Here is a 70720-nt window from a genome sequence, read left to right on the forward strand (position 1 = left end):
GCAATGTCAAAGTTTCCCTTTAATAGTCATAAAAAGCATCGTGAGAAGTCTTTAAATCATTTTTAATATGCCAACTGATGTTGGATGTATGTAAATAATTCTGACTGGCATCTGCTGCCATTCCATCAACGCGCTTGGTCAGCTGTCACCACAGCAGCTTCCTGGCCAGGGCCAGGCACAACTGCAGAAATGTCAAAATGTCAATTCGAAAACGTTTAGGTAAAATCATTTGACTGACCCGCCTGGCTGTCAGCCAAATGTTTCTTGTTTGCTTCAGAAACAAAAAAGTAAATAAAAAACGGTGGCTATTGACTGGCAGGGAATAGGCAGGCGTGTCTTTGTCCACCAGGCAGTCGCTCAGTCAGTCTGTTGTTGCGGTAGGGCGTGGGGCACAGTCATAGTCTCGGTTTGTTTGGTCAGGTGTAGGCTCGTTTGTCTGTCACTCGCTACATTCGCTTACTTTTCCTTTATGCAAATGCCAATGAGTTTTCAACTTTTTTACTTTTATTTTGTAAATAAATTGTGCAATGCGCGGAAAGTGGGGCGCGGCATTGGCAGATAGGCTTTAATATTCGCAGCACAAATCTTTCATCTCTGTTGAGCTGAGCTACAGCTGTCACGGGAGCAGTTTGTGGAAAGACCTCACCCGTAGCGATTGCCTCAAGATGCGTTCGCTTGACAATCGCACGACATTTCTGACAAATGCTGCTGACAAAAACTTCCTTTAAATGTATTTTTTCGGCTGACAAGTCTCTCAGACGTTGCATAGGCAAAGCATGTTGACAGCCCAAGAAACCACACCGACATGCTGCATTTTTATGCAATTTTTGCAGCAGCATTGTGTTACTCAAAAATTAAATAAAAAAACACCACTGCATAGGCAAAACGAAAAAAAAAGAAAAATAAAATAAATTATAGTCGCACAGCTTTACGACAAATTCAATGAAATATTTGCAATTTAAATAATGTTAACTGGCATTTTTTTAATGTAAATTTGGCTTAAAATCAAACATTTTGGACAGCTGCTGCAGTTGCATCATATCCCCTAAAGGCCTCCCCGCATAATTAGCCAGCCGATGCGGCGTATGCTCAATTTCAGTCGTAAAACAAATGATAATGATGTTTGTACACCATAATTTTTTTGGTCGCTAAAGCTTGCAATATTTCGGAACATCATTGCAACAAAAAAAAATCAATAAACTTGTCAAAACTCTTTCGAATTTTAAAAACTCGAATCCCTAGTAATAATACAAATGTAATATTTTCCCATTTTTATATATATTTTTTTTGCAAGTTCAAAATATTTACATAAGTTCAGATTCAAAGTGACTTTTTCAATGGGCAGGGCATGAAAATTGTGAAAATTAAAATATAAATAAAAGAAAAGTCTGCACGTACGCTGAAATGAAACACAGACTTCGACTGGGGGAGGCTTAAAGCCCGCACTCACATATACAGACACCCAGCCATATACTTCACCCGCAGAAAATAAATTCAATTTACAATGAAAAATGGCAGCGATGATGAAGATGGCGAGGCCAGGCGCTGCGAACAGGTGCGGGAAAAACTTTATTAACATTTTTCGCATGCTGCACGTGCACATTGACAACGTGGGCCGCGTATTTTGCGCTTTTTAATGAAGTTTCATAAATTGTGAGAATCGAACGTTAATCAAATAAGGTGCGAGAGAAATCAAAAGCCTTGTCCGAGGCGCCTTAAATGGGCGCCGTAAAGCGACAAACTGCAGGGGCTGTCTCCACACTTGGCCAGCAGAATCTGTCAATAAATCAATTAGTGTAATATAAATCAAAATGGTAAAGAAGTGGCCGCTGGAGGGCAGCCAATGCGACATTGTGATGTTTCTATTTCTGCGACTTTAATTAATTGCAACAAATTTATGTTGGTCTGTCAAAAAGCGTGGCCTACGGGCACAATTAGCCAAATGACAAAACCAACACGACGCAACGGCCCATAACTCATGCCACACATCGCGTACGTCAAATGCTGCCTCTCACTGTTGGCTGTTGTCAGTGGTGCAGCAGTGTACATTTTTGGCCTATTGCTCATAAATTCAACGCGTCCTTAGCAACTTCCGTCAAATGCATTGGCTATCAAGCGGCAGCGTGTGCAACGGGGCGTATGCAAAACGCCAGCCAATGAGCCAAAACGCACGCAAAGTCAAAGACAAATATCAGGCAGAGTGGCAACGAGGTCAAATCCGCTAAAAACAACTTAAGCTTACAATCCAGTCTAAAATTTACAGATAGCACTGTGCAACATGGGTAATTTCAAAGGAAATGGTCTGTATAATACAGTTCTGTAGCTCTCCTTATCTTAGCTTCACTGCATTCATTTTAGAAAACAAGATAATTATATTTTCGTCTTTCCTATAAAATACAGTTCTTTAGTTCTATTTATCGAAGCTTCGCTGCATTAATTTAAGAGAAAGATAAGTTTTTTCCTCTCCATCCTGATTACCCTTATAAAGAACTTACGCATTTATATATCCCTAAGTGTTTGACCAAATAATAAAAAGATCCTCGGAATTAATTTTGTTGTTAAATTAAAATACATTTAATATTATATAAGGAAACTAAAAATGTAATCCAATGAAATACAAGAACTTTTTCTCATTTTCTGTTTCTTTATGTTTTACTCTCTCTGTCTCTCTCTCTCTCCCTCTCTCCCTCTCTCTCTCTCTCTCTCACTCTCCTAGTCTCTATTTTTGACTTTAATATTGTAGAATTTCTGTTAGCTAGTGTAATTTTCTTAAGTTGAACTTCTTTTGAAATTGTTTTCTACCCCAAATAATTTTGACATTTGACTAATGCTCCGCATTAGTTCTGCCAAAAATTTCTTAATTTAGCTTTGCTGTTGCCATTGCTCCAATGGTACACGTTCCGGGCAAGGAATTTCAGGGGGTTGCATGCGCCGGTTCTGGGGTGCAGTTTGGTTCGGTCGGTCTGAATGCCGAATTTTATTTTGGCCACAAGCCGGAGCACAAGTTTTTGAGTTTTATCTGCTCAAAATTTGTCACAGCAAATAAAAAGTTTTTCCTTTTCATTCTTCGCTCCACCGTTCGCCTTACCGTTGCTTTCACAGTTTTTTTGCCTTTTAATCCGCAGAGCAAGAAATAAAGATAAAACTTAAGCCAAAATAAGTTTCTATAAAAGTGTGCTAAAAAGCGAGCTTCGGACGAAGGGCGAGCAGCAACAACAACGAATTTGAAGTGCAGCAAAACTGCAGAAATAATGAAATAACAGCAATGCAATTAAAAGGCAGCTTCTGTTGATTTGCTAGATTAAGGTAGTACACACACACATAGACATACATACACAGACTCACCAAGTACCCCACAAGCACACAGACACAATGTCATACACAGGGCCAAGAGGTGCTGAATGTCGGGATAACCTTGGGGAAAGCAAACGCGTAAAAACTTTAAGTGGCTAAGGACTATAAAACAACGTTGCCAAATTGCGTTAACGTTAACGTCAACCACTTACAGAGTTACGTAATTGCTTGTCCAATGCACATTTGGGTTGCAACGCGCTGAACAGAAAATGTGAAGGGCCTGAAAGTAATTAAGGCAAAATCAAATCAAAAATCAAAATAAGAATTGTTGTAAATTTTAAATAGACAAGTTTATGAAAAAGTAGTGCTAATCTTTATCAATAAAACTGTTTATCCTGACTTAAAGTTCAAAAGTACAAGTATGCTCAAATCAGCTGCAATCTTATTATCAAGGGCTTACATAAACTAGCCCTAAGAGATTGTACGTTCAAAATTTCTCTCGGACTTTCGCACAAACGCACAGGCAGACTAGAGCTTCTCGGTTATTGATGTTGAACAAAAATATATATATAGTTTATAAGGTTGGCGATGCCTCTTTTTGCATGTTACATACATTTGCATAAAAGCATTATACCCTTTTTACACAGTTTCAATGGGTGTAAGGGTATAAAAATGATTTGAAAGTTATGAAGCTTACTACACTTTTATAATAGCTCCCACCTCTGAGGCGCAAATTGAAAAAACGTATAAGTGTGTTTGTATGTATGCATATACATATAATAAAATAAGCGAACTTATTTATGTATGTATAATAAGAATTTATTTACATGCGCACGGGCTATTCTCCTAGTTTAATGTCTTCGTTATTTTACTAGGTTTATTATTTAAACAACTAAACCACATATTTTTCCATAGACAAGACGCAGGAACGGACACATCAGAGACGGGCACGGATTAATTACCAAAGCCCTGTCTGTGCTCAATCCTATAATAATATGCAAATCGCTTAGCCAGCTCCAAAAGTTCATAAAATACATCCCTTTAATTATAGTCTATTAAATTAAAGATGTGAATTTTCATCCAACAAAACTAAGATTCAATGTGAGCTCTATTGTACACAGCTGTACCAGCGTGTTACCAAAATGCTGATTAAAATACAACACCCAAGTGGCTTAAATTTAATATTTTCCACTTAGCGCAGGTTGCGCCAAAGAATTCAATATTAATCAGCAGCCACCACTAACAAAGCGTCCATTTCGCTGAAATGTCGCGAGCAGCGATAATTTTGCCAACCCAAACTTTTGAACGCACAAAAAGCACACACGCACACACACATAAAATCGTTCAAATTGAGATACATGGTTTTTGCATTCATGAAACACATGTTCGCTGCGGATTTAGTTGTCGCTTTTGAGCGAAGTTTAGCCACAGCTCCGCCCGCCCATTGCACATCACATTAAAAGCATTTACGATAGATAGGCGAGACAGACAGAGTAAAATGTAAATGAGAAATGGAGACTGAAGTAGACAGAAGAAGATAGCAGGAGAGAGACAAGTAGACACACAAAATTCCCCTTGCGCTTACCCATCTTTTCGCTGCTGAAGTTTTTGTTTTTACTCTAGCGGTAAAATTATAATATAATTTCAACTATTACTCGTGCAAATAGCTCAAATTAAAGTTTTCGTGCCTGCGGGGCAAACACAAACACTCAGACACGCACACATGAGTACAGAGGAAAGCCGCCATCTTGTTTCAAGTTTTTGAAAATGTTGAACGCACGCTCAAAACAAGCACACACACAGCATGTCCGTCAGCCAAGAGCAGATATGCTAAAGCTTAAACGATTCAAAGCAAACAATGGAATTTGCCTTAAAATGAAGCTGGCGAATAAAACGTACTGGTAAAAATTTCAAGAGCTAAGCAACCTAAACATTTTTAAAACTAGAGCAGTAAAGTAAAGATTTCTAATATCTGCAATAAAAAATTTGTATATTCTATAAGGTAACGAAATATTAAATAATGCATTATTATCGAATTATATTAAGCTACAAATATTTCTGCTGTAAAACTATAATAACTAAAAACTATCTGCGAAAAAAATTTGTATTATGTTTTATTGTGTTTTAAACAAAGTGGAAAGCCTTGAGCTGAATGCCTGTTATAAATAGATTTCATATATCTTTTTAAAATCAATAAATACATTTAATTTTCTAACCATATCTTTGAAAAAGCATTTAGGCTGTGTTAAATAAATTATATCTTGATGTAAATTGAAAGCATCCTTACTTCGTTTATAGCATTATGTAATTATAAAATAAACTTGAAAGATGTCCTGAAAAGGCATTAACGGAAATGCAAGGCATAATTATAATGTTGAATGAATTGCAGTTGCAAAGAGGTTCGCAACGTCAGCATCGATAAACTTTGACGCTGGGCGAAATGCTTGAGTAGCCCAAGGAGCAGCCGCAACAACAGCAACACAGCGGAAAACTCAGAAATTATGGCCACACTTTCGTTTTTTGCAGCCAGCCGCAGGACAAAGCCGAGCGCGATAAGAAAGCGCCATTGCAACATTCTTGAATTCCAGCCAACAAGAACAGCAACGACAACAACAACATTAGCCAAGAAGGAGAGCGACAGAGAGTGCATTGTGGGCCATAAACTTGCGACAACGACTTGTAAAACTTTTGGCCAGCAGGAGCTGCGTTGGTGTTGGCTATCAGTTGGCCAGAACTTTACTGCTTACGTTCGTCATATTTACGCGTGAGTTGCATAGCAGCTCGGCAGGGGAGGCAAGGCGCTGGGTGCGGTTCCTATCTTAGCCAGGGCACACGAAAACATGCGGCTATTGAGGCAATTCCGGCCCTCCGACAGTTGTGCCTGGCAAAAGGCGTTGCACGTGGCAGGATGAGGTTGTGGCAGTGGCAATGCCGTGGCAGCCACTTGTGACAGTTTTAAAATTGTCCAACTAGCCACCATGGACAGCACCGCAACAACTGACTGATAAATGTCGCTGGCCAGGCAGCAAATACTACTGCTGAAAACATTTCCTTATTTCCTGCCTGCCTGCCAACATGGCACGGAAAACTTTTAGGCCAAAAGGAAACCCCCGAGCGGCGGAAGCGTTCGGGGGCCATTTTTATGCAAGTCATAGAAATTTACAAGCCCCAGTGACAAGAATGTTAGTTTATGGTGTCAGTGATGGCACCGAATTGGTTCTAGCTATTTTCCAGCCAGACTTATTTTGCTGTTCTTTAAATTCTCAAATATAGTAAATAAATTTGACAGAGATTTATGTAAAAATAAGTAAAAAATGTGATATAATTGAGATTTAAAAAAAATTTTGGGTACATAAAATACTTTCATATTCCGCTTAAAGAATCTCGATCAGGAATTGTTTGTAGTTCTTATATATAATATTTTCTGTTTTGTATATTATATTTCATATTTTCATAGCTTGTCGGATTTTTGTAGTATTTGAGTACAATTTTTAAAGTAACAAAGTAAAGTAACATTTCGAGCTAAGTGAGCTGAATCTCTATTTTATCTATCTTTTTTTAAGTTTGTTTGTCAGGACTGCTGCGTCGGGTGGACATTCTGCTTGGGAAAACTTTTACAGCATTGGCATATGCAATTGGGTTTGCTGTACATCCTGTCGACAGCTTGGACTTGGCAAACTTTTTCTACTGCTGTTGCTGTTAAATGTTGCAGGCGCTTTTTAGGCATTTCCAGTGGCCAAAGTAGCGGGGCAAAGTTTTTAATGAATTTTATAGCAGCCGCCGAACCACTGAACCGCACACAACTCAGCTGAGCCGTGTTGAACTACAGCAAAATCTCTGAAGCATTTGATTACGCAAGCTAAAGCGCTTCAATTGCACGTTGATAAGCGGGGTCCAGAGTGCAGGCAAACAATCACGCTAATCACGCCAGACTGATAGACATATGAACGGACAAAGAGACAAACCGCTTTGACTTTGATGCGCTGTCAACGTAGCTGCTGTTGCTGCTGCTGCTGCTGCTGGTGTCGCTGGTGTCGCTGGTGTCGCTGGTGTCGCTGGTGTCGCTGGTGTCGCTGTTGATATTTGGTGTTGATGTTGATGTTGGTCTCCGTCTGGTCATTAAATGCAGCACATTAAAGCCGCAGGAGCTGATGTCGACGTCAACGTTGTCTGACAAGCGTTGAATCAATTACATGGTAATAAACTAATGGCCAATGTCTGCCTGTCTACCTGTCTGCCTCTCTGTCTGTCCGTCTTTTGACCATCAGCAGTAGCCGTAGCCGTAGTCGCGTGACATGTTCGTTAATTTGTGGCAATTGTTGAACTCTTGGCCCAATACATGCGCCCACCAGCGTCGGAATAATTGGCTCAACGTTATGAAATTTGTTATGAATTATTAAACGTAATTCCGAAATCTAGAATCTTCTTTTCTGCTTTGGATTTATTTGCCGCGGTTATCTTGACCTTAGGCACAAAATGTATAGGAATATTTAAAATACATATGCACATATATCGGAGACCTTAGGCATGCACACACTTGTTGATATTCAGCTGATAGGTCGAGCCGGGCGGGCAGGTGCCATGCACTGGCCGTTCCTTGACACACAGATTCGTCTCGCTGCTGAAGCCAGTCGGACAGCTGGAGCCCCAGGCGGTACCGAGCAACGCCAGAAGCAGCAGCACGAGCCAAGCACAATTGCAGTTCATAGTTGCCGAGTGTGTTTTCTACTAGGGGTAATTACAGTTTACGTTAGTTGAATACCTTTCACCTTAATCAAGTGTAGTTCCCACCTGTAGTAAGTGCAAAATGCAACTATTTACGTATCTGCACTCAGCTGTGCGCTTTTATAGAGCCGGCACGCGACTTATCAGCGGCAGCTGTTTACATTTCGGACTAAGAAAAGATCATCCTTAGTTCTAATGGGATCGGCCGATCATTGGGTTAATGTCGGGCAAATTGATAATGAAATGTGTTCAAAATAAGGCTATTCAGCGATTAATTAAATCAAAACAACGTCTATATGGATTTCAATTACATTTTATTCAATTTAGTTCAGCTTCAAACTATGCGCCATAAACGCAGGCGTTGACACCAATCTTATAGATGGAGCCCGTGGGGCAATCGCCGCGAATCGTGCGCGGGCTAATGCATTGGCCATTCTCGCTCCTAAAATCTTTGGGGCATTTGCCAGCCGAAACGACAACAGCGAACAGGGCAAAGATAACCAGGCAAAACCACGAGAAGTTCATTTTATTATTAGCTGCAAGCATAAAAATAATATAAAGGATTACTTGGCTTTAATATATAATAGATTAAAAGATAGTATGTATTTTTATATAGTTGCAAATTTTTAATTAATATATTTAATAAATACACTCCCATAATTGTATGGTTTCATTTAAAGATTTGTAATATAATAATAGATCTGTGAAAACCTTTATTTCTGTCAAAGAAGGTTAAAAAACTGCAGAATTCCTAATTAAACTGTTATTTTACAGCACAGTACCGTTTAATCGTTTATGCACAAAGAATTGAAAAAAAAACGCTTGAAAAAACGAGCTATCATTTCTATTAGTAAGTCGACAAACTGTTAAACGGTCGAAGAGTCTGCACTCCTTGAAAACTGGCAATCGGTTAGTATTTTATCAAGATTAACTAAGAGATCTATTATTAAGTCAAAAAACTGAACAGTCGATTCTGCACTTCTTGGAAACTGGCATTCAGTTAATATTTTCAGCCTATTGTTGAATAAAAAATGCAAAAATTTAGTTTATAGTTGTTAAGAAAATCCTCTTTCTATTATTTAACATATGTATGCTATTTCTCGCCTTGCTTAATATCAAACATTTGCTGCAGTTTATTTTATGCATTTTTAAAAGACACTTTCAGTTTCACTTGTGTTGCATTTCTAAGACTTCTGTTTCCGTTTAAGTTCTTTCAACAGTTTTTGTCACTTACGTTTTGTCTCTGCTTGACAATTCTTGAAACTAAAATATTTCGACTGCTGCCGGCATGTTTTATAGGAGGTTGGGCGTTGAAACCTTATCTCGTGGCTCGACCTTTTGACACAATCAGCGCCATTTAAGCTTAAATTGATAAGGCTTCTGAAAAACCCAAAGAGCCAAAAAGTAAAACGAAGGCTTGACACATATGCAATGCCTGAACAATGCGCTGAATGGGGGCAACAATTGCCGAACTGGACAAAAGGCCCCAGCGCTTGGCATGGCCTCAGCGATGGACACTTGAGCGCCGAAGTTGGCGTCAAAATCAGCGAAATCTGCACCAGAAATTCCAACGAGCGGAACCAAATTGTCAAGTGTATGCGGCACAGGTGAAATGCTGCGCCACATTGTCCAGGCGAAACAATGGACAGGTCGGGAATTGTGGATTGGCGCCTTTTGAGCCCGGTGGCCTGTCACTGTCACATTGACAATGGACATGTGCCTCCACAGAACTGAGTCCACGCCTGCCGAAGCCTATTGGTCATGCATATGTCATTCAAATACAATTACATTCAGAGGCATTCACTCTGACTGCAAGAAGCGGTTCAACATGACCACGATATGAAATCATTTTCAATACTTTTGTATACCCTGTACCCATTCAACGCACATTAAATGGGTATACAGAAGTGTATTTAACAGGAATAACAAATTTCGATCTGTTTTCTAATACCAAAACTAATTATTTGTATTTTATAACCCATGATTATACTCGCCAAATAGTTTTGAATGCTGAAAATTTCATAAGGGACGGTGGATAAACACAGATTCTTTTACAGAATACAGGATATCGCCAAGTCAATAATGCGCCACTCCAGTACTTTGCAGGAAATGTTCATAGAATACGTCAAAAGTATTTTAAATACTTTTAAGTATCTTGCACCATGCACGAATATTTCTCTCCTGAGTACAGGGTATCAATCTAGTCAGCCATTCCCCACTATAGCACTCTTAATAATATTTCTTGTCAATGTGTAAATATCCATAGACACATCTGGAATAATTTTGGTGTTTAGATATTTAAAGCTTAACCACAGGATATTTCCTAGTCGAGCTAGCTTTGAACCATAGATGTTTTTTCGGCAGCTGCGCATAAATCAAATGCTAACGAGCCATAAAGTTTCATTGTCGGTTGCCATTTGAAGTGCCATGCGGGTGAGTTCAATATTTGTATGTTATAGTTTGATTTTGATGTACGACAAACAGTTCTCTATTCCCCCCCTCCCTGACCCCTTTCTGCGTCTAGAAGGTGACCACTCGAACTGAAGCCGAACAGTGCGTCATAATTCACTCAACACTTGGCCAGCATTCAATACTCGGTAAATGGTTGCGTGTCCAAACAGTGGACAACAATGTGGGGACACAGAGGCAACAACTTTGAACAGTTTGGGCCAGCACTTGGTCTCTGGTCGGGTCTGGTGCGGACTGGTCATGCCTTGGCTTTGAATTATTGATGGGCGTATTAAGAAGATTAATGTGATGAGCCATGGCATCGAGTTTTGTCGACGTCGACGTCGTCGCTGTCGTTGTCGTTGGTCATGTTAATGTCTTCATTGTCGGCTTAAAGCTTTACCTTTACCGTTAACTCCTAGCAGGCACCTCTCCCTCTAAACGAGTGTGCGCGTGTGTGTCTAGCAGATTTGGAGCGCTCCAATTGAACGCCAGCAACAAGAAGAGCCATAACGTTCATCAACGTTGCCATTCGAGGGTCAGGTCGATTGGTCATTTGGTCGCTTCGCCACGCGTCCCGTCGCGTCGTCTCCCTCTGCCATTCGATTCGTTCTTTTCACTCGTTTGTTTCGTTGCGCGTCCATAAGCCATTTTTCTTCCTGATGCACATAAGTTTTAAGCTCTGTGTAATTTATTTTTATAGCCATGTAGTCGACGTAAAGATTGCAAATATGTAGTTGGCGTTTGCTATATAACAAACCAAAAAAAAAAATAGAAAGAACCTCGTGTCGTTAGTTGCAAATCAAATGCTTGTCATGGCATGGGGGCAACTCCTTTAACAGCCACCCCATTCAGTTCCTTTTATGCAGGATATATCCGTGATTCTGTGTGTGTGTGGAAAGTATTGCATGACTGCTAGCTGGGAATGTGCTATGCTGCCACGGCTAAATGGACACACCTGAAGGACAATCAACGACGACGACTGAGAAAGCAATGCAAATGTTGGGCTAACCCATCTATAATTTAAGAAATACGCAGAAACGTTTTCTTGTCGGTTAACGCTGGTACAAAACTACAATTTAATATGAAATCTAACAACAAAGAGACTTGGCAGAAAAACTTAAAGTGAGTGCTTGAAAAACAAAGCCATAAATGACATTCAGCACTATTTCTAATGCTGAGACAAGAGTAGCGAGAAGCAAAACCATACATGTGTGATTGCTTATATTATACTTCTGAAAACCTTCAGGCTGGATACAGTAGAATTAGCTGCAAACAACAGACAGCAATGCGGGAAGATTTAAGGAGTGACGGGGACAAAGAGATTAAAGATTTGCTTGTCCTATTTCATAAAAATAACAAGGCTTTCGATTTGCTTCTCTCTTTGCATCTATTTTGATTAAAGGCTTACTTGATTGGTTAATTTCTCCCTTAACTTATCTGTTTGCTTATCGCGTATCTTTTGTTAGCTTCAGCTTCGCGATTCGTTTCACTTTTCGCTTGACTGTTAAATTCTTCTAATCCTACTACTTAGTTTCTTACCTTGCTTCTCCCTAAGCATTTCAGCTATCTTTGCTGTTAAGCTTTCAGTCCTCACTGTCTTCCTTGTTTATTTATATTAAACCAGTAGCTATTCGCTCTTAGCTTCTCTCTTCAACTAACATTTAACATGCCGGTTAATTACCGTAAATTTTTGTGCAATAAAGCTTGTTGCCTTAATTCTGACTTCCTAATTTGATTTCCGATTGGCCTCACACATAGTTTCTTGATTAGCCCTGCTGTTGTCTTATATGTATAAGATATCCTTTATTAATATATATATATTCTTATCTAAACAAATGAAATGAATCCGAGCCAAATGTAAAGTATGTCTGCTTAAAGCCCAGACTTTCTTCCCCATTGTCTCAGTTATGCCCTGCTGATATTTTAATTGCTAGTTGTCATTATTTAACTCTGTTGATACACATGTTGCACGTTGTTAGCGATTGCAGTTGTAATTATTATTGACTGCAGCTTGGAGTCCTTGCTGCACCCCGTTGCAACCACTAAACCAAACTATTTTGTGCCACTGATGCATTTCTCATTACGTTGCTTATGCTGCCTCTGGACGCGGTTGATGCCAACCGCAGACATTGACTTTGGTGAAACTGTGGCAGGCCATGCGGTGGCCTGGTACTGCCACTGGCACAGATCTGGGAGCCATCAGTTATACATAGTTACATAGCCAAAGCCATGGCCAGGACAGCCCAGCAACCCCCAGCTGGGCTGCTCGTGGCGCTAAAGCCAAAGCTACAGCCAAAGCGAATGCTGTTTTTATTGCTGCCGCAATGTTTTAACTTTTGTGCCACCGCCAACCAACTGTCGCGTTGCATGTTGCCGCTTTTACTGCAGCATTTAACCACTCAGGCAGCCAGCCGATCACCCGCTTCGTCTTGCCCCCCGTGCGGTGGTGCGGTGGTGCGGCGGTGGGGCAGCCAGGCACACAGCATGGCAAAACGTGCTGAGTTTTCGTAATTAGTGCGCCGGAGTGCAGCTTGCCCACGTACTAGAAGTTGGTGAGTGGAGAGAGTAGAGGGTCTCCACATTGGCAAAGAAGCAGCCAGAAAGTGTACCCCTACCCCTTAGCTCCCCTAACCTATATCTCAACCTATTTAGGCGACTGGCAACTGCACGTTTATGTCGCTCAGCTGCTGCTTTGGGCCTTTTGAGTGTGACATGGCAGTGTCCCTATATGTGTGTGAGTGTGGGCGTGTTCTGCAGCTCGTTTGTTGGTTTAAGTAAGTTGTTAGTTGCGCCGCGTATGACACACAAGTTGTCGCCTTTAAGCTGCTCCTCTGAGTACTTGTTGCCAATATTAAATCCAAGCACATAACTCTGAGGAACCAAGTGAAGCTTTGTGCGTGTGGGGTTGTGTGAGCTTGTGAGAGTGGGCTTCTTATGCATTATATAAACTTAACCAAATTATCTCACTTTTCTCCAAGGAATTCTTAGCCCAACAGCTGTTACACTGCTTAATACTTAATATTATATAAGCATTTAGCTAATGCAAATTACCTTTTCTCAGCTTTATCAATATTAAATAACCAATTGATATACAAATATCAAAATTAATATTTTGTTATCTGACGATAATAATAAATGTAAATAATGTAATATTAATATTGATTTCCTTTTTGTAAAATAAAAAGGCAGTAAATGGTAAAAATTGTTTTAATTGGCATATTTACCACTAGAGGAAGTAGCTCCGAGTCGAATGGATAATGTTTTAAATGCAAGGAAATTTGGAACCCCAACTTTAACCCCATCTGAGTGCTTTATTTCGATCCAGAAAGAGGCTTAGATATAAATATCGGCTGCCTAGGTAACCAATCAGTTTGTCAGTCAGTCGAGACAAATCTTTTTTATAAATGTACATATTCTTTAAACCTAAAGACAGTTAAAAATTCATTTCATTTTCACTCTCACTTCTCAGCTCTCCATAATTTGAATTTTTAATTGCAAAATTGAAAAAATAAAAATATACACAGAATATAATTACTGGTAATAAATCATGTATGAAACTTTATCATAGATAATCAGTTTTTAATAAAAAATAAATAAACGAGAGCTATAAAATATGATTTAAAGGTCATAGAAAATGTGGGATAAAAAATAACAAAACTAGCCAGCTACTGTTTATGGCCATTTTTGTATAAGGTTCTGGCCCCAATGGTAACGACATTGGCAACGAACAGCTTTCTGCCTTCAGCTGCCACGGCCTTAATTTTACTGATTATGGCAGCAGCAGCGGCAAACTTTTGGCCATTAAAAGGATTCGTTTTAATGAGTTTGGCAGGACAGGCAGGACAGTCAGGCGACAAGGTCTTACAGGGCCCAACACGCTCGCCCACTTTATCGATGCCCGTGTAAAAACTGTCGCTGTTTATCTTTTTTGGCAGCAACCAAAAACTGAAACTGGAACTGCAGAAAAAAAAAGCTGAAGCAAAAAAAACAACAAAATTTGCATTTTGGTGCAATTAACAATTCGATGTGGCCCGAAGACCGTCGTCTGGCAACTGGAGACTGCATAAATCAAAGTAAATACAGTGCGTAAATAAAGTAATTGTCCAAATGTGCCTCATATTTATGCCGCACCACTTGCAGCCGTCCTTTTATGGCTGTTAATTTCTGGGCCAACACCCAGCGTCAGGTAGCCAAAGTCTTGGCCACCACATTCGGAGTACTTAACTGCCAGTTGATTTAAGAAGCAGTGGTATTTTGGTATTGTTAATAAATTGGTAGCGGGCGCTATAAAATCACTTGTACCGCTAATTGAACGGACGGCGCAATTAAAGTCGCCAACTTTCTCGTACTGCAATGCATCAGTTTTTTATTTATATAAAATTTACTTCTTTCCTTCTTCTTGTTTGGTTTATTTATTTATTTTTTTTATTTATTGTTTTTTTTTGGTTGCCAAGAGCAATTGATTGACAGCTGTCATGGCGATAACCGCAGTGGGACTGGTGACTCGAACTGGGAACTGGGATTTGTGATGCAGTTTCTTCTGCATAAAATGCAGATCCAACTGTCGCATTGCTCATTTTCTCGCCGCGATCGTCGTCGTCGTCGTCGTTTTCGTCTTGTTAAGGAGCTGCTTGTATAATTTTAATATTTCACAATAAATGGAAACGCCAACGCATTGCAATTGGAGTTCACCTAAGGCCCGAGGGCCCGGGCACTTTCTCCCAGCACATAACGGTTTGACAATTTGCAATGCCAGCGACCGAAAGCAAAAGCCAAGGATGGATCCATGAAAAATGCATGAAAAGAAGGTAGAAAAACTGAAAAATAAATAAATGAAGCAAAACAATGATGGCACTGCAAGCAATACTTGATACTGCTGCTGACCGATATAACCCTATATGGACTTGTTTACTCTTTATGTTTATTAGTTGGACACACTGCGCCCACTGGCCAAATGTAAAAAAGCCGCCAACGCCACCGACTGCAACATCAACAACAACAACAATCCACATCTGCTGCTTTCCGCAAAATGAAGTCATTTTTTTGCCAAAGTGTGGCAAATTAGTTGCAATGAGGATAAATTGTCCAATCACAGACAATAAAGCAGTAAAAACTTTAAGCAGATGATAAGCACTTGGCAAGTTCTGAGCACTGCATGACAAAAGGCATTTGCGATTTTGGCCTCACTCAAATTTCATTTGACGAAGTTTAGTTGTTTTACAAAAATATGTTTACCCTTTGAAAAACAGAAAATACACAACTGAGTAATATGGAAATCATCATTCAACAATGCGCAAAAGACTAAAGTTTTAAAATTCGCGGATGGAAACTTATAACTTATTTTTCTTCTGGAAAATCTAAATAGTTTGAAACTGAAACTCAATCAAATGAAGCAAGTTTAACCTTTTTAGAAAGAAAGCCTAACTCGGCATAAAAATAGTAAAATAGCCTTTATTATATATTCATATATATATTTAATAACAAGTCAAACCATTTCAACCCATAGATATTAAATTAAAATATAAATTCAAACTGAATTGAAAAAACAGTAATAAAAACAACTTTTTATCAAGCACACTGCACCATCCCTAAACTATTTTGAGGATGGGGCAGTTAAAGAGTCCGGGCCGGGAAATACCTGATGTTTGGTCAATTCACGGTCTTTTTGCGCAATTGCCTGTGTTATATGCCAATGTCAATTGACGCCCGCAAAATGGTAAATGTTTGGCAAAATTGCATTTGTGGTCGAGTTAAAATTTTAGAATGTAGCCAGGAGTCTGGCTTACATACGTTGCATTACATTTCATTCACATACGTAAGCCGCAACATGTCTAATAGATTTGGCTCAAATGATGGGCACTCATGTAGCAGGAATTTAAGGCTATTACGGCTCATAAATAGTTAAAATAATCATGTGAAACCACATATTTCCAAGCTTTAAGCAATTAATTACTGAAAACAAGAGGGCGACATGCTGACTGTGCGGGGAGAGCATCTGTTAGAGGCAGTGCTTTGACTTAGGTTTTGCCTAATGCTCAAAGTGCTGGCAGTTAATTAATGCGTGCAATTTAATAAAAGCATAAACGATATATTTAACTGAGAACGCCAAAAAGGCCCTCAAGCGAACACACGCACAGCCAACGCACACACAAAACTGAGCAAGCAATAAAATTAATCAAATAATTACTGCAGAGATCGAAGTGCGCTTTGAGCATGGGAAATAAAGAAAAGACGTGCTCACTACTTATCAGCATCCATAAACGAGACATTAAACATGGTCAAGGAAAGGAAACAATTGCCACAGCCAAGCAGCCAGCCAAGGCAAACTAACTGGGCCCAGTCAGTGACTGTTTCTGTGGTATTTGTTTTTTTTTTCTTTTCTTATTTTTTCACTTGAGCGCAATGAGGCATTTATCATTTTTAATCGAATGCGGAAACAATGGAGCGCGTCTAAGTGGAGCATTTGATGTGGGTTGCTGCCGATGCTGCCGTATTGCCCGGTTGCTTTGGTCTGGTGGGCGATTTACTTGGCAAATGGCAGCGTGTTACGCAGCCAAGAAGCCAACGAACAGCAGAAGCAGCAGTCGCTGCTCCAAAACATATCTATAATAATTTCTTTTAATTGTTGCGCTTCACAAACTAGGGCATAACAGATTGGCCAAACAGCTAGTACCAGAGATCTATTGTATTATAATTTACCTATAATATCTATTGTTTTCCCCGCCCAAGTCGAAAGCTAATTTAGCAGCCTAATTTTCCATTGGGTTGAATAAATCCACAGCCTTATGTATATCAATTAAAATGTTAAGGTTAAAGAAAATTAATTCATATATAAAAGCCATAAATATGAAAGAGTTCGGCAAATTAATATTAAATACACAATTGAAAACTGGTCATGAATCTTTTTAAAGTAATTTATTATATTTAACTCTTGAGATTGGCTGTTGTTAATATTATTAATGACAACACACATAAGCCTATCTTAGCCATTTCGCTGATTTCGGGGTACTTTTTGAATATGTAATATATGCTCTCCCTGGGGAAAAGAGTACAATTTTAATTGAAGACTAAAGAAATCTTACATTTTGTATGAAAACGATTCTATTTAATAAAGTTGATATACATTTTCTATCATGAAATAACCTCAAACGTTTAAGAGAAGCCTAAAATGTGTACGTTCTTATTGAATTAGTAATAAAAGAAATGAATCATTCATATGTTCATATTTTATCCATCAACTATGGTCAAAACGACATAAATTTTAATCTAAACGTCTTTTATGATTATGGGCCATAAACATTACGAAAAAGGGTTGCCAAAGATTCGATCGATCAAAATTTAATGTGTAGAAAAACCTCATATATCACACGCTGACGCCCACTGAACAAATGTCCGTTGTTTCCGTTAAGGCAGCGTATTAAAAAGTCGTTCTACTAGACATTCCCGATCTGCCTTCATGTGGTCTCTTACAGACGATGAACGCCAAACGCCAAACGCAAACCTAATGTAGCAGAAAATTACTTTATATGCACATGGCAGTGCTGCCGGCCGCCAGCCGCCAATAGATGGCGCTCTGTGTCGCTGGCTAGGCGCAATTCGCACACGCCTATCAGCAGCCAATCATCGGCGGCTGCACAAAATTTAATTTGCTTTAAATTGTTGTTAAATGCGAGCAATTGAAATTTATGCCAAAGCAAGTAACCAAAACAAAGCTACGATAATCTGTGCGACTCCGTCTTTGCCTCCCTATGCCCCAGCCCCCTCTACAACGTCGTCATCATCAATTTAACCAACAATCGGCGACGCGGTCGTCGACGAGCTGGCGCCGTCTGGGGCGCATGCGCAAATGTCCTTGTGTGCTATTTCCAGTTAAATTTAACATAATAATTTTTGTGAAACGCCGTAATTTGCGATTGGCCTCAGTCACCGTCTCTCTGTCTGTCTGCTTGTCTGTCTGTCTGCCTGTCCAAGTGTCCCATGTACGAGTTGTCGTTTAATACGGCATAAAATGTCAATTGGGGCTGGCTCAGTCTATGTCTCCGTCGCAGTGGGGCAACCTGTGCGCCCAATAACTTCATATAATCAAATTCAAAACAAATTTGTGCTGCAAACAGTTCTCAGTACAAGCGAAAAGCGTTAGGCCAACTTGCAACAAGGCTCGAACGGTGCGAAACTGGTTTAAAGTTATTGTCCATCTTTTGATTTCTTGGGCTGTCGACGTTGTTTGTTGTCGTTGTCTGCTTTGCGGCACTTGCTGCTGCTGTTGTTGTAGTTGTTGCTGCTGCTGGCGCTGCCGCTGCTGTCGTTGACTCTTATTGGCTTTTTGGCTCGGTGATTAGTAGGTCAGAGTTTTTCATTTCCAATTGGATATGTTGCACAAGCCAGCACAAGCGGCACACACAATCTGGCTTACAAGTGTGTGATGGCGGCTTGCCCATATTTGGAAAGGGTACAGCTCACAACTCAAAACAAACATTGACTACGAGTGTACTACTAGTATTCGTCGTATATGTAACTACAAGGCAATAAGAACTGGCCAATACAGGCTTCAACTTTGATTCATTTCAAATGTTCAGCTTGTGGGAAAGCGGCACAGCCAAGGTAGCCAATTGGACGCGACAAAAAAAAAAAAAAACAACCCAACAAAGCCCTCCAAAAAAAATAGTACAATACACAAACTATGGAATATTCACGCCAATTCAGGATATTTGGGCAAACAGGAACTGCTTAGACAAGTGATATGGAGAACAACCAAGAAGCTGTCGTAGACAAATTGGTAACAAAATCCTTTTCTTAGCCAGGAGTGTGGAACCATCTGAAATTAATTTGTATTAAGATTCTTGGAATTAGGAGCTGAAACCCCACCCAGGAAATATTTAACCTCTATTTCCACTAAGGTGGGAAAGCACCTCATAATCAACTTTTGAACAAAGATCTTTGAAACTGAGTTTGAGGCCGATCGAATGGTAAGGAAACAATTGTCATACAACCGTTTCGGGCGGTTTTTTTCTCACTTGGCATTTCCCAAAACGACATCTTTTGGTGCAGCTTCATCAGCTTCATGATTTGGTCACCAATTAATCAGTCAGTGTGTTAGACAATCAGACACTCATAGAGGACAAACAGTTTTATATAAAGTGTTTTTATTTTCAAGATACAGACATGAAACCCAACAGTGAGACCGATAATAGAAGGACTAATCATTTTCAAAACTACGAAAACTTTTTTGGGTTGCAAATAATTCTTCATTAAAATGTCAAAGTCAAACTCAGTATTTGCTGGGGAAATTGCTATGACTAATTTAATTTAAAAGCAGTAAAATTTTAATAACACAAATTCAGGAAACATTAGATACATATATGTATATTCCAATCTAAGGTTAGATAATGGCCGTTAATAATGTGCTTTGCTAAAAATGCATTTAATAAAAGTGTGATTTTCTCATAGAAGACTGCTTAAAAATTTCAAGCATGTTAGCCAAGCTGGTCAATTAATATAATAAAGGTATTTATATTTATTTGCCGCAAGCTCTAATTGATTTGGCCAACTCTTAGCGCCGACCTAAGATCACGATTGCTTGTTTATCTAATGAGCATTTTCGGTTGGGGGCTATGCCTGCGTCTTGGGGCCGGCGTCTCACCTCGCCGATGGCGATATTTTGGCGAGAAAGCAAGAAAAACAAATAGAAAAACGTGCCAAAAATGTGTATTTTAGTGGGGGTGGCGCCTAGCAAATGGAGCCGAAACGTCGGTGGCCTCCAATAACGAAAAAATTCGCACGAGTATTTAGCGCCCAGCGAGTGACTGTAATAACAACAACAACAACAGCAACAATCATTAAATTCAAAATAACAATAAAATACACAAAAAAAAAGGAAATAATAATAATAAGCGGCTGGCAATCAATTTGAAATTGAAACGCGTTTTTATTGCCCTGGGTAGGTGTCTCATATTGTGTGGACCCGTGCGTAGGCCACTTGATTTGGCGTCTTTTCTTTTTTTAAATTTATTTTTTGTTTTATACTTTATTTTTTCTTGTCCGCTCGACTGGCTTTTGGCTGTGAACCTCGACGCCAGCGCCGCAGCGTTTTGGCCACGCCAATTGACGCTGATTATTTGCAATTACAGGCCGAAACCCAAGGCGACATTCGTGATGTGACAAACACCGACGCTCTCCGCTCGCAGCTTGATGATCTTTAAATAACTGACTTCAGTCGTATAAAAATAGATGCTGTCATTATTTAATAGCCCTCTTAACACCTTACCATATTTCTTCATATTTCATGTTCATTTTTATTTCGAGTGCTTTTTTTCATTTGATTGCATTTTGATATGCGCAACTGCAAACGAATTGCAACATCGGAAGATCAAAGGCTGACCAATTTGTCCACAGTTTAAAGCGTATCGCCTGTAGTTCATCATCTGCCAGTTCTGTGAAGCATATTTCAAGGATTTAGAATCATTAACAGAAAACCCAAAGCCAAACTCAAAAATGCTTATACAATAATCGGATTTAGATACTTGCGAACTGCTGTTGAAATTTTGCTAAATATTTGCCCAATTTGTGTTTCTACTTTTTGGTATTATACGACTTAACCAAATTTTTAATTATTCATTAGCAGTATTCAGATTCTAAAAATAAATTGTAACGAATAACAAATAATATTATTAATATTTCATATAAAAATATGGTAAACTCAGATCAAATATTTTGGTGTAGCCAGCCAGTTTAATATAAGTGTTACACCAAAAGAGGTCACTTAAGTCCAACATAAATACGCATATTTTATTTATAGATTTAAATACATTTAACATAATTAATATTTTCTTTTACTAGCTTATATTCATACTTTTGTCAAAGACTAACACTTTAACAAACTTTACTTTACGTTTGTTGAACTTTTCTTTATGTTGAAAATAACAATTTTACTATTTTTATTTGTGTGAAATATTTATATACATATATACCCCAAGTTCGTAGATGTCAAACCACCCTCCATATCAATTTGTACAGACTGATGATATATGTCGCTACTTTTCTATACAAATTTATAGTTTGTGCCGTAGCTAACCCAATTCGCTACGCCGTCACCCAGTGTCTGTCTCCTGAGGTGGGCACCTCACCTGCCAACATTAGCACTTACCTCTTTATTTCAGCCACTTTATTTATAACGCAGACACGCACATATCGAAAATACAAACTATATAGAATGTCGGCCAGCATTTGGCGTTGGCGTTAATGTTGAGATTGGCGTTTTGTCAACTTTTTCGGGGGCGACGCCATAGAGAGTCCCCGAGCAGACCAATGAGAAGTCGCTTTGATGAGCATCGGCATTGACAAGTTGCTGAAATTATTGCCGCCTGTCAGTTTGCATACGCATTTATTCACTCATCAGTGGGTCAGCCGGCAGCAGCTCATTTCCATGGACCAATCTCATTGCGGCAATTAGAATTGGCAGCTGGCGCGGGCTGAGAGTGGGCCGATTCAACTGTTACAAATCAATATTTGTCCACTGTGCTTGTCCTGATTTTGATTTTGATTATCATTGCTGTCGCTGATGAGTTAATGCCGCCGGCAGACATTTGCCGATCCAATGGACTTGCACACAAACATCCCGCACAGCCGTATCCTAACCCGATGTCATTTTCAGTGTGTGGCCGATAGAGATTTGCATTGGCCATTTACTGGTGGCAATTGGGACGGCTTTGCGCGGCTCTGCGGTTACGTTTTGTTGCCAATTTGTAGCGTAATTAATTGAAGCCAAATTAATAAAAGCAACAGCACATAAAGAACCAGTAGGAGAAGCCAAGTCGATGACGACAGCGCTGCTGGGGGATTACAGCTGGCAACATACAGCTGATACATAATGTTAAATGACTTAAATGTTGACGGCCAACCAAAAATAACAAAAACAACAAAAAATATAACAACAGCAACAAATGGGCAATCACAAGTAAAAATCACGTTTCAATAAGCAGCAGACATAACACACACACACGCTCACACACTCACTTACACAGTCACAGCCATCGCTCACGATTAACTTGGCCAAGATCTGCCTCTGCCCGTGATTTGACTTTTGCATTTGCCACCTCTCGTGCCTGCCCATGATTTGTTATGCTTTGTCAGCCAGCCAGCGAGTACGTATTAATATTAATACACGATTAGTTTTAGATTATAATAATTCTCATATTATTTAATTTATTTCAGTCTTTATGCGCAGCCATGTTAAAATTGGACAGGATTTAATTCTCGAGTTGTCAGTCACTTTGGCTGTCATTAGTTAATCTGACCGATTTTACAACCTATTAATCCAGCTCTATATACACTATCCGACCATTGAGCAATCGGTGTGTGTAAAATTTAGGCATTTAAATTTCTATGTTAGCAAACATAATGAATACACGCCCACAACAAATCCATTCCATATTACCTTAGACATTCAAATGTTTAATCTATGTGCCCACGGTAAATATGTCACGCAGGGTGATAAAACGAGCATCAAACTCACATAAAGCAGATCTTTCATCATGGTTTACTTGGAAACCTATTTCTGATATAAAAATTGATGGATTGCATACATATTATTTGTACTGTCATTAAACCGTGCCTAAATAATTCTCCACATTCTTTTTGATCTTCAAAGTCAGTTACCCAAAACTCAATGCCACAAAAAAAAACAATTATTTGTAATTTAATTTGTTGTTGTTTTAAGAATGTTTGAAAGCTTACTATTAACTACAATTTATCATATCATTTATCACTTGGCATACAATAAACCGATTTAAATTTATTTTTTTGAATACATTTTACTGATATATTCAACTATATTATTTAGATAGTTTGTCAAACTCTCCTATAATAAGTTTTACATATTTGTTATCAAGAAACGGTCTACTACGCCATTCATAAGCTGGTATACGAGTTAATTAAAATAACCCACGTGTCTACGCCCAAAGCCAGGGACACTTTCTAGGCGGCCGTCACTTATGCAAATTATATTTGAAAAAAAAAAAAACAAAAACTGAATGAAAATGCGTATAAAATTAATTAGAAACAACAACTTAATCGCTCGGCATTTCCGCTCGGCAGTTCGCCAGTCGAATCCACACAAGTGCTTATCTTGGCCATAGACAAAGATTATACTCGTGCGCCAGCTTCCACTTGCCCAAGTGAATGAATGAATGAATGAGTCGGCGCAGCGGCCCAGAGTGCAGGTGGTTGTTGTTTTAGATCGGATTGGCGCGTGGGCGGCGGCTTGGCTGGCATTTCGAGTTTATTTCCGCTTGAAAGCGGCAATAACAATATTTGTAATAATAAATTTACGTAAAATATAAATAAAGTCAACGTCGCGACGCCCCCGCACCAAAAACGACCCAGCGCCAACGCAAAGCGCAGTTAACAGCGACGCCAACAACTTGTCTAGAAGCTGGCCCAAAGCGATGCTCACAATTAGCCAACGCGGCTGAGTATCTAGCGGCAACTGAGTCTTGGCTTTCTCACCGCTTTCCCAAAGCAGGCCATAAAAGGCCCGCGTCGCTTCTCGTACTTCCTAAGCGGGCCTCGTACCAGTCAAGAGAGTAGTATGAATCGCCGTCGTTCAGTACCCCCAACGACTCATAGACTTGGACTCGCGTTTTGTGACCATATTGAGGCAAATGCGATTTGCAAGCTGGTAATTAAAAGCCAAAGTGAGTAGAAAATTCAAATGTGTGTATGGCCAGCCGCCTTAGAGCATTTGCATAAACAATTGGCAGCCAGGGGCGTCACTAAGAATTGGATGTTTGAGCTAAGATCTAAAATAAAAACAACTTATACTTCTAAAATTAAACTTAAAGCTTGTGAATGAACATCAATACTTCCAAAAAGTTTAGATATCCCTCAAATTTACAAAAGTTGAAATATATTTCTTAAATAAAGCAAATGTTTATCGCTAAAAACATTTTCAAAACCTAACGAAACCTGGTTAAGGACAAAGAAATATCATTAGCTATAATTATAAAATTATTAATTTTTTTTTTTATCCAAAACAATCCCCTCCACTTAAGCCTCTGACCTTCTAAGCTCTAGTATAGAACAAAAAATATAAAGCATAAAAATAATCAAAATGTGACGTTTGTTTTTTTAATTATGGCGCGTTTGGTCATGTTCCTGTCTTTGGACTTGGCTATAGATTAAGTTGTCAGCATATTATGGCCAAATGCTATTGGCCAATTTGTAGACTTATATAAGCATTTTAAGTATGTATGCTTTGTATCTTTTACGGCCCCACAGAGCAGTCACTCCCCAAAAGCGTCACGATTCGCACGCAAATCAAATTAATGCTGCATGCTTTAATTTTTCACTCGCTGACCTTGCGACATGAACAAATTTATGCAGCTTACTGTTGAACAGCTGACGGAGCTGTTGAAAAATTATAATCAAAATTAATTGTTATCATCATGATTTATTTGTTTATGTGTGTGCTACAGAACATAAAAGCCAAAGACAACAATGACGAAGTCTAGCAAATCAGCTGCTGCTGGTACTGCTGTTAGGTCGATCGGTCGATCAGTCAGTCAGTCGCGCAGTCGATCAGCCGCTCTGCCTTGTCAGCTAGCGATTTATCAGCGGGTATTCATATAGTATCTCGAATGAGTACATGAATGTCGTCATACAACTTGTTTTGCCGCAGGAGCAAATCCATTTTGCAATTACCGATTGCCTGTTGCCACTTGTAATTATAATTATTTGCTTAAATAAATGACCATAACACATTCGGTTTATAATAAGCTCAACGCCGAGCAAAGCAAATTCTATCTTAAAGGCAGCTCAACCAATCTAAATGTCAACACGATATTTCAGTAAGAAGGTAAATAGATATAACTTTGAAGTATTAAAAATAAAATTAAAAAAAAAAATAAAATAAAAAAATATATATATAAACAATCCCAATTAGTTGATATTAAAAGTAAATATTTGGTGGTAAGAATTAAATATTTTGAGTTTTTGTGTTTCAAATAATGAAAAAAACAAAACGCATAGAATAAGAGATAGATCCAAACCATATTCGAAAAAAGGCGCTCTGCCTTTGTAAAAGAACAGCAACTAGTTCTTAATGCTATAAGTGAACTTTTTCTGCCGGCAATATCAAGAACTAAGCAATGGATTTAGTTTTGATAAATCTGACAATATAACAGATTTAATTTAAAATATTGCTCAAATTAACTGTTTAAATATTTTAAAATTCAATCAGTCATTCATATTTCAAATCATTCTTTGTGTTAAATGAATGTCAGCAAAAGTTGAATTTTAAAGTTAAACACAACAAATCTGCTTTTATGCTTATTATTTAACGTAAGTGTTAACGACTGACCCATTGTGCACTCAAAATGCTTAACACAATTAAGATATTCCATTAACATGGTGTAGATGAATCTATGCGATCATCATTCTGAATAGCTTCTGGTAAGGCTTTAAAGAAATCGGCAGTGTGTAAAGTTGAAAATCTGACTGAAAAAGAGTTGAAGGTAGTCAGAAATTAGCATATGCAGTTGTATTTGTGGGCTATAACAAATGAATGTCAAGCATTTGCAGCGCAGCGACATAAATAAAAAATTAGTAATAAATTTAAATAAATAACTGCCTGGCATTATTAGATCATACCAAGAGCGCTGCCCAAACAGACAAATCTCAGAGAACACTCAAACGAAATGAACTCAACTCGAAATGAAAACGAAAATTGAACTCGAATATCAAAAGTGTAAACGAAAAAGTCACTCAAGAGCAGCAGATCCGACCGTTCCGACCGATCCGACCGGCCTGCCAACGCAGCGACACCCACACAAGCCGAGTGATTTGAGTGGGTGAGTGGGTGAGTGCGAGTGTGGAACGAGTGGAGAGTAACAAGAACTGGTTTGCTGTTGCTCAGCGGGATTGGGGCTTCAATGACGCTGTGTTGGCGTTGGCGAGCAACGATCTCGACGGTGGCAGTGGGTTTAGCGGTTTGTTGGTCGGCTGTGGAGCTGGCTCGCTTCAGCTCGTAGTCGTATCTGTAAGATACAAACGTAAAGTGCTGCTTTTTAATGCCGCATTTCATTCATTGATCGTTTCAATAGCGCGCCGCACGCTCAGCGCATCAGACAAGTGCCGGTCCCGGGTTCCCGGAGCATGTTCTGTGTGGGCATCCGTATCAGCAACAGCAACAACAACAATAAGAACAACAACTGTAGCCCGTCTCAGGCCCAGTAAGCCTACTCAAACGCCGCGTTGGCTTGGCTAACGGAGTCAGAGCCAAGTGCTGCTGCTGTCCAACAAAGACGCACACAACTGAGTGGACGACATTGACGGCTGACGACGACGACGATGACAATCGCTGCTGCTTAGTGCATAGTGAACAGGCGCAGCAAGCGGACGCAGCACGTCGAATACGGAGACGCAGACGCACCTTTCTCCAAGCAGCAGCAACGGCGGCGGGCCGTGTATTTTTGTGCGCCATCTCGGGTTATTGGATACAGATACATAGATACAGATACACAGCGGCAGCGCGCGTACTCACGGATATTTTTAGCAGCCGGCCGCACACACACACACGATCGCGCGCACACACACCCATACACAGTTGCAGGCACGCTGCTGACACACGCGGCTCGCACGTTTTGGAAAAACTGTTCTTCGAGGCTTTTCCTACATACAGTTGCAGCGCGCGTATCCAACAGATATTTTTCGAAGTCAGCGCAAACAAAAAAAAAAACTAACAACAAACTAAATATACAATTTTAAAAAAAATATAAGCAACATAAAACAAGTCTTGCTGAGCAAGTTTGAGGAAACAAAAAGAATTTATTCGGAAGAAAAAACAAAAATCAAAACAAAATTATTTTTATTGTGTTAATCTGCCAAAATGTATGTATGAGGCAAGCGTTAATTTAAAATAAAGTCACAAACAAAAAAAAAGCGACAAAAAAATGCAAAACAAAATTCTATGACTAATTAGCTGATGCTGTGGAATTTAAATTGATTCGAATTCGTTTTCGTATTCTCGCAATGTCTGCGGGTTAACTTTAATGAAGCAAGAATTCAAATAAAATAACAACTAATACCATTAAAAGTGTTAAAAAGTGTTAAAGCTTCGTCAGTTATAAACTTAAAATATATTCAAAAAACTCAAAACTACAACAAAACCAAAAGCTAACAGCGGCAGGCGAGCAGCTCACACAATTTTTGGATTTATGAAATCAAAAAGGTAAATAAATATGTACATATCTCATATGTTGTTAGTGTTGTTGTCGTTGTTGTATCAATAAAAATAGACAAGACAAGAAATAAGAAGCAGGCAGCAACTGGGGGGAGCTGCCCGGAGAGGCGACCCCGGCGCTTGCCTCAGCGGCAAGCGACGCATTTATTTGCCCAAGGTGTTGAAAAGTTTTGGTCCGTTGAGGCTGGGCTGGGGCCAGGCAACTTGTCAACAGTTTTAAATGTACCACCCCCTCCTCTGGGCCTGTGCCCAGGCAGACCTCTTGTCTTGCGTGCCCTTCATGAACTTTATTGGGTTAACATGGCGCAAGGCGAAAACTTCCACTCAATTGAATACAATTTTGGCAAAGAATTGCCCAAAGACAATAAATTTCAATTAATGCATCAGCAGCTGTGACTCAAGGCATATCGATTATTGTTGTACTATTTTAAGCATTATTTACTGCACATCACCTCTGCCAATTGGTCTGATCAATCATTATTTGTAAATAGAAATTTATTCGATTTGCCGCTGCTCTTATTCATTTTCTCGTGATTTAGTGATGACTTTTATTCAATTTTCTTCGGTTTGTAAACAAACATTTAGTCATTTTTATGAAGACATATTTTATAAAGATAAACAGATAACAGGTAAAGTTTTCCCTGAAAAGAAAATGCATATATGGTAAATACCTTAAGTTATTTATATTAAACGATTTATTGATGAACATTTCATTTATCACAAGGCAAATCTCTATATATAAAACTGTTTGTCCTGACTAACTGACTGACTGACTGACTGAGTGGTGATCAACGCACATCCCTAACCGTAAGAGCGAGGAAGCTGAAATTTTCACTGTAGCTACCTTATGTGATGTAGGTGCACGTTAAGACGGGGTTTCGAGAAATTCCACCCGCAAGTGCGGAAAAACCGCGAAAAACGTTTGAATGTAACTTTTTTGTTTACCATCCGATCGGGGTGTTTCACACTTTTAGGAAAATCCATTCCTCCTTGGTGGAAATGGAGGTCAAAGATTTGGTGAGAGATCTATAAGAAAAATCATTTGATACGTGTTTCACACTTTTCGCAGAATTCAAAAATCTTCGGGAGGAATGCGATTTAAAGATTTTTTGGGCGAAGTTTTAAGTTGTGTCCGATTTGCTTTAAACTTATTTTCAAAGGTCTACATGAGAATGTAATGAATACGTGTTTCAGCGATTTGGGAAATTCCACCCGCAACAGTGTTAAATTAGCGGAAAACGTTTGTATGAAAGTTATGTGTTTACCGTCCGATCAGTTTCAAAATCATTTCAAATTTGTTTGAGAACATTGATTTTATAACATACGTACCACGGGCAAGGCCGGGTTATACCCTCTAGTATTTTATATATTTTTAAAATGTATATAAAACTGTTATACATTAATTTTTAAATCCAAACCCCTTTTATCACATTAGCTTAATGTTGGCAAAAATTTAATTAGGCACATAATTAAACTAATTAATGCTTATATTTAAAAATCATAAGTATTGTTTCAATTGTTATAAGTATGCTGGTAAGGAATTAAAAAAAAAAATTTAAATACTTAAATAAAAAAGACCCTGGCACCATGACCCAAATATGTGTACGACGTGAAAACAGCTGTGGTTATCTTCCCCCCGATGGAAAAACAAAAGGAAATTGGTCAAAGCAAATGCCACTAAATCTGTCAAAAATCATTCAAATAAAAAAAAATTAATTGGTAATACAAAACCACACAGTGCTACCGAAATATCTACATACACAGGCAGTTAGAGAGAGAGAGGCAAAGAGGCAGATAGACATTGTCATTTCGTAGATAAACACAAGCATATCACACATACGCAACGTGTGCCAATTTTAATAAACAAACTCAACTTAAATGGAAAATCAAACAAATTCAAGCGAAGCGTGCCAACAAAAAAAAACAACATAGAAATGGCTACAAGCCACACAGCCCAATAACAACAAGAGCCATAAAACAAAAATCGAAAGATGCGAAAAACAGCAAAGAAAACAAAGATTTAAAATCAGAAGCCCGCCGCAAGCAGACTAAAAATAAAATCAGCCCAACGGCAACACACACGAGGTGCAAATGGACGCAGAGATGCAGGCAGAGTGCTGAAGGAAACAATAAAAGCGGCCACATGCAACTGGCAACAGCACGAGACAGCAACAACAACAACAACAACAACAACAAAAACTACAGTCGCACTAAGTACAAGAAGAAGCAGCAGATTTCTGATGCTTTCCACAAAAAGCAAATAAGGAATCACAAATCGAAAAAAAAGAAAAGAGAAAAAACTTGCATACAATAAAAACTAATTTTAGAGCTGGGGCAAAAAGACAAAAAAATCGGACTCAGTCAGACTTTATACAGACTTGCACAATGCGAGGGTTGTTACCAACATAAGGATAAATATAAAATCAGAATACGTTTCACTTATATTAATTTGCTTACTTAACAAAAGCCCAAAGATAAATTATAACCTTTTATAAAAAATGAAAACTATAAAATAATCGGTTTATATAAAGCTTGTTTCTGGAAAGAAACCTAATGTCGAGTTAATTTACCATTATTATTTTGGTTTTATATCTTTACTTCAAAATTATAAATTATTCAATATATTTTTGCATGGAAACGTGTAACAACAAGATATCGCAGAGTTCTTACTTTCTATTTAATGTATTTAACTTTAAGAAAAAAAAAATTTTTCTAAGCACAAAGATCCAACAAACTCTCTTCCTCATCTCATTGCTCTTTGCTTGTGCAGCTTAGTAACAATTACAGTTTTTCTCGCATATTTGCTGCATTTTTTTCCAGCAGACGCTTCATTTTCCATCCAACCACTACCGACTGCCCTCTTTCTCACAGCTCCGCTCCCACATACCCCCCATCCAACCTTTTGTGGCGTGCAGACAAGCGTGCAGAAAAAAAGTTCTAAATTTAATGGCTACACCTAAAAATGCAGCGACTGCAACCGGGACTCACGGGTGCTCGCCAGCAGTTTCAAGTGCACTTTGGATAGACAGTTACTCCCTGAAACGCCGAAAAAAAAACTCGAATTGTTACTCGCCTGTGCCCCCGTTTCCCCTTCACGACTGAGCGCACGCACAGGGCACCTTTTGTTTACCTTGTTGTTGTTGCACGGGAATGTTAGGCCTTGTAAGCCGGGCAAAAAAAGAATTTAATTTGAAAAAGGTATTTGAAGGTATTTGTGGAATGTAGGTAATTTGTGCACATACATACGGGGGTAACTGTGCCATGGCAGGCGCGCAGGCGCAGCAAGCGAAAGCCCCAAGGGATCTGGGCTTCTGTTGTGCCAATTTGAAAACTTGAATTTTAATTCAGTTTTCGAAACAACTCGAAACTCGACTCAACGACAAATTCTAAATTTTTGTTTGCCAGCTGTGCGCCCCGCTCCTTGGCAGATTTTTAAGAATGGCTTCGCCACAGCAAGAATTTCCGGAAGCCTATGAGATCTGCAAGCAGTTCACGCTAACCGAAGAGCAAATGTTCGAGGTTGTTGAGCGGCTGAGCAAAGAAATCGAAATGGGCCTACGGAAGGAAACGAATTCGCGTGCCACGGTGAAATGCTATGTTACGTACGTACAGGAGATACCCACAGGCGAGGAGCGGGGCAAGTATCTGGCCCTGGATCTGGGCGGTTCGAATTTTCGTGTTTTATTGGTTGATCTTAAAAGCGAAACAGATGTTGATATTCAGTCTAAGAGCTTTCTCCTGGGTAAGAATCTGCTGATTGGCTCGGGCAAAAGACTTTTTGATTATATTGCCGAGTGCCTGGCCGAATTTTGCATAGAGCAAAGAATTGCATGGGATAACCTGCCACTGGGCTTCACCTTTTCGTTTCCATGCAAACAGACGGCCATTAACAAGGGCGTCTTGGTCAACTGGACAAAGGGCTTCAACTGCCCAGACGTTGTTGGCCATAATGTTGTCCAAATGCTGCAAAAGGCGATCGACAGCCGTCTCGATCTCAGAGTCAGGGTTGTCGCCATACTAAGCGATACGACGGGAACCCTGATGGCCTGCGCCCACAGGAAACCCAACTGCCGCATTGGCCTGATTTTGGGCAATGTATGCAATGCTTGCTATATAGAGAAAACAAAGAATACCGAAATGTTTCAGAGGTATGAGACTAGCCGCAAGGCGAACATGATCGTCAACTGTGAGTGGGGATCCTTTGGCGACAATGGCGTATTGGACTTCATACGCACATCCTACGATAAGGCCATGGACCAGCTGACGCCCGATCCGATGACGCAAACCTTTGACAAGTGCATCTCTGGCGTGTATCTAGGCGAAATAGTGCGTCAAATCGTACTGGATCTGATGAGAAAAGATGTCATTTTCAAGGGTCTCATGTCGCAGGCAATTCAGACGGAATGGAAGTTCGAGTCTCGCTTTATAACTGAGATTGAGTCAGAGGCAGCTGGTCAGTACCGCAGTACCGCCATGGTCCTGAATAGCCTGGGCATCAGAACTTGCAACGAGAAGGATCTCGCCTGTCTGCGGTATATCTGCGAGACAGTAACAACGCGTTCCGCTCAGCTCGTGGCCTGCGGAATCGTCTGTCTGATTAGAAAGATGAATGTCTGCAAGTCGTCAGTGGGTATTGATGGTGGAATGTATCGTTATCATCCGAATTACCATAAGCTGCTAGTTAAGAATATGAATATGTTGCTGAAGTGCTCAGCCGAATTTGAGCTAGTTCTATCCGAAGATGGCTCGGGGCGCGGTGCGGCTCTAATAGCTGCCATATGCTCATGTAAATGAATTGCAATTTTCGGCAACAATTTCGTTAAGGATCCTTACAGCGACTGAAGATCGAAAAAATGGGCCAATCAATTTCATATATATCTATATAACTCTGATAGCCTCCGCCCACAGGCAACCCAACTGCCGCATTGGCCTGATTGTGGGCAATGCCTGCTATGTGAAGAAAACAGAGAATACCGAAATGTTTCAGAGGTATCCTGTCGTAGACCATACAGACCGAATTGAAGTTCGAGTCTCGCTTAGATTAAGTCAGAGTCGCTTGGTTAGTACAGCAATAACGCCATGGTCCTAAATAACCTTCGGTATATGTGCGGAACGGTCGCAACGCGTTCCGCTCAGCTCATGGCCTGCGAGATCGTCTGGCTGATCAGAAAGATGAGTGTCTGCAACTCATCAGTGGATATTAATGGTGGAATGTATGTACGCTATCATCCGAATTACCATAAGCTGCTAATTGAGAATATGGAAATGTTGAAGTGATGATGAAGTGCTCAGCCGAATTCGAGCTAGTTCTATCCTAACACGGCTCGGTAATGTAAATAAGATAGAGAATTTCAAAAACAAATTGGTTAAGGATGCTTACAGCGACTAAGGATCGTACAAATAAGCCAATCAATTTCAGATATTTGGTATGACTTTATTTGAAAAACGTTCAAGTATTTTCAATATGATGCATTCCACTTGATTTTCTGAAACAGCCAATTAAGTTAAATTTTTTTTTTTTTGAAAAAATATAAAAAATAAATTACCATAAAAATAATCATACTGTTTTTGACACTGATTCTAGAATTTAGCAGGGGAGTTCATGGTAACCGCTTAGGATTTGCAACTTAACTTAAGTTAAATTATATTATTGAGAACTAGTTAAGTAACTTAACTAATTACAATTTCTTGATTAATCTTTTAAAGATTAAAGTAATATTCATTTTATGTTAGTCAATTAGCCAGTCGATATTAAATGTGCTCCATTTTTAATTTCCAATTTCTTTGAAGCGAACGCTTCATTTTAATTTCGTGCCAACCCCCAGGCCCCAGCCCCCATTTGTGGCATGCAGACAGGCGTGCAAGAAACAGTTCCGAATGCATTCGATACCCTCTGAAAATGCAGCGATTACAAGTGAGGGGCAGGCAGAAGTCCGCTGGGCGGCAGTTTCAAGTGCACAGACAACTGCTCCCTGCAGCGCCCAAAAACAAAATCAAAAAAAAACAGCCGAACGTAGAACAATTTTATAACGAGCCCCGCCCTGCCCATTCATGGCTGGGCGCACGCACGGCGCGCCTTTTGTCTAGTTGGCTGTTGTTGCATGGGAAATTTAGGCTGGGTGAGCGGGTAAAGAGGGAAATGTAAGCCGTGTATGTTTGTTGTCTGCGCATTTCAATTGGTTTCGCATTGTGCTAGCGCGTAATTGAAAACTTAAGCAGCAACCGTAAAGCGACGCGCGCTTCCAATTTGGCAATCAACAAGCGAGAAAGTACAAAAGCCAGCGCCGCATCCTGTGGCGCTTCCTACACATCCTGTGACCGGCCACGCCCGCGCAGGCCACATTTCGCAGTGTGTTGAAGAACATTCATTATCCGCGAGTATCTTTAATCGCATGCAATTTGTACAGCCAACACACGGAACTTGCTAATTTTCACGTCGTTTTGGCGCCAAAAGCAACCACATGAAACGGCCGAGCAAACGATTCGCGGCAGAAGGTTGTCAGGCTCTCAGGAGAGGTTTGAGGGGGGTCAGCCGCGAAGGTGCAGCGCTCTTAATTGCAGCTTGTTTCTTGCATGTCGCATAAACTTTTTGTGCACCTACTTACAATTACGCGCCCCTCATGTCCTATAGTTGGAGGGTATATTAACTTTGAAAACTCGCAAATGCATTTTACCATATAGACCATAGATATATATGTTTCCATCTCTCATACTGGTTTTCATCACATCCATCTTCCCACCTGAGATTCCAGCCTGTATTCGTACTTTTGTATATTTTGTTCATGTTTATAACTTAATGAGTAATAACTATCAATACTACTTTTCAGTGCTTAACGAAAACTCGTCAATAATTACTTTATAATTGATTAACTATAATTACAACTCATTCTTTGTCCGCACCTCAGCGAATCCCCAATAATTGAGCAGATTTTATTTTAGATAGAATACCTATAAATTAATCTTTTGATTAAATAGTTGGTTAAATAGTCAATAACCAGTTTGAGCAATTTTTCTTAAGATCATTCAGCAGTCGTTGGCTTTTCTTTCTTGAGCTTTCGTGTTTCCATGCAACGAACGTCGCGTGGCAAAAATTAATTGCCATGTAAATCGCGAGGGCAACAAACAGAAATCAAAGCGGACACGAACAGAGCAAAGTGAATTCCTTTGAGAACGTGCTGAAAGTGGCGGACTTTGAGGTAATGTTGCAACTCAAACACGAAGATTACATAGGAAGCGAGTAGTTTAGTCATTGGCATTAGCATTAGCATTAGTTAGTTGCCAATTCGTCTGATATATTAACTTAGTATCACATCTCTCACACAGCCTAGTCTGGGTGTTATAGCGCGATTAACGGTAAATGATGAAAAGTACCTGGCTGCGCGACAGACAACAATCAATAAGCAACAACAACCTTGTTTTAAGCCACGAATCACTTGGAATGGTCAAAGCTATGCAACAAGTGCCAGCAACTAACCAAGTCGAGTCCAACTGAGACTGGGCCGTGCCGGGCAAGACTCAGTACAAGAATCTGTTGCCAATTTTGGCAATCTGCACTAAATTGTCCATTTATGTGAACCTGACATGGCCACAAGATCTCTCTCTCTCTCTCTCTCTCTCTCTCTCGCTCCCTCTTTCCGATGAGACGTTGTATGCAATCAATCTCCGCAGATTTACACCTCTGCACAGCCTCAGAGCTGGCTATTTATGAGGCCAAGGCGCAATCCAAGCAGCAGGCAAGGGCGTTAGCATTCGACATTTTGTTTAGGCGGTGGCAACTTGTTGTTGCTGTTTTTGTTGATGACGCCGTGACGGGCTTCAGGTTACATTTGATGTAACTTAATTCTTGCATTAAAATGTATTCATTAAGAGCTGCCATTTGCCTGCCGTTACTCACGTCTCTTGTTGCTGTTGTTGTTGTTGTTGTTTCGGCCGCAACCGCAGGAAAAACAAAATAAATAAATAAATAGAGAATAAAAACCATGTGGAAAAAGTCAAGCAAAATATTTAGTACAGTTAACCTACCGCAAAAATTCAAACCAGAAAAAAAGCAACAAACTTTCTCAACAACATTGTTGCTAGAGTTGATTGTTGGGCAAACATTTAAAGACAACTTTTCAATGTTCATTTCAGCCAACAAATACACACAACATGTGAGTGTCTCGTGGAAAGATTTTAATTTGGTAATTCAAGCGTGGAAAGTGATTGCTAGACTCTAAAAAAAATTAAGGAAATTTATCTTTTGATTTGTTTTTAAATTGTAGACAGAAAATATGTTTGAAAATAATAATTTTAAATTGTTATGTTTATGTCAAAGTTATGTTTCCATTCTTCTTACCACAGTTATCCAAAAGGTATCCATTTAAAATGTATTATATTAAAGGGTGTATTGGTTTTGCCCAACTGTATGCAACAGTTAAAAAACGTGCAAGTACATATATGTATGTGCTTAATCTGGAAGACGAGATAGGTCGATTTACCTTCTGTGTGAAAGCGTCGATGTCGGTAACTACAAGGACTCGAGACTACAAAAGTGAAAAGTATATGCTTTTATACCATACGCAGAACGAGTTTATCATCTCTATATATAAAACTGTTTGTCCTGATTGACTGACTGACCTACTGATTGGTGATCGTAACTTTTTTGTTTACCATCCGATCGGCCTCAAACTTATTTTCAAAGATCTTTGTTCAAATTAATTTGAGGGGTGTTTCACACTTTTAGGAAAATCCACTCCTCCTTGGTGGAAATGGAGATCAAAGATTTGGTGGGTGACGTTTCGCGCTCAAATTCATTTCCAGAGATCTATCATTTGATACGTGTTTCACACTTTTCGCAGAATTCAAACTTCTTCGGGGGGAATGCGACTTAAAGATTTTTTGGGTCTAGTTTTAAGTTGTGTCTGATTTACTTCAAACCTATTTTCAAAGCTCTACATAAGAACTTAATGAATACGTATTTCAGCGATTTGGGAAATTCCACCCGCAACAGTGGTAAATTGGCGGAAAACGGTTGAATGAAAGTTTTTTGTTTACGATCCGATCGGCCCCAAACTTATTTTCAAAGATCTTTGTTCAAATTCATTTGAGGGGTGTTTGACACTTTTCGAAAAATCCATTCCTCCTTGGTGGAAATGGAGGTCAAAGATTTGGTGGGTGACGTTTCGCGCTCAAATTTATTTCCAAAGATCTATAAGAAAAATCATTTGAGACACACTTTTCGCAGAATTCAAACATCTTCGGTAGAAATGCGATTAATAAATTTTTTGGGTGAAGTTTTATTTTTTCCCGATTTGCTTAAAACTTATTTATATAAGTCACCTATAAGTCAAACTCTTTCATAGCTTAATACACCTTTATGGATACCGTCTCTCGCCCCCCTCCCTCAATTAAAGAAAAAACAACTAATAATAAGCTTAAGAGCCTTGCATTTGGTTGTCACATTTATGGCCTGCAATTTGTATCTAGATCGGGCTTTAAGCACCGATGCTATTCAAGAATACAAATCCCATAATGTGTGGAGCAAGTGAAGAAGCACAGCAGCGGCTGCTTTTAATGTAATAGTATTTATGTATGTAGAACGCTTGTGGATAGCTCGGCGAGCCACTCGAGACTAGAGAACTCCTGATTGTTCTGAAATTTAATTGAATATGAATATGAAAATGTGTTTCTTTGCCAATTATTTTGGTAGCCATGGTATTATTTCATTAGCCTTAACTAATCCAATGGTTTGTTGGACGCGCCTCTTCCTATAGATTGATTGTTTCTAATTTGATAGACATTCGCCAATTGCGCAACGATTAAGATTAAGATCGTGTGTCTGGTTTTGTGAGATATTTGCAATGAGCTGCAGCCGCGTTGCAAGTGCCACAGCTGGCGCCTTGAGGCAACCTTATTAGGATTAACAACGCCAACCACTGACGAATCATTTTCGCTTTGTCCGTTTCTGGGAACCGCGCATGAGTCAGGCTCGAGAATGAATATTTAAGCCACTCACCAGATATACTCATGGGTAGTGTTTATTTGATGCGTGGCATTTGCGATTGCGCAATGCAGCGAATAATTGTAGAATTGGAAAATAGTTGGTTTTGATGAAGTCCAAATTGGAAAAGCTGAACCCTGCCTAAGAATAAATTTGTTTATGACTTTTTGGTTGATGCGTTTTTCGGCTTCAGTGGGTTTTACGACGGCGACATGAAGGAAGCGCCCACACCACACCACACCACACCACCACACGGCACCACCACTGCGACTTCAATGCGCAGCAATTTGAACCGTTTACGGAAGTTAGCGGGTGGGTTAGAAAAGTTACGCTCCATTGGTTTGGCCCGTTCCGAAGTGGATTTTGATGGAGCAGCATTTTTGGGCGATTCAAACAAATTGTTAATTGCTTTTGATTGCTGGTGCGGCACAGCCCACGCCTGCTTCCAAGCAGGCAGGCAGGCAGCCGCCCAAAACATAACGAATCAATTGAAATCCATGACTGACTCGAACTTTCACTCTTAAACGTCTTTGCAGATGAAATCCAGCACATGCGAGCTGCACAACTACGCTGACTTGGATATGGAGCCAGACAGCGTTCAGCCTAAAGCGGATTCGCGCAAGCGCAAGGCCAGCACAGCGGCGGGCAGTCGACGCGGCGAGAAGTATTCGCTGCGCCAGAAGCGACAGAAGCGCCTGCCCGGCGACCTTCCGGAGACGACGCCCGCGCCTGTCGCAGAGCTGCAGCCGACGGCGACACCCGCTGCCAAGGCCAAGGCGAAGAGCTCGGCCAAGACGAAAGCGCCGCCGCTGAGCAAGTATCGCCGCAAGACGGCCAACGCCAGGGAGCGCACACGCATGCGCGAGATCAACACGGCCTTCGAGCAGCTGCGTCACTGTGTGCCGCAGTCTATTACGGGTGAGGATGCGGCCAATACCAACGAGAAGCTAACCAAGATAACGACGCTGCGTCTGGCCATGAAGTACATTGGCATGCTGAGTGAATCGCTGCAAGATCCCAGCTACGAGAGTGAATTTTTGGTCGAGTGTCTGCGCGAGAGCGCTAACCGAGAGGCGCATGTTAGCCTGGATACCGAGCCGGAGCTGGATTTGGAACTAGAGCTGGAACCTACGCCACCTGTCAAGTCCAAGAAGCCAGCCAAGACCAGCAAAAAGACGCCCGCCAGGCGACAGAGCAAACAGTCGAAGGCAGCTACAGCAGCAGCCACGCCCACAATGGCAACTACTACAAGCGCGCCCAGCAGCTCGCCGGAATCGTGTTATGCCTCCTCCTCCGTGGGCTCGCCCGCCTTTTGTGTGGCCGCCTGTTCGCCCAGCTCGGCATATGCGTCGCTGTCCTCAGCCGCCTCTAGTAGCTGCAGCAGCAGCGGCAGCGTCCATGGTAGCGCTACGCTGGACGCAGACAGCCTGCTCGGCATGCAGGCGCTGAGCGAGCTAAACACATTGCTGCTGGAGTCGGATAGTGATTCGCTGCACTGCCTCAACAGTAGCTACCATCCTGATCTGTTGACGTCTGCAGGCTCTGTGCTGCCTTCACGTGGGGATTTGCCTATATCGATGAACTTGCCACTGGACAAGCCAGATGTGGAGCTAAGCTTGCGACTGCTGGACCACTCGACGGACTCCTTTGATTTTGCCAGCGATCAGCAGCCCTCGGCGTGCATCAGCCCTCTGGCCACACTGGACAGCTTTCATCCATTCGCGGATCTGCTGCATGGCGAGTTTCCGGATATATTTCTCACGTGACCAGCAAACCAGGCAGCTTGTTAGTTTATTAAATAATTAATAATTATTAATAATTGTAGTTTGTTACTTGCTGCGTTTAAGTTTAACCTAGTTTTATAGTTGCGCGATCACCTAACCTCACTTAAGCAATAGCCGCGGAATTCATCGTGTCATAGCAGGCAGGCAGCAGGCAGGCAGGCAACTGCATATTCATGCGCATAGCAAACAGCCCATGTCCATATGTTTCTCTGGATAACCAAATTAGTCAACTAAGCATTTCTCTAAAGCATTTTCTTCACACTCTACACTTAAATACAATTTTCGAACTGTAAATAAATCACAAATGTTGTTCAATCAAAAATATTGTACACCCCTGGAAAGTGTGGCGCGGAGCCCGTAAATATTATTTAAATTTTCAACGACAGTAAGTTAAAATTAAAAGTTAGTATTTTTTTCCAAGATGCCATACGATCCCGAGACAGACTTCCCCGAGGCGTGGAAGCTATGCAAACCCTTCATGCTCAACGAAGACCATCTGCTTAGCATCCGTGATTCGATGAGCCGCGAGTTACTCAACGGTCTGGGCAGGGACACGCACGACCGCTCGTCGATACCATGTTATCTCAGCTATGTGCAGCAGTTGCCGACGGGGCGCGAGCGTGGTCGATACCTAGCGCTAGAGATGTGGCCCACCAATTGCCGCATTATGCTGGTTAGGTTCGGCAGCGAGAAGGACATCTACATGAGCTCAAAGTGCGTCATTGTGCCACATACGATCGCCGCGTCGCGTGGCACAGCGCTATTCAACTTTCTAGCCTATAACATTGCGGTCTTTGTCAGAGAGAAAAAGGTTGAGAAGGACAACCTGCCTATGGGCATTGCCTTTGCCTTTGCGTTGAACAAGCTGTCCCTGGACGTGGGCATTCTGGTTAACTGGACTAAGGGATATGGCGCCCAGGGAGCGGTGGGCAAGAATATAGTGCAGTTGCTGCGCACTGCACTAGACGAGTACAAGGATATTTCTATAAATCTGAACTCCATTATTAACATCTCTGCCGGCTCGCTGATGGCACTCTCCTGGTCGCAGATCAACTGTAAGATGGGCCTCATCATAGGCACCGGCACAAATGCCGCCTATGTGGAGCAGAGTGTGGAGTGCGAATTGTATGAAGGCGATGCAACCGCCCCGCTAATGATCATCAACACCGAATGGAGCAACTTTGGTACTAATGGCCACTTGGATTTTATACGCACCGAGTTCGACAAGATTGCCGATGCAGAGTCCAGTAATCCGGGCCGCAATTATTATGAGAAGTGCATCAGCACCCTCTACCTAGGTGAGCTAGTGCGCCTCATTGTAGTGCGCCTCATGAAGATGGGCGTCATTTTTCGGGAGCACAATTTGGAGTATATGGGCATACAGTGGAAAATGGAAATGAAATCGATAATGGCCATCGATTCGGATCCGCCTGACGTTTATGTTAAGGCCCAGGAAGTCATGGATAAGTTCCGCATGCGCCACTGCCAGGAACGCGATTTGGCCACGCTCCGCTTCATCTGCCATACAGTGAGCACCCGCTCCGCCAAGCTGATAGGTGCCGGAGTCGCCTGCCTGATCAATCGCATGAACTATGCAAATATTTCGATTGCTGTCGATGGCGGCATTTACCGCCTGTATCCCAGATACCAGGAGGTCGTCAATACGCAAGTCACAGAGTTAATCAATCCCGACTTAAAGTTTGAAATCACTATTGCGCAGGATAGTCCTGGCGTGGGTGCTGCTATCGTAGCTGGTCTGGCATCTTCCGTTATTATGAAAAATATGTCTAGACTATAGCTTTCAAACCTATTTATGATATTGATTATCTTCTTATATGTATATTAATAGATTGTTTTTACATATTCCACATTCTTTTTTGATTAATGTGGCGCGGGGAGTATCGATTTTTGAGCAAACTTCACGTGCAGCCCTCGGGTCAGACTATACGTGTTTCGAAACTTAAGCTCTGTTTAATCCCGAATATCTTAAGGTTACTTAACGCGTAAAGTCCCTGTGCATGAAAGTAGGACTACATAAACTATGTAATCTGTGGATAATCCAAGGCCCATTGGGCAACTTTTGAAACGAAAAACGCTGCAAAAGGGTTTTTTTTTAAAAGATTTCGTTTTAAATCAAGTTACTTCCGCATTAGTTGCTCGAAAATGCTCAGTGCTCGAAAATGGAAAAAATCTGAATGTTATTTTAATTTTAACATCAAGTCGAAGCGGACTTCATAAAATTCCAAATTTATATATACTAATCTTGGGCCCCGCCCTTTGGAAGCTCCTCGGTAATGTCTGATCCAAAGAAACAGTATCCGGAGGCCTATGCGATCTGTGAGAAGTTCATAATAAGTAAACAAAACATGCAAGAGATCGTTACTCGCCTAACCAAGGAAATCAATATGGGTCTCACGCGGGATACACATCCGAGGGCCACGGTTAAGTGCTTTGTCACTTACGTACAGGAGCTGCCCACGGGAAAGGAGCGGGGAAATTACCTGGCGCTGGATCTAGGCGGTACCAATTTTCGAGTCCTCTTGGTTAATCTGATAAATGACAAAGAAATTGATATTACCGGAAAGACCTATGCCATTAGTAGGGAATTACAGGAGGGTTCCGGCTCGAAACTGTTCGACTTTATTGCCAGTTGCCTAGCGGAATTTTGCAAAGAGCATAAATTGGAGCGATTGAATACACCACTGGGATTTACATTTTCCTTTCCATGCAAACAGGTTGGCATTGACAGCGGCACCTTGGTCGCTTGGACGAAGGGTTTCAAAGCCGAAGGAGTTATTAATAAGAACGTGGTCGAATTGCTGCGGGATGCAGTCAAGCGTCGAGGCGACTTGAAGGTGAATGTCGTGGCCATATTGAACGACACGACTGGAACCCTGATGTCCTGTGCCTTTAACCATCGTAATTGCAAAATTGGCATGATTGTGGGCACGGGTTCCAACGCTTGCTACGTGGAGAAGACGGTGAATTGCGAAACCTTCGATGAGTATCGTAATAGCACAAAGCCCAATATGATCATCAATTGCGAGTGGGGAGCTTTTGGGGACAATGGCGTGTTGGATTTCATACGCACATCCTACGATCATCAAGTCGACAAGAACTCGATCAATCCAAAGAAGCAGATCTTTGAGAAGTGCATCTCCGGCATGTACATGGGCGAATTGGTGCGACTCGTTATAGTGGAATTGATGGACAAGCAATTAATTTTTAAGGGCCAATCATCTCAGAAAATTCTAGTAAAAGGGAATTTCGATACTAGCTTCATAACTGAGATTGAGTCCGATCAGCCGGGCTCGCATCGCAACGCCGCCATGGTGATGGATCGCCTGGGCATCAGAACGAATAATGAGAAGGATCTGGACTGTCTGCGCTTAATATGCGAGACTATATCCACGCGTTCCGCAAAGCTGGCAGCATGTGGGCTCGTCTGCCTAATCAACAAAATGAATGTCAAGGACTTGACTATAGGCATTGATGGCAGTGTATATCGGTATCATCCTAATTACCATACGCTGTTAACGGAAAGTATGAATATGCTGCTAGCGGGTTCAGTCAAATTTGAGCTAGCATTATCCGAAGATGGCTCGGGTCGCGGTGCGGCACTAATTGCTGCGGTGTGCGCTAAGTGAAGTAAATACTATTTTCAAATTGCCCGCCGTTCCATAGCGCTCAGACTGCGACACGTAGCACAGAGCAACGCAAAAGAGAGCATCCGAACGAATATTGGAGTTTAGACTTGCTTGCTCCACCTAACAAACTTTACTCCTCACTTGGCAGGCTTGCGTACGGTTTATAACTGAAATATAGAAATATTTTATTGTGACGAGAACGAACAGAAATTAACAGAACTGTTCCACTTTGGTATATAACTTCAAATCAGCTGCTCAAATAAATTATCGATACATTAAATTTTTCGTATTTTTGAATTGATTGTTTTGGTATTTTGTTGCTTGTGAGTTGATGCCACACTGCTTACAAGTCTTGGTGGAAAAAATTTAGAATGCACGTAATTTATCAATTGTACGCATATTTTGGAGAAAATTAATTGGAATTTTATAGGTATGCACTATCCAGCACTCTTGTGCGCTCACCAGCGCTGCGTCAAGGACTCAAGGTGGCCGCGGCTAACCGTCAGGTTTCGTTGAAAGTCGTCTCTGTCGGCTCAACGATTAAGGATGAGAGCTTCTTTGAGAAGAATGAGCGGCTGGGTCGCCAGATGTCGCCTCACCTGACCATCTACAAGCCGCAGCTCACCTCCATGCTGTCCATCATGCACCGCGGCACCGGCCTGGCTCTGGGCATAGGCGTTTGGGGCTTGGGGTTGGGCGCACTCATCGCCTCGCAAGACATCGGTCATTATGTGACCATGGTGGAGGGTCTGCAGCTCAGCGGCGCCGCCTTGACCGCCATTAAGTTCATCATCGCTTATCCGGTTGGCTATCACTCGGCCAACGGCATACGCCATCTGATTTGGGACACGGGCCGTTTCCTGAAGATCAAAGAGGTCTACTCCACCGGTTATGTAATGGTCGCCACCTCCGTCGTGCTGACTGCTATCTTGGCCCTATTGTAAATGCTCCTACAATCGGAGCTAAGTGTTAGTGGACCCTAATTAAATTTTAGTGCGAACATGTATATTATTTGATAAATGCATACATAATACATGTATAATTTATTTATAATATGTATCTTCATTTTGCTCTGTTATGCAACAACTGTCGCCGACCTGTTCAGTACGTTTTTTTTTTTTGCCAGTGCCTGCAATTTGGAAGATATCGTGTTTTGTGCTAATAGCCCGCTCAATTTGTCAGCCAACTAGCGACCACGCTAGAAATTTGATATCTTAAGTTTCTAATAGTACACACACTACCATTTGCATGGGGCATTATGATTCTGCTAGCAAATGTGTAACACCTTCACAATAAATACAAAAAAAATTGTTAATAGATATGACTATATTCTTAGCTTTGAAGGGTATGTTGAGGCAACTTGGCACAGATATACAAATATTTACATTGCAATCAGCTAAACATAATCTTAATACAAATTGAATGCGTTTATGTATAAAGAAAGTTATCTGTGCAAAATACAAATTTTAATGCATTTGCACAGATATTTCGTGTTCGCAATTTTTAAGATAGTTTCAAAATACCCTGGCAAGGCGTTTTACAAGATTGTGACCAAGTTAAAATCTTTCACTCTTGATATATTAAGCATTTGTATAAAACTTGGTCCTGACTGACTAACTGATCGGTGATCAACGCATAGTCCAAACCATAAGAGCTGGGCAATTTTGGCTGTAGTTGCCTTAAGTGATGAAGGTGCACGCTAAGAGGATGCTTTGCGTAATTCTAGTGTGTAAAATAGGCGGAAAACGGATGTATACATTTTTGTATCTTTGTAATCTATGTATCTTTGTAAAAATACACTCAAGACGTGTTTCACAATTTTCGCAATATCCACCCCTCCGAGCGAAAGCTGATTACTATTAATAATCGGTGCGAAAAACGTTCATTCCAAAATTTGGTTCTAAATTCAATAGACTTCAAATCGATTTGCAAATATCGTTCTAAAATAAAACTTAACACTTTATTTAAGTTTCTCAAATAACTTTGTTTACCATAGCTTGCCCTTGGAATGACTGAGGATACTTCATCTACCGAGATTGCATCATTTGTTGAGATTTTTCATACGAAACTTATTTGAAAATACGACAAATATTTGCAAGGATTATCAAATAGCGTCACAAACACAGTGGATACTACAAAGTTACACTCGTTTATTTGTGAAATTTGAATTAATTTCGGTTAGAAAGTGTTTTGATGTGCAACAGTCATAAAGTTTTGTATGTACATGCAAGTAGCTAAAATGTATCTAAGAACTAATATCACAATTTATGATGTAATTGCTGTACGTTTAGTATGTGCTCCTGTGCTCCTCCACTACTGTATGGTGCCATGCGATTTGTTGTTGCTCTCCGAACGGGGCTCATCCAGCAACTCAAAGTCGCAGACCAGTGAGAAATGATCCGATGGATATTGAAAACTGGGCGTACGATTTTTTCCGATCTGTTCGCCGGCTGGAAATTCCAGGCAGTTCTTGATCTGCGGAATAATGTATTAACATTCGAGTTGCTTATTTTGACTTCTGCCACGACCCCACTTACCTTAAGCTGCTGAGGCGTGTAGAAGACATAGTCAATGGTGTGGCACTCTTCACCATCCTCGCGAATTTTCCAGGTGGTGTATGGCGGTTCACGCTTAATTGACTGCGAAATGAACTCATTCGGATCCTCACAGCTCTCAGTGAACTGCTGTTGACGGTCCCGTTCCCGTTCCCGTTCGAGCTGCATATCTGCGTAGGCGCTGCTCAGCTTGAAGAGATCGCAGCCTAGGATTGTTGCATAGATGGGCTCAACAGGCTCCGCATTGAAGTCGCCGCACAACAGGAGCGGACTCTCGCCGGCAAACTGCTTGACAAAGCGGATCAGATCGCGGCCCTGCTCGTTGCGCAGCTTGGCCAGCAGGGCGCCATGCCGAGCCTTCAGATGGGTGGTGCAGACACAAAACTCCTTGCCGCTGGACTTCAGCTGCAGCCGAGCGGCAATTGCCACCTGGTTGCTCTGGACACGCCAGACCTCAAGGATGCGCGTGTCATAGCCGAGCAGCTGGAGCTTGTCGCGCTTGTAGAATATGGCACAGCCATCGGGTCCATTGTTCTGCTCTATATACAGACACGGCGAGTCCGGCTTGGGGAAGAAGATGCCAGCATAGTTCTGGCTGCCCAGCACAGTCTGCAGGAACTTGAAGTGATCCACCTCCTGCATAGTGCGGAAATGTTGATGTTAAAGCGCGACTGCATTACGTTTAAGTATGATCGTGAATAAATACTTGCAGACAAACCACATCCGGCTGGTTCTGCAGAATCTCCTGGACAATCAAATACTTGCGATGCTGCCAGGTTAAAGCCTCTTCGGGGCAACGCACAAAACCGTCGTTGTGCTGACCGAGAGCTACAAAAAAAAAAACAAGAGATTACCACAAATTATTAGAATTTTTTCAATTTTAATTAAGATAAGAAATTATTTTATTTTTTTTCATTTAAATATCCCCTTAAGCATCTCTTTTGACAACGTTTTTCGGAGTGCAAATTAAATGCGATTTACAATTTTCCTTTCAGACACCTTTCTTTATATCACAAAACTCTGCCTTCACATATTTCCTTGTTAGAATATAAGTTGTGAAAAACTAATCAGTTTTTGAATTTAATTTTCCACTTTAATATATTTAAAATACCGAAATATGTTATTAATTTTCAATTTCACTTACTTTGCGAGAGAATGTTCCACTGCAGCAATCGTATATTCTGCGTGCCATCTGTCTCAACTGGAGCACTGCAAACTGTGAGCGAAGTTCATAAAGAATCTCTGTAGGACATGCGATCTATTGGCACTTACCGCGTGAGACGGAGTTCAGCTTGAGACAGCGCATACCATCGGTCACATCCTCGCTAAGCAGCGATGGCTTTAGGAAGCAGCGGCTGAGCAGCGAGGGCTGATCGATGCCTCCGCCGCGCAGCTGCTGCACGTGCTCGAGCAGGGCGGCGGTGTTCAGCCCCTTGGGCAGCTCGAGGCCATCATCCTGGGAGTCTACATTGTTGATCTTGGGCGCCGAGTTAAAGGAGCCCATCCTAAGATGAGGATTCAGATTTTTAGTATAAAACTTAAAAACAGTTAATTTTGATTGAACTTCAAATTAAGATAATGATCGTGCTCAAAAATTCTCCTATCGATTCTATTTGCTAAGGCAAAAATAATAAATGTACAATTAACATTTAATAAAGAAAGTAGTTAAAAAGAAATATACAAAGTATTTTTATAATTTTTATATTTTTTTGTGCAATTCAATCGAATCTTCAAAATATGATTCACGGCCAACACAATGCTCACAAGCCTAAAGCAATAACAAGAACAGTAGCAACAATAACCAAGACAGCAAAAAAGAAACAAATGAATAATAACAATTACAGTAACAATTGGCTTGTTTACAGCATTTGTAGAAAAGATTTGATCAACCATCTTACGTAAATACTCACAACTCATTCGGGTTTCTAAAGAGAATTTTTCGTAGTATTATGCTGAAAATGAACAAACTATGACTATGCCTTTGGCTGACGTAGAACTTTGCCATAGAGCTTTGAACTCTGCTGAAAAGAATATTTAATTGAATCTTTAGGCAATTATTTGGGAAATTTATAGAACAGAAATGTTTTGTGGCGTGTGTTTGAAATGTGGCTTTGGAGCATTAGAAGCAAGCACAAAATAGGGATCAGAGTATTGAAGAACGAAAATGGGAAGAAGCAACTCCATCTATCAGCTATTAGGAATGAAAATATAGAAGAAATTCGGGAACTATATTTTTGCAAATTTTTTGTCTATATATATAACGTTCTTTAAAACTTTAAGAAATTCTTTACTTATGGCGGGTGCTATATAAATAATGTATATCAAATGGAATTTTTCTTTATTTATATATCTATTTATATATGATAATAAGTAAACAAGTTGATTTAATCAGTTAATTACCCTAGAATACTTGTTACTCTTAACGTTTAATATATGAGCCTGCACAGTATTTTTAATATAGTAAATTATCGAATGTTAAATCAATATGATTTTTATTTCCCTCAAAAAATTAGCTGAGAAGAAAGTTGACTTAATTGTGGTGTTAACTTTAAGCTTCACCAAGTTCAATAGGACCGTAAACTTTATGAACATCATAATTTGTGAGCTTAAAAATATCAAATACCATAAAATGATTTTGTTAGCAACGTTGTGCCCGATATTTTTGAGTAAAACTGAGTAAGTGCGCATGAGTGTGCACATGAGTCTGATACCAGCTTTCACAAGCTAGAGAACGCGATTCATGCCCACCCACGCAAAAATCTTCGGACAAGCTAAGACGTCGCATGCGGCTTAATAAAAAAAAAAAACAGACAAAAAGTCGCTCGGTCAATAGCTTTACAGCTGTTTAGCTGGTTTTCGAGCACCGCGCGCATAACGATTATAAACCAGTTGGAAGCGTTTGGCAACGCAATCAATCAATAGATTGGTGATTTCGGGTCTCACCTGGTCAGCATCACCCTTTGCAGGAAGGCCTTGCGGTCGTTCTTGCAGGGCGCCTTATTGGCGTGATTCAATTGCAGCGCTTGCTCCATGTGGCCGACAGGATCAGAAGCCAGTTGTTGTTGTGGTTGTGTTTGTGGTTGGTGGTGGTGGTGGTGATGGTGGTTGGGATTTGGGTGAGTTTTGTTTGGAGTGTGGGTTTTGCCAAAAATTGTGCGAAGTGCGCTTGTAAGCGACATTTGCGAAACTGAATGGCAACTGAAATGCGGCGTTTTATTAGAGATCAGCCAGACAGACACAGAAGAGAGTGAGCGAGGCAGGGAGAGAGGGAAAGAGAGAGAGAGACAGAAAGAGAGCAAACACGCATAAACGAGTATTTCAGCGTACACACACACATACGCACACCCAGTCAAGCGCGCACAAAGTGAGATGTATCTGAAAGATACAGAACAAGATCAATACGTTCTACTCACGTGCGTTGCTCAGTTGGGCGAAAAATGAGCAGCGTAACAATAACAACAACAACAACAAAAACGTCAACAACAACAATAGCTTCGGATAAATCGCCAACTGGCAGCTTGCTAAATATTTATGCGTAAAATTCTTTATGTAGATACATTCACATGGAGCTGCACGCCATTGTCTCGCTTTCGTTTGTATTGTAATGAAAACAAAAGTAGGGCTGGACATGGGAATGGCTCGACTGATTTATGCCTAAACAAATTTTCTTAGCATGCAAATTTCGCAGACACTCGGCGGCCTGAAATGCGCATATTCGGCATATCTGCTCCCATATGCTGCAGGCCAAAGATACAGATACATATTCGTATCTTATGGCATAGGCGAGCGCAATTTATGCAACGGCGCAGTTACATGCGTAATGAGCGGCAGCTGGCAAATGCGCCAAGTATCTGTTACTTAAAGATACTGTATCTTTTTACCTGGGTATAGGCACCGCTACACGCCGCGCAAACGTCTTCGATGTGACAATCAAACGCGATGTTTTCATTAAAAACTCCATTTTGTTGGATGTGTTTTCTCTGTTTCTTGGATTAAATATTAGGCAAGCGTCTTTTTTCTTTTTAATTAATCGGTTTGATTTTGATTTTGATTTGGATTAGGTTAACTTGAAATGTTTTATATTAAGAGTCAATATGGCAATGTCAAAGAGACGCGGTTCAAGCTGTATTTCCTAAAAGAATAGAATAGAATAGAACAGTGGAAAAAATTTAAGCATTAGTCGGTTAGTTTTAGATAGGCGGGGGTGGAGGGCGGGTTTTCACTTGGACATGTTGAACCACTTGGTAAACCACTTGCAATGCGCCACAGATACCTCAACGAATGCTATCATTAGCCACGTGACTAGTTCTTAAAACTGCCAATTTGAATGTTGACACGCAGCTGTAGCTGCATTTTAATTTCAGATTATATAGTATCATACGTAGTTTGTCCAAAAATTTACGAAATAAAACACCAAAACCAGTTCTAAATTAAGAACTAGCTGTCGAGTTCTATGAACAAAAATTCTTATTATATAAGTTCTCTCCAAAGTTTAAAGTTTTTATAAGACTCGCTGCTATAAATAGTTAGTATACATATATAAAATTCCTGGCGAGAGTCAACACAGTTGAAATATTTTTCATATGCGAGTATATATTTCATTTGGGAATTATATGCATTGGGAAATATTAGGAAAAGATACGAACATATTCCTATTTGATTAATTATTAATTGGGTTGTGTCAAAGCATTAACTTAGATATTTTAAAAACGACATTATTTGTCTAAGTTTTTTAGGTAGCTTTTTTAGCCGCAGGTAAAATATATTATGTTCATAATCATAAAAGATTTGACTATAGCCGTGAAGTAATTATAGATATATTTAGGTATGTAGATAGAAAATAAGTTAACTCATTTTCAAGCACCGTTGACTCAGTTAGCCCAGTTTGGCGATAATAGCAGCAAGTCTTGTAAATGTTATTCATAAATATTTTTCGCATGCATTGAGCAAGGTTAGTTATATTATTGATTGAAGCCAAGTTTATTGGGGCCTGACAATGCCCAAGAACACTTGACATTCTGTCAGTGTTGGCCATGAACTTGATTTATAAGCGCAACTGCCGCTGGCCACCAATAGCGGCAACAACTTAGCAACAGCAAAAAATAAAACAACTGACAACAACAACATCAGCAACAAGTTTTGACAGCCAATGTTTGTGTATGGAGCACGCCCGCTCGCATTTATCTCTCACCTCACAAGATACAACAGCAAATCTCGCGGCGGCGGCGACTCATAATCAGCGATTGGCGGCAACGTGTCTCCAGCAGCAGCAGCAGCAGCAGCTACGGCAGCAGCCGCAGCCTCGTCGCTGGGTGTGGTCAGCCAGGCTGGCTCAGTGCCCGCCGCCTGGGTCTCGATTTCCATTTCCAGTTTGCGCGCGGCGAGACGCTGTTTCATTTGCGTTGTCGAGGTCATTGCCGAGGTCTTGGCCAGCGCTTCCGCAATTTCAAATTGCTTCAGGAAATCCTGGCGCAGCTGCTCTGCATCCTGGGTGGCCAGGCGGCCAGACAAGCTGAGGCCATGTCGGCACTCATCGTTGCACAAGCGCTGGCACATCTCATTGATGGCCAGACCTGGACCACTTAAGCCCTCCGGCGTCCGCTGGCTGCAGTTGAGGCAGGGCATGTCCGTCTTGGCATCGCCAAGCAGCTGTTGCTCTGCGTAGTGCGGCGGCTCTGGCGTATTGTTGTCGTTGGGCGAGGGTGGCGGCTGCAGTTCCTCTGCAATGTTAAAGTAACGCGGCGGCGGTTCATTCTCAATCTCATCCGCATTAGCAGCTGCGCTGCGTGCATGGCTCGCCTTTTTGGTCTGCGCCAGATTCAGATTGAGCAGCAAGGCTGTCACGGGCATGGCCTTGCCGAGCGCGGGCTGACGGCGGTGGCCCAGGCGCTGTTCGTACTTATCATTGTGACTGTTCATATTTCTTAACACTTTTCAACACTCTATTTTAACTCATTGGCCACGCGGCGTATGCGCGATTTTCGAACAACCGTTGCGCGTTTAGAACCGAACATCCAATGTGTTAATACGCGCGTGCGTTGCTTTTCCTTATTTATATATCTTTGGCCCGCTCTAGCCAGATCGAGGCAATCAAGTGGACGCTGCCTCGCTGCCTCTGTGTCTCGCTACAAGGTGCCCCGCTGCCCGCCGCTTATTAATTGAGCCCGTAGTTGCTTATTGTTGTTGTTGTTGCTTATTTCTGTTGCTTATTGCTGTTGTTGTCGATGTTGTACAGTCATAAGTACATGATTTTGATTCTCTCTGACTGCGCGCTCCTCTAGTTAAGGCAAACGAGATTTTGTGCGCGCACTTTCCAAAATGTCAAAACACAAAATTAGCAATAAAATAAAATGAAATAAAATAATAAAAGTGCTGCCAACAATTTTCTATTTATAATTTTTATATATCACTTGCTTTCTTTTGTTTAAACAAATTATTATTTTCGGTAGAGGCGTTCGCCAATCGAATCTCATAGCATTGACTCTAGGCCCAAGACTTGAGTTGACAACACAACGATTTAAATCTACAACTATCTGATGATTAATCCATCCCTATAATATATATGCAGCCTATATAAGAAAACAATGCATCAGGTCGGATTGACAGCTGTTCAACTTTGTTGCACTTTGCTAATAAGAAATGTTTCAATTAATTAACACTTTGTAAGTTTTGTAAAGTGCATTTGTACGTCGAATTGCCAACAGTAGACCCACATGTTTATTTTGCCACATTCATAAATCTTGTTATATCTTCAAGTTTCACTTCTCAACCTGCTATTGCAGCACGCTGGCTAATTTATATAAATAAAGGCTATCATTTTAATATTGTAATCTATGCGAATATACTATTATTTTATTTCTTTTTGGAGTCAAATAAAAGTTATAAGCCCGAATTCTATTCAGAATGTTGTTGCAAATATTATAATAATAACTTGTAAATATATGAAGCATCCCATAAGACTGTCAATATCTGAGAGAGTCTATCACTCTGAATGGGGCTAATTTCTTATATTCTCACCTCCAAAACAAAAAAATAGCTAATAAATTTTCATGCAATTTCACATTTGGCCGTCACGATTATCATTCATTCAAATACAAATTAATTGTATTTCATTTTATTTCATTTAACTTATATGAGCTAATAATATGAAAACCTTTATTTCCGCAATATGCAATTGCAAAATTTCTATGAATGCATGTGCTAATAAAAAGAATGTACATTTATTTATATACAGAAGCACAGTAAGACCTCGCGAATTCTGACCACATATATAAATAAAATTGCCTAAGCTAAATAGTACTATTTATGTTCAGTGATTTTAAAATTAGGTTATATTTTTCGACAGTCAACATTTTGTACGAATATACGGCAAATTATCTCGAATTTAAATGTATTTTTATGCCCTGAACCCATTAATAATGGTTAAAAAGGGTATATTGTGTTTGTGCAAAAGGAAGCAGCTCCGACCCTATTAAGTATATATATTCTTGACAAGCATCAGTAGCCAAGTCGACCTAGCCATGTCCGTCTGTTTAAATTCTATAGCACAATAAGATCTACTATTAAAGATCACATCAACATCTGTTAAGCAACACAGAAGTTATTAAAGATAAGGTGTGCTTATATTGACACGTGTTTGTAAGGCAGCTAGCGCAAATTGCAAGAATTTCCGTATACAAATACACACACACACATTCATGCGCGTCTTTATTGGATTTTACAATCAGCATTGCAATTGCGCTTGTTTGTTTTCTGTGATATGTGTCTGTGTTGCTACATTAATTTTTTTTTTGTATGGCTTTGAGTAGAGGCTGTGGCCAGTAGTACAAGTCCAATTGGGAAACTATTTAATTTTTTGTTTTTTCATATTACTGCTAAAGCAAATGAGTTGGTAGCGCGAGCTGGGCCGGAGGGAAATCCCGACTAGAGCCTCTTACTTGTTTTATTTCGTATTTTTAATATCTTACAATTATCAAATGTAACAGCACCCTGAAAGTAAAGAAATCAGACCGATTTTGTGTCTCAAAATAAAAATAAACATGATTTACTAAATGTGTTGCCTACTTTGCGGCTGCCGATAAAAATTCTTATTCTTTCAGTCGCTCAAATTTATTGGTCAAAATATTTTCGGTGTTTACGATGTTTGTTTAGCTGATAAACGCCAGCTAGATCATAAACAAAAACTGTTTCGTTTAACTGTACATACCCCAAGGTGGTCTTACGTTTGAGTGCTTCTAAATGGACGTGAAACCTTTACTTCCTACTCTGCGGTATTAGTCAGCCCTAATTCATTTAGGAGCCTGGTGCTAACTGCAGATAACACATTTCTTATTTTATTTTGATTTTGCTTTTCTCTCGTTTTTTTTTTTTTTTTTGGCAATCTAGCACGGAAAGCGAAGCAAAATTAACAAGAGCAGCGTCCGTCATTGAGTTTTATTTATATGTCCCAAATATATATGTGTGCATATATAATGTTTGCATGTTACTATACATATATATATACATATATATATGAAGCACGTCTAGCAGTCGTCAACGTGTTGAAAATGTTTCATGAACTTGGCAGTGAGCGGACAATTCTCACGGCAGCTTAATAAAGGCGTGTGGGGTGTGCGCCCAGTTACAACAACGGAAAGGGGGGTGGGGCGCACTTCCTAGACACCTGCGCCCAGCGAGAGGTGATCGATCGTCCTTCACTCTGCCGAACTTTATGTCAATTTGTTTGGGAAACAAAGTAAAGAAAAACAAATAAAATCCCATGGGACTTATCATCGTCAGCTTTAATTGATAGCCTTATCAGCAGACGGTCTGTGGGAACACTTGGACAATAAGGCAGCTTGACAAGAGATACCCTATATGTTAGGGCATTAGATAATATACACGAAAGTGAGACAGTAACACCTTTAGTTACTGCAGCAGATTAAAATGAATCAATATTTAATAAAAAAAAAAATCAACCTTGAAATTGTACTTCTATGAAATAGTTTCAAATTATGAATAAGAAAAGCAAATCTCATGTGTTACATATTCAGTTTGATTTCGCGATTACAACAAATTAATGCCCTTTACGGTGATAGTAAGTGTATATATCAATATACATATACATATACATATATAATATTTAAAAGATCAACAGCTGCACTAGACGCCTGTAGTATATATATGTACGTAAAGTGTGAGTACCCTTTGTTTTGCGAGTAAAACGAACGAGATATTTCGTTATACAACAGCAGCATTGGGGCACATGGTCGGACGCACATATCTCGATTTGGAAAAAACTGGTTCTGTACCGGCGTAGACTGAAACTGTCCGCCTGAAGTTGGTGGGCTCCGCAACTGCGTTAACTATGCTATTCTATACTGTACGATAGTACGCATTGCACAGGGGATCTTAACGCATTTGCAAGTGGTTCTGGTTCGGGCAGCTGGTTGGTTTCTTTGAGTTTGCAGTCCTTAAACTCACCATTTTTATGCCAGCACCTCGCCACAGCACATTGTCCAAATTGGGGATAAATATTTGGTGAAAGCTCAAGCGAATGCAGTTTGTTCGCGAAATTCACAGGATTTGCGTTAAACTGTTGTCAAATTGCCTCTTTTGGGGCCCTATTTAGCGATCTGTCAGCGATTCAAACCCGCCGCCAACTCTTAAAGAACTAAAAGCAACAATTGTTGCTCTGCGCCATTTATAGGGCGATCGATCCCGCTCTCCGCTCGCCATATTGCCAAGCTGATAAGGATACAGTGTGCTCCATACTCTATTGAGTACCGAGTACCGAGCGGTATTGTTGTTGTGCCAGCTGCGATACGATGTATATATTGCACAATTCAACAGTGAGCAGCGGGTTCAAAATATTCTCTCATTTAACGCTGCCTCTCTCACTCTCTTTCTCTCTCTTAGTGTGTCTATCTAACAACCCATTTAGATTAAGTTCAGTAGCCCATTCTCTCAGGGCCTGTAAAGCAAACAAATGTTGTAAGAGGCCGCGCCTTCATAAGCTCTCAGGTGGTTGAGGCTGAGTGTGTGCTGAAATACCTCTAGATATTAGATATAAAAACTTAGAAATTCTATTCATAGAAATTCTACCCAGTTAAAATGGCTTATAGCAAAGAAAGCGCAGCCTTTGACTAAAATAAATAACATAAATAATTAAACCACGATCGGAATAAAATACTAAAATGAATACTTATTTTTATTGAAATATACATATATTATAAGACATATATTCTCTCTCTTTTTCGCCGCAATACGATACTGGTATTAACCGCATCCACAAGTTGCACCTGATAACATTCACTGAAAGATGTTTGTCGCGTCTGAACCCGAGGCTCTAATGTCTGGCATGGCGCGTATCTTATCAAGGGCCACACGAGCGCCAACTTGGCAGTGGGCCACTTGAAATTTGCAAATGGAATTTGTCATCGGCATTATCGACTATTCGCTATAGAGTGGCCCAGTAATATTTACGATCCAGCTCCGCGATAATACACACGGCTGGCCATAGGCCAAATGCATACGAAAAGTGACGCATGAAACGAGAGCTCCAGAACTAATTGGTCCGAATTAGTTTCAAGCGGTTGCATATGCGCAGCAGATCACCAAACTATATGTTCATACATGTGAGCCGGCCGGCCGGTCTGATGGGGTCCATTAAAAGCGATTTTATCAAGGGTATTGGGTCTACAGCTGATTAGAAGTCGGTTTATTTTTATTGTTCACAGCCAGTGGTCTAGCCATACCGATTAGATAGCGACTAGATTTACTGACGGACGGCCTTGCTACAGAGCTTCCTCCACCCAAAATTAAATTTATCCTACGTGGCATGCGGCACACTAGCGCATTTATCTCTGATGGTCCGTAACGCCCATATATGTACGTATGTATATGTGCACACAAGTATACATACATACATACATATATACATATATATTCCGCTGTGATTTGATTTTTGTTTACGAAAGCGTGCCGCACTGTACTATTGTATACTATACGAATATGCGTAATTGTATATGTATTTGCGTAAATATGTCTGCTTATATTTATTTTTTTGGAATTTGAGCTGTATGCACTTATCACTGAAAGTGTTTTCTAGTAGCACAGAGTAGCTTCAAGTGGGGCCATATTGAGTACATTCTACCTACTCTTGGTAATTACAAGTTTGTCATAACGGTTGAGGCGAGTTTTTTGGGGAATTTTACGATGAAATTTTGTGTACACAATGCTATACGCGGTATAGGTGAAATATTTAATGTGCTTGGGGAAGGTAAGGAATACAGCGGTAGTCATGTGAATGGGCACGTACTCATTGTGGGAAGACAGCCTATTGATGAATAACCGTGAGTAAAGTTACATTCTGATACCGAATATAAGTAGATAAAGTTGTCTAGGTAACTAATACCATATTCTAAGCTCACCTAGACTTCATTGAGAATTCAGAAAGTAAGTTGTTTAACGTCAGCAGAGGTGAAGCTATAAACAGGTAATGTGGATTTCATAGCAATAATATGTCTTTTAAATAAAAATATATTTCCATACTTATTTATTTATTTTAATTCTGTCCAGAAATGTTCTACCTAACAGAAAATACATTAATTACACCTTCAACGAATTTTTCGACTTTTTGTAATACGTTATCTGATATCGTTAGGAAGGAAACGATGATACTAAATATCACTGACAACTTGATGCTCTTTGTGCAAAAATGTTCTGTCATAACATTGACATTAAATATATACATATAAAGCAGTTAGCAAATATAATAGTTTATTACAATATAATAAATGTGAATATTATTCTTACTATTCTTATAAATTAAGCCCCTGCGCAGTCGTAAACATAAAGCTCCCAAGTCCGGCGAGTTCACTCAACTCAGAGATCCACAAAAAGGACACATATTCGACAACAAAGCTTATTAAACTGCGGAGGCAACGCCCTCAACAAAGCCAAGTAATGTGCTGGCTATGGATACACTAGCACACGCATACACAAAGTGCCGTTATATTAATTAAAAGCCCATTTCTGCTGTCAGTACTCAAGTAAATTACACTGAATCAAGTGCAAGTAAGCATGCGGGGGTCAACAGCAGCTAATTCGCTAGCTGCCTCAAACCCAAACAAACAGTTAGACGAGAAGCGGCAAAGAGATTGAGAGTGAGCGGGAGAGCTGGCTAGCCAGCCAGCCAGCTGCTCTCTCAGCAAGCACTCTCACTCTTTGACAGACTGAGTTGCTCTTTCAGACGCATTGAAATACAAGTCAAAAATATTTTGTGTAATAAACTACGAACTACACATACATAAGCAAACACATACACACACAGACGTAAACAAAATCAAAGAAGGTGACCGTTAAATGGTATAATGAGTGCACAAAGGAAATAAACAATTTGGTGGGATTTCATAAAAACAGAAAAATCCAATTGCATGCAAATGGATATTGTCCCCGTCATCGTTGTTTTTGTTGTATATTTTTTGTATTTGGACAGTCTCCTTGTAGCGTGATTTGTTGTTTTATCAATAATTAAATTTACGTATCAACATGCGCCCAAAATAAATTCAACTTACAGTAATTTCTTGAAGACTTTATAGAATGCCACTAGAATGTACACAAGCGTTGAAATTAGCTTCATTTTTATTATATTTGGGATTTTTTTTTATTTAAATTATAAATTCATGTGCTACGAAATGCACTGTTTACTATAAACAAGCCAAGGGTTTAAATCGAAAAAATTTCACTTTACATAACAGAATTGTAGTTATTTCTTATAACACTTCATAGTTTTGTATTTTAGTTAGAATCTATTTTCTGTTATTTATTTTTTTATTTTCTAGCCGCTGAACGTTATGCACTTTGCTGAAATTTTACTATCAATGTCATTTCCGCGTTGAGCACGTTTTTCACACTAAGCTGACATAAAAAAGAGGAGTCTACGCTTTCTGTGACGTATGTGTGTATGTGGCGCCATGGTTACGGACAAAGCGCAAGTGAAATATAGAGAGAGAGAAAGAGTAAGAGTGAGCACAAAGCGAACGGTGGAGCTGTTGAAAGGAAAAGCTAGCTCGTGCTTTCGGCGGTTTTGAAAGAGTTTTTTCAACTTATCAATGCGCTACAAAGCATTGGTTGAGCTGCTGCTCTTGAGAATGGAACTTCCAAATAGTTTTTATATTTTTCGTTTCAGGTATATTGTAGGTCTTATAAACAAATCAAAATTGTTATAAATGTAACTTCCAATTATAATTGCTATATATTCGTTTCAGGTAAAATTAAAGTCTTATCATTTTATGTAAATTACAAAGTTCGGTTATTTTAAAATTTTTTTAAATAATGTCTATATATATTGGGCTAACTTGTGGAGTCGTATATGTAAATCACGGATGGTGTGTTTATGTGTGATCATAGTTTACTCAGGTAGTTAACACCAAACTCTAGCTTACAGCAAGTCTAAATGCCTAGCAAGTGTAGCGCACGTCGACATATTCGCTTTCTGGGAGCGGGGCAATAAACTTTTGTGTGGGCGCATTTAAGAGAAGTTGGTATTCGAAAACTTAAAAGAATATGTAATAAGAGTGCAGCTGGGCTAAGCAAAGAGCAGCGCCGGCATATACATGTGCTTTGGAGAGCTTAAAAGCTCGACAAGCTTGCCGCACGCTTTAAAGCTCAGCACAGTGTAGTAAACGCTTACATATAAAATTAAAACTTTTTATAAAAGCTTTAAAAGTTGTAAATGGTTTGAATGTAGTCTAAAATGCTCAAATTGAAACTTTGAAAGTGTTTAACAAATACGAAGAGAAATATAATTTAAAGTTAATGTAATTATCTAATATTTCTATAGTTTAAGGCTAATTATGTCTCATTTGGCTAATAGCTCGAAGGCCTATACTCATAGGCAGGTCCCACTCGAACCGATATATTAATGGGCTCATTCAAATAGTCCTTGATGCGCCTAAAATAAAATATTTTATTAATATATACAAGTATTCAATATATGTTTACACACGCCTACAGGTAAACAAAATCTTTTGGCTTATCTAACTTTTTTGTTGGCCAATACACTTACCGTTTATCTGCCTCGCTCTCGTAATGCTGATAGCCCTTCCGTTTAGCCGATTTATTCAGTCGCAACGATCGACGCAGCTCTTTGGGCAGCGGCTTATTCGTCTCCCGCCTCAGAAAATCCCCCAGCTGCTGGCATCTGGCAGCGAGCGTCTGCCAGGCCAGACGCAGCAGCCGCCGATGTCTAGGTCCTGCGGCGCCACTGGCATTCGGCGTGACGTCATAGAGGTTTGTATTGGAGACTGCCCACGCTGACATGTTGAGCTGCCTGTGTGCAGACAAAGACTGAATACTGAAACAGCCAAGACAACTGGCCAGTCGTTTTAGCTGATAAGATTTGCTTAACTCTCTGCGATGCCAACGGCATGCAATATAAATTGAGTCGAATTGAAGTTTAGATACAATACCAATACGCTCGACAACGACTAGGCGGCTATTTCGCCCTATCAATTGCTAGTTAACTGGCTCATAATCATATTACAATTGAGTTGAAAATTTGACTATTTTTGCCCTTGCAAAAGAACCAGAAATGCAATAATTTTCTGTCGATATTGCTGCCTATGGTGAGAGCAAAAACGTTTTCTGTGTTCTGAAGCCTAAAGCAAGGACTAATGCTGGTCCTGATATTGGCCCTGGGACCGGGCCTGACTAAAACCCGAAACCCAAATGTGCAGTTATGAATTTTTCGCATAGACAATTTTCAATATTATTTTCCATCCTGCAGACAGCTCGTTTTCCTCATTTATATCCCGCCCTCCCTCTCTCCATGGGATTGTAGCTATGTCCAATGACATGTCCTGTAACAAAATACAAATAGAAGCGCCTGCCCGGTTTCCATGTGGCCAACACCTCTGCCCGCCTTGCTGCACCGCTCTCTGTGGCAATTGGTCTGCACCCCGGCTGCAGCACGGCTCAGACCTTTGCCACATGCCGCCAATTGTGCCTGCAACAGACGTCCACACAAAATTGCATGTGGTTCCACGCAGTTTGCCTACACTGGAGCCCAGTGTGACTGGGTTTTTGGCCGGCTTTCGTTGTTAAAAGCGAAAATTCGTTTATTATCATATTTTTGGCATGGATTCGAATTTGTCTTCAAAATGTTCGCATTTTGGACGCAGGCCTCTTGCCTGCCTCAATTAGATGCAATCATGAGAATCACATAGAGCAGTCGCTCCACAGTACTTAAAAACCTTCGGTTGTTAAATTGGGGATAATGTATAATTGTATATATACATATAAAATATTCACGATCACGATATGTGACATAATTAGCAATTAAAACCTCTTCTTATACGTATATCTAGTATTGTTTTATCAAACGAAATAGCTTTATTACTTACTATCAGATTATCTTCAGCAAGGAAATCTTCGAATTCATTCCGTAGAGCAAACGTGTTCGTTGCAACATTTAGAAGTCATGTTGTGGTTAATTTAGATTATCAAACAAATTTCTTTGTGAAGACTTTCTGGTCGAACAGACAACTGTGACTTGGTGCAATCAAATTTTCTCACATCAACTTTCTGTAGCTCAACCAAAGTTTTCAGTATGTTACACTCAACATATTTTCCAAATTCAATGATCTTACATCTGCTAAGGGGTTTAACTTGTCTGGAATTAGATAATATTCTATTTTTGGTAACCTAATCCATAGTAGTTCTCATTATAGTTTTATATAAATGAAGAGTACTATTATAATATACAAAGTATTTAAAAGTGATTTTTTTATTGTACAATAAGTATTTTAAAAATGTAACAACTCTTTCCTTGAGAATCGCATAGAAAGGCACTCGCCACTGTAAATATGTATGTGAATCGCTGCAAATGAGAAAATCATTCGCCTGACTTGAAACTCCATCCACCCATCTTTTCCAAGTCAATTGATTGTTTTTGCTGTCTGCTGAAATCTGTTGGCTTCTAGCTACGTTTATAATATGTAGGTGACATCAGGCTGCAAGGGGCAAGTGGCAAGGTGGCAAACATACGTACACACACGAGTGCGCACACACACACACACACACACACACACACACACACACACACACATACACACACAAAGAGAAAAAGCTATCGTTAGCTGCAGAGAAATGCATTTAAAATTCCATTTAAATACCAAATAGCAATAACGAAATGAAAATCTTTTGTGAAGCAGTAAGAATGAGCTGCATGAGGGAGTAAGACAAAGGCTACCCTGCAAACAGATGAATATTTGTGTATCTCCTTAAAAAGAATCCACTTTTGCTTTCTTTTCTAATTTCAATTTCTCAGCCGTTTACCAATGAGTAATAACTCCGGGATTTTCTTGGCGGATGTTTATAATTGATGCTGACCCGGAATGTTAATAAAATAAGTTATATATGTATATATTTTATTGGATCGCATTTCAATTATGCCATCGATACAGGGTATACAACTTCGCCCTCAATAACTTCCATTGGCTGTTGCTTTGATAGTCAACCAATATGTAATAAAAGTAAATAGCATACCTATTCACTTAGTCCTGTGTCTTGGCAACTTGCTCGGTTGCATTTCATTCAATTTTCAATATCATTCGTATTCGAATTTTAACTTTTGATCGTTTCGAATTTGCTGGGCTGTTGACACTAGAGCAACTTATTCGTTATACGCATTTTTAGATTTTACTTACAAATTTCTTTGCCAACCTCTTGACTCCTTTTCTGCTTTGCATATTTTCCGGCCAGGTTCAGTGTGTGAGAGGCAGATAGCAAAATATTGTTATTTACCGCTGTGCAATAAAGTGCCGTAAAATGTTTGAATCGACTACTGAACACATCAATTAATTTTTTATTAGTCGAACTCAGTCCGGTTTGTAATCGAAGCTCAGTTCTATTTGCAATGGCAGGCAAATATTTGTGGCAACTTCAAAATAAGTTTTTGTGGGGTTGAGTGGTTCGGTTGCGGGGCGCAGGGAGTTTAGGTAACAGTTGGCAGGAAAATTAAATGCGCCAGCCAAACTAATGTCAATGTGCACCGTTTAAAGGCAGGGCCAGCTGCTAAATTAAACCAAACGCTGAGGGTGTGAAAAAAGCTGCAAAAATATATAGAGGAAACTTCAAGGATTCGCTGCACGTTCTCATCTTTAACGCCATATGTTGACTTTTGCTAACATACGCATACACACATACACAGGCATGCATATTTCCTTTATCTTATATGCGCTATTTTATGCCTGTTGGCAACAACTATAACAACAATAACGCCTGCCGTTGGCCTACTCTTTCTTCCCTTCACTTATGATACTCTTTACGTGGATATTACCTCTTTGTTACAAATTGTGTAACGCATTAAATGGTTCATAGTCCGTCATAGACTTTAAGTTCGACCTGTATAAACAGCTTCATTGATATATGATATATGATATATTTATTTTATTTATTTATTTTTTCAAATATTTGCTACTGTTAATTGATATATGATAGTTCATTAATTTATTTTTAAAATGTTTTGTACTGTATACTATAACTGCCACTGGAACAATCGGTTAACGAGGTAATTTTTGTATGCAAGAATTAATTTTTACTATACGATATGTGACCAAACTTGACCCATTTGGCTCCTAAGCGTTTGGCTGAAACTCAGCGCCAACAGACCACTTTATTATATAGTTGCCATAGGAACGATTGTTGAGTTGAGTTTTTGTAAGAAAAACTTTTTGTTTTTGCAGACATCTTAGACAAATTTAGCAAGAGCTTAATTATATTGACAACAAAAAGGCCACACTTTTTTAACATTGGTCATCTTCATTGTATAGCACCCAAAGGAATGATCAAGTGCTGCAAGGGTATTTAGTGCTCGGCAATCCGACGTAACTCTACTTTCTTTTTTTTTCTTCGTTCTCTCAACAGTTTAGCTGTTCCAGTTGTTGCTGTGGCTGCTTTTTTTGCTCGCCTTTTTGCCAATAGATTGTGTGCCACACTTTGGCATTTTATAACATAAACTTTCATTTATTTTCGCTCGTCTTCTGCCACATCTTTGCTGCTGTAGTGCCTGTAATACTCCCCCCATGTAGTTGCTCGCATTTTAATAGGTAGCCACATATGCTACGGCTACAAGCAACTACACACAAGCACACCCACACAGACACACAAGCACATCCTTGCATAAAGGAGTACACAAGAAGTCGTCTGCTGTCTTGACATCTGTCTGCCAGGCCCAAGCCCCAAAGTCGAGCGCTTGAAAATCGCCCAAAAATGTACATTTGCATGCACATCAGCATTGGGCGTACATTTATCTCGGTGACTGTGTCGGCTGCGCTCGCCAAAGTAGGCCGCCAGTTGTTGGCTAATGCGGCAAGGATATCAAAGCAGTCAGCTGGCCCATCCTCTCCTTCGCTAAAAACATGCCGCGACAGCACCCGTAGTGAGCAGCTCATGGGCCTGTGCTGCAATTCGCTGCTTAGTCGACTGTGTTTAAAGCCAAGAGTTTTCGAGAGTCCGAGTTGGTAAAACGTTCATGAATGCGACGCAAAGAAGAATTACAAATGCTAGAGAGAGCAAGAAAGAGAAAGATAGAGAGAGAATTAGTAAGAGAGAGAGAAAGAGCCAACTTGAGAGACTTAGAACATATGAAAGAAACGAAAGAAATATATAAAAACAAGTAAGAGTACTCTAGTCGAGAGATAGGGGATACCCTAAACCTTGTTTTACCAACACCAAATGCAGCTCGCCTACGCATTCGTTTGTCCAGTTTAAGAAATCTTTCATAAAATGAAAGTTACTTGATCTGTAATTACTATTCCAGAAGCTACATGTTAAAATTGGTGACTCTTAAAACCCAAAAGATTTACTAAGAAAATTGATTACGATATCGAATTTTATCGATTGCTTGCAAATGGGGCAAGTTATCGATTATTGGAAAGAAAAAACTCGTACTGCGCGAGAACAAGGAGGACCTAGATTCAAGTCTCTAGGTTCCACACGTTCACACATTTATTATTTCCTTTTTTTTTCATTTTTAATGGATTTGGGGTATAATGTGGTTATGCATTTAACATTTAACAATATAATTTATTTCTTTAATTATTTTTGAACCTGTAAAGACTTATATTTATTTACTGATTTGAAGGTGTTCTTTTAAAACGTAAAATTATTTTAGCACATTAAAAAAATCACACTAATTGTTCCATAGAGATGTCGCTTATAGTTGCTTTATAAGTTTCCAATAAAAAGAAGGGACCTTTCTAATTTATTACAAACTGACATTAAAGTAAAATAAGTTGTAACCATTTAACGAACGGCTATTTGCAAAAGATAGGGCGTAACGTAAAAAAAAGTTAATACAAATGAAACAACAGTTCAACAATTCAGCCAGGGCTTTGAGTCTGAAGGGCATATATGTAAATGAAAGTAGCCAGTATTAAGTTAAGCTTACCTTTCGTTGAACGCCAAAAAGATAAACAAAGCAATCTAGCCCTTGCTTTAAATTGTATTTGAAGTCACCCACAAATATATTTTGCCCGTGCGTTAGCCTCAAATATATTTTGAATATCAGATGCAAAGAAAACACACTTGGAAAAGTGCTCTCCACCTCCATATTTCTGAATCGCGTACAAGCCCATTCCAGACATGTCGTTGGCATACTAGGAGCTGTCGTTCTCGCCTAGCCTTAGGCTGTCAGTTCTTCCAAGCCGATCAAATCGTGGCCAGCCACTAGGCTAGGCCCGAACCTCTATAAGAAAGCCATTCAACCGTTTTTCACATGGCAACCCACAGAATCGACCGACCATTTGGCTTAAATATTTTATGCAAATTTTCAATGTAATAAAAATTTCTTCATGTCCACACATACACACACACACATAGGCAAATAAAAATTGATGCCAACGCCGTTTGTCTTTAAATACATATCGGCTTCCCCTGTTCCTGTTTCTGCTCCAGCTCCTGCCCTGCCCCCGGCCCCGCCCCACATATTTTGGCGTGTATGTGTGCAAGTGCGCTGCCAATGATTTTCAATATGTCGCAACTCTCGGTCCCAGCTATCTGCCAGGGTAGGGTTATCTCACTTTCCCCAGCCTCGCTCCGGCGCCGCAGCAGCTTGAAACAAATGTCGAGTTAATGCTCCGTCTGACGTAGCCAGCGACGACGTTGTCACCAATACGAGGGACCATGAATGCCGCATGGACATGACCTCAATTGCATTGGGTAGACACACACACTCAAACGAACACACACGCTCACAAATTGGTTTGATCGACACCAATACCTAAGGGTTGTTATATGTGTGCTAACTTCCCAAGCCTCATATGCACAACCCCAAGCCCCCCAAACGTCAGCCAGACAAGGCCAGAGTAAAACATTGCCATCACTGTCATCTTTTAGGCTGACAAGTGCGAGTGCGGCATTACGAGATGTCGTCGCCAGCGCCAGTGCAGCCATAGCTGCTGTCCCCCCCCCACCAAACTATAGGCCACCCATTTTTTGTATCGCGCTGCAGTTTTTCTTTTTGCTTGACGCCGCCATTTAATTTAACATATTGCCAGATGGCTTTAGCTCGTTTTCCTTGTTTTTCTTCCAAGCCGTCAACACTTTTTAAAGGTAACCTTCCTTAGCTGCTCGCCTTCCTGGCTGTCTGTCAGCCTGGCTGATGTGAGGTTCATTGTCTTGTGTTTATGATGCACTTAAATTTAATATTTAATTTTAATGTATTTTGACAGCAACTGCAGTAAGAAAGTAAGATAGCATAAACAATCAGAATTTGAACTTATGTCGAATATTTAGGTACACTGCCCTCTATTATTATAATTATATTAAAATAAGATTTGGAATTCAGTTGTAATCTCGTATGTGATACTGTGAATTTAAAGTGCATATAAGACACACCCATATTTAAGATATATTATTTCAAATGAAATTTAAAAAAAATAATTTTTAAAAAATTGACTGTAGCTTACAAGAAAGTACAATTTTAATTAAATTTCTGAAATTCAAATTGCTCATATATTTAAACATTTTTTTTCAATTTAAAAAGTTTTCCAAAACTAGAATTTGGTACTCAAAAAGACGATTCGTTTTTCTTATACTCTCATAAATAATTTTGTACAGTGTAGCTTTGCAATCGCCTTGCCCCATTTTAGCTGACAGACGGTTTGTAGTACACTTTTGTGCCTCTTTGATGTGGCACGTGTGCACGTCGTGTTTATTGCCCCGTCTGGCGGCATTGTTTGGAATCATTTATTTGTTGATTTACATTATTTCAATCAACAGTTTGTATCAATAAATAACATTAGCAGGCCCAACAAACCCTAAACGCAACGCGACTTGGCCGCTAATGAGGGATACCTGCCGAGCAAGGCCGGGAAAAGAAAAGGAAAGCGCTTTTTCTTTTTATACATAACTTTCGAGTGTCTCGTAAAAATTTCAATTATCCTAAATGATTAACTTTGTTTATTACGTGGCAGGGAAGTAGCAAGGACGCGACTCGTCCTGGCACATCATTTATCAGTTTATGACTTGATTCTATTATTTATTGGCACTCGAATAGAGGGTGGCTGGAGGATGCAGAGTCGAGGAAGTCGGATGTCGGCTGGCGGCTGCTACGACGCGTCGCAATTTCAATTATAATTATGTGCAAATCGTAAAAAAAAAGACGCCACCTTCAGCGCCTTAGATAAAAATCACTTAGTCTTCGTGCCAGACACACACACAAGCACACACAATCCCACTCACACAGATTCATGCAAAGTTTATAGCTAACAAAAATCGTTAATAAATTAAGCGGAAATATATTTTCCCATCCATTGCCGGGGGTCATTGTTATTGTTGTTGTTGTGGCTGTTTCTGTTGCTGCTGGTGCTGCCTCGCTCCATTTGGTCCTTTTAGCAAACACTCGTATAATGCTTTTGGCTGGGTAATGGTTTTTTAATTTTAGTGTCGCTGAAATTATGGTCGAAACAATAATTTAATAAGTTAATGTCTTCTTTTTTTGCTGCCGCCCGCTCTTTGTACTTTTCTTGCCAAAGGCAAAAGCCACGCGTTGGCAGCGTAAACAATTTTCATTTGTTGCCACAACCCAAACCCCCCGCGTATGTGAGGGGCAACCAACAGTTTTCTTGCAGTGGCAACAATGTTATTTATGTATACAGATTGTTGTTGTTGTTCCTGTTGTTGTTTTGCGGCCAGCAGGTGCAAAGTTTGAGGGGCGTGGTGCAGAACAAAGATTTTCGGGGTAGGGGAGGCTGCGGTAATAGTCGTTTGTATGCCTGCTGCTGCTGCTGCTTAAATTGTTTTCCCCAGCGGGGGCCGCAAGACAGCTGCTGAATTGTTGCCATAGCCAGTAGCTATTAGCTACTGCCGAGAATCAGGCTTAGTGACTGATAAACTTAATATATACATATATTTACTTAAATATATATATATATATATATATATATCTATGTCAGGATTTAGCTTGTTTTGCAAATGTGTGTCTTTGTCACCTTGAGCTTTAAATTTCCGACAAATCAGTTTCAATTTGTTCTTAGTTATCTTATTAAATCACATCCTCCATACCACACAACCCTTGAGGAGTCTCCGACACAATTGCGTTATGAAATGTCAGCAACTTTATGACTTGGATTGTTTTTTATTACATATATCGTATGTAATTTGATGTTTTATGCTTTTTGGGCACATTTTGAAGGCCTTATTGTAGCTGGTCCGGCAGCCAGCTAGCTAGGCTAGCAATTTTGCATAAATATTTTAGCATTATACTTTATGATTTTTTACGATTTTGTTTTTTATTTACTTTGACCGGCCCTAAAAGCAAGTCAAATAAGAACTGTGCAATCGGAATATTCCGACTACATAATACGCTTTTTCAAAATAGCGCTCAAAGCATGGGGAAATGACTTATCTTGACTTTATTACTTAGAAACTGTATCTACTGAACTTAAGGCTTTCTTTATAAGTGTAATTATGTTCGTACTTTAACTCTTAAAAAGTGGTTCGCAAACTTTATTCGAAAGCTGTGACTCTGAACGTTCACATCGTGAGTCCTTAGATTTAATAGCATTGAATATAATTGCATTGATGTGGAAATACAAACCAATACACACCTCTTCCCTGTGCGAACGAAGTATAAAAACATACACACTCGCACAGGCAGACGCAGACTCTGGCTGCATACAACTTTTTCAAGCAAGGAATATAAAAAATAACATCACCAAAAAGTAACGAGAACGACGACAAGCCTGACATGCCATGTGTCCTGTATCCTGTCTCTAGGTAGCCTGACATTTTCGGTTGTAGTTTGGTAAAATCCAAGAAAACCAAAAAAACCAAATATCCACCCAAAAAAAGAAGAAAAATGGTTTCGAGGAGGGGGTACATAGTAAAACCGAGAGACAAAAACACACACGCAAAACATAACCAATTTGTGTCATCATAATTGTAATTCGTAGTCGGCTGCGGCTGCAGCTATTGCTCTCTTTCTGGCACAAGCGGACTGTCTCGCTCTGTCTGTCTGTTGTCACAGAAAAAAAAAAAACAGCCGCACTACAAAATTCAGCATATTTTGCCGTTACATATGCAAATTTTTGCAGGTTGGCTTTATTTTAGAAATTTAGAATTTTTATATATAAAAGTTTTGTCTGCATACTTTTAGGCATAGGGAGGACAGAAAAGGAAATAGACAGTGAGAGTGCGAGCGAGAAACTGGGCATAACTCTTTTCAAATTAATTTGGCAAATTGAAGTCAAAATAAAGAGAGAGAGATAGAGCGGGTCAGAGAGCACGCATCAATAAGCAGCTAGAATGCCAGTCATCCCAGGGACAGATAAGAGATCTGGCGGATAAGTTCGAGTTGAAAAGGTAAAAAGGTAACGCTACCCTTTGGCGCAATCAGTCATGAAATCCATTATGATGATTGTTTAAAAGTATTTCTTGTGGCATTGCGCAAATAATCGTGGCCTCACAGTTAAGTATTTAAAAAGTAATAAAAACATTGCCAAAAATGTTTTCAGCTCAAATGATAAAGGTTCGAGCGAGAAAAGTTCTGGCCAGAACGAAATTAATAACAACAAAAAGGACAACTATGCGAGCACTGTAAAATAAAACAAAGCAAAACAATGCGAAATCAAACAAAAAGTAAAGAGCTATTGCTCAATAATGATGCCAAAGTCAGCAGCAGCAGCACTCTATGTGTTTCTGGAGACGGAGAGCGAGAGATTCAGTGAGAGTAGAGAGAGAGAAAGAGTAGAAGTGGAACTCATAGCCAAGCAATCAGCGCATAAGCACGCCCTGTAATCAAGCATAGACCCCTGGCAAGGACCCCATCCAAACCCAACGCCAACGACCCAACAAACCAAACCGATGCGCAGCGTGGCAAAATGAAAAGTTTTATAATTAAAATTGGAAAAAGAAAATGAGTGGCGCATGCTTTCTTGCACTCACTGTGTGCGCAAATAATCAGTCAGTATTCCTAAAATCTAATTTCCAAAATTCTGTCCAATTTCGTGGTACTAAGTACATAAAGTAGAATCCACAAAAGTTATTTGAATAATTAAAGTAGCTGTGAAAAAATTGGATTTTAGAACATATTACTCGCTGATTTTAATACTTAGATACCATTTTTTTTTACGTTTTTGGAGGGAAGTAGGTTTTTGGAATACATGGTGAATACGTTATTAAAATAGCTAATGTATTAACAGTAAAATATATTGGTTAGCAATGCATTAAAAGTAGTAAATAAAGCGAAATAGCAGAGATATTGATTTGTGGAACACCATTTGAAATTGGAAAATGAGAGTGAATGGAGCGTGAAGGTTTTTAAAAAGTAAATTCCCTAGTTCCGCCAAACGATTTCAGGTACGCCCTTAATTTAAGTATTTGGGTTGGCGGTTTTAAAGAGAAACTGCTGTTGGGAACAGTTTACACAGTGCAGACTTGCCGCTGACCACTGCCGCATGATTGAAGCTTTTCAACGTTATTTGTTAATAATAGCAGCGATTGGCATGGGGAACACTTTTTATAACATATGCCAGATACCAAGCTGCTGTGGCGAGTCTGAC

At 40.0% G+C, this 70720-nt stretch overlaps 9 protein-coding genes across 18 annotated transcripts; 5 read left to right on the plus strand and 4 right to left on the minus strand.

The window, feature by feature from the left end:
- Positions 1–7717: 7717 nt before the first annotated feature.
- LOC135437470 (uncharacterized) lies at positions 7718–8188 on the minus strand. 2 transcript variants are annotated; one of them, XM_064695399.1, is made up of 2 exons: positions 8086–8188; positions 7718–8019 (listed from the first exon to the last, which is right to left on the minus strand). In XM_064695399.1, exon 2 carries the CDS (start codon positions 7999–8001, stop codon positions 7816–7818), a length of 186 nt encoding a protein of 61 aa, XP_064551469.1. In that variant the 5' UTR covers positions 8002–8019; positions 8086–8188; the 3' UTR covers positions 7718–7815. The 2 variants fall into 2 exon arrangements, with proteins under 2 accessions (XP_064551469.1, XP_064551468.1); XM_064695398.1 differs by having other exon boundaries at positions 7718–8022; positions 8086–8107.
- Positions 8189–8316: 128 nt separating this feature from the next.
- LOC135437471 (uncharacterized) lies at positions 8317–9278 on the minus strand. The gene is made up of 2 exons (XM_064695400.1): positions 9254–9278; positions 8317–8555 (listed from the first exon to the last, which is right to left on the minus strand). Exon 2 carries the CDS (start codon positions 8542–8544, stop codon positions 8359–8361), a length of 186 nt encoding a protein of 61 aa, XP_064551470.1. The 5' UTR covers positions 8545–8555; positions 9254–9278; the 3' UTR covers positions 8317–8358.
- A 17084-nt stretch (positions 9279–26362) lies between these two features.
- On the plus strand, positions 26363–39791 carry tx (taxi). Its single transcript, XM_064695416.1, has 3 exons — positions 26363–26503; positions 26568–27694; positions 38222–39791. Exon 3 carries the CDS (start codon positions 38222–38224, stop codon positions 39449–39451), a length of 1230 nt encoding a protein of 409 aa, XP_064551486.1. The 5' UTR covers positions 26363–26503; positions 26568–27694; the 3' UTR covers positions 39452–39791.
- On the plus strand, positions 31042–33263 carry LOC135437472 (hexokinase type 2-like). The gene has a single exon (XM_064695401.1). The coding sequence runs from the start codon at positions 31145–31147 to the stop codon at positions 32498–32500; it is 1356 nt and encodes a 451-aa protein (XP_064551471.1). The 5' UTR covers positions 31042–31144; the 3' UTR covers positions 32501–33263.
- Hex-t1 (Hexokinase testis 1) lies at positions 39717–41332 on the plus strand. Of its 2 annotated transcripts, none has more exons than XM_064695412.1 (2): positions 39717–39826; positions 39877–41332. In XM_064695412.1, the coding sequence occupies exon 2, from the start codon at positions 39891–39893 to the stop codon at positions 41265–41267; it is 1377 nt and encodes a 458-aa protein (XP_064551482.1). In that variant the 5' UTR covers positions 39717–39826; positions 39877–39890; the 3' UTR covers positions 41268–41332. The 2 variants fall into 2 exon arrangements, with proteins under 2 accessions (XP_064551482.1, XP_064551483.1); XM_064695413.1 differs by having other exon boundaries at positions 39809–39826; positions 39891–41332.
- A 332-nt stretch (positions 41333–41664) lies between these two features.
- On the plus strand, positions 41665–43135 carry Hex-t2 (Hexokinase testis 2). The gene has a single exon (XM_064695415.1). The coding sequence runs from the start codon at positions 41764–41766 to the stop codon at positions 43114–43116; it is 1353 nt and encodes a 450-aa protein (XP_064551485.1). The 5' UTR covers positions 41665–41763; the 3' UTR covers positions 43117–43135.
- Positions 43136–43334: 199 nt separating this feature from the next.
- Positions 43335–44169, plus strand: SdhC (Succinate dehydrogenase, subunit C). The gene is made up of 2 exons (XM_064695417.1): positions 43335–43489; positions 43547–44169. Coding segments are annotated over exons 1-2 (516 nt in total). The 5' UTR covers positions 43335–43487; the 3' UTR covers positions 44061–44169.
- A 1077-nt stretch (positions 44170–45246) lies between these two features.
- On the minus strand, positions 45247–58387 carry cu (curled). 8 transcript variants are annotated; one of them, XM_064695403.1, is made up of 9 exons: positions 55134–55320; positions 49553–49803; positions 48615–48869; positions 47582–47692; positions 46944–47176; positions 46816–46887; positions 46378–46499; positions 45654–46307; positions 45247–45591 (listed from the first exon to the last, which is right to left on the minus strand). In XM_064695403.1, the coding sequence occupies exons 2-9, from the start codon at positions 49630–49632 to the stop codon at positions 45430–45432; spliced, it is 1689 nt and encodes a 562-aa protein (XP_064551473.1). In that variant the 5' UTR covers positions 49633–49803; positions 55134–55320; the 3' UTR covers positions 45247–45429. The 8 variants fall into 8 exon arrangements, with proteins under 8 accessions (XP_064551473.1, XP_064551475.1, XP_064551477.1 ...); XM_064695405.1 differs by lacking the exon at positions 47582–47692 and having other exon boundaries at positions 55134–55319; XM_064695407.1 differs by lacking the exon at positions 48615–48869 and having other exon boundaries at positions 47582–47689; positions 55134–55318.
- Positions 58388–59425: 1038 nt separating this feature from the next.
- On the minus strand, positions 59426–59988 carry LOC135437468 (uncharacterized). Its single transcript, XM_064695395.1, has 2 exons — positions 59722–59988; positions 59426–59607 (listed from the first exon to the last, which is right to left on the minus strand). Exons 1-2 carry the CDS (start codon positions 59973–59975, stop codon positions 59523–59525), a joined length of 339 nt encoding a protein of 112 aa, XP_064551465.1. The 5' UTR covers positions 59976–59988; the 3' UTR covers positions 59426–59522.
- Positions 59989–70720: the final 10732 nt, after the last annotated feature.

Source organism: Drosophila montana, unplaced genomic scaffold (assembly GCF_035044405.1).
Source record: "Drosophila montana isolate Dmon_TW-CO22-7 unplaced genomic scaffold, ASM3504440v1 contig_3817_1, whole genome shotgun sequence".
NCBI lineage: Eukaryota > Metazoa > Arthropoda > Insecta > Diptera > Drosophilidae > Drosophila > Drosophila montana.

Coding starts and splice junctions, on each gene's coding strand:
- LOC135437470 (XM_064695399.1), bottom strand. CDS start 8,001: ATGAACTGCAATTGTGCTTGGCTCGTGCTGCTGCTTCTGGCGTTGCTC.
- LOC135437471 (XM_064695400.1), bottom strand. CDS start 8,544: ATGAACTTCTCGTGGTTTTGCCTGGTTATCTTTGCCCTGTTCGCTGTT.
- LOC135437472 (XM_064695401.1), top strand. CDS start 31,145: ATGGCTTCGCCACAGCAAGAATTTCCGGAAGCCTATGAGATCTGCAAG.
- tx (XM_064695416.1), top strand. CDS start 38,222: ATGAAATCCAGCACATGCGAGCTGCACAACTACGCTGACTTGGATATG.
- Hex-t1 (XM_064695412.1), top strand. CDS start 39,891: ATGCCATACGATCCCGAGACAGACTTCCCCGAGGCGTGGAAGCTATGC.
- Hex-t2 (XM_064695415.1), top strand. CDS start 41,764: ATGTCTGATCCAAAGAAACAGTATCCGGAGGCCTATGCGATCTGTGAG.
- cu (XM_064695403.1), bottom strand. CDS start 49,632: ATGGAGTTTTTAATGAAAACATCGCGTTTGATTGTCACATCGAAGACG. Junction 46,888..46,943: donor GCTGAACTCCGTCTCACGCG/GTAAGTGCCAAT, acceptor CTTCGCTCACAG/TTTGCAGTGCTCCAGTTGAG. Junction 46,308..46,377: donor CGGATGTGGTTTGTCTGCAA/GTATTTATTCAC, acceptor CGCACTATGCAG/GAGGTGGATCACTTCAAGTT.
- LOC135437468 (XM_064695395.1), bottom strand. CDS start 59,975: ATGTCAGCGTGGGCAGTCTCCAATACAAACCTCTATGACGTCACGCCG. Junction 59,608..59,721: donor GAGAGCGAGGCAGATAAACG/GTAAGTGTATTG, acceptor ATTTTATTTTAG/GCGCATCAAGGACTATTTGA.